Source organism: Cibotium barometz, chromosome 25 (genome assembly GCF_041138505.1).
Source record: "Cibotium barometz isolate CiBa-2024 chromosome 25, ASM4113850v1, whole genome shotgun sequence".
Classification (NCBI taxonomy): Eukaryota; Viridiplantae; Streptophyta; class Polypodiopsida; order Cyatheales; family Cibotiaceae; genus Cibotium; species Cibotium barometz.
In genome coordinates this window covers 30,230,295-30,302,383 of record NC_141070.1, presented here as the reverse complement: position 1 = coordinate 30,302,383, position 72,089 = coordinate 30,230,295, and the positions used below count along the sequence as shown (strand labels likewise).

The window sequence follows — 72,089 nt, the reverse complement described above, 5'->3', positions numbered from 1 at the left end:
ATCTTAATAGTAACGATCAGATATTGCCATACTTGCAGGCTTTTGAAAGACCAGATATTGCCCCTCGGCAATGAGATGCCTCCATCTCGTGCAGATGCCAAGAAGTTATTGAAATCCATAGGCATGGATTACAATAATATTCATGCTTGTCGTAATGATTGTTGCCTCTTCCGCCATGAATATGAGCATTTGCAAGAATGTCCCCATTGTGGCTCTAATAGATATAGAGAAGATGTTCAGGGGGAAACTGTCCCGGTAAAGGTTCTGAGGCACTTTCCAATCATCCCAAGAATAAAAAGCATGTTCAGGTGCAAATCTATAGCAAGCTTGATGACATGGCATGCCACAACTCGATCCACAGATGAAGTGATGCGTGTGCCTGCTGATTCACTCGCATGGAGACACATTAAAGAGAAATGGCCGGCTTTTAGGGAAGATCCTCGTAACCTCCGTCTTGGCCTAGCAATGGATGGTGTAAACCCTTTTGGTTTAAGGAGCTCTTCATGGAGCACATGGCCTGTTTGCCTTGTGAATTATAATCTTCCAACATGGTTAGCAATAAAGAAAGGTCATTTGTTGCTCTCATTAATAGTTCCAGGACTTTTAATGATGAGGATGCTGAAATGTACATAGACATAGATCTCTTTGGGGCGACTGATCTTAATGAGGATGATAGAATAGATAATGATTTTTAAAATGATGTATCTTAATGATTATGCAAATAGTTATGATATATTTGTAATGATTTTATGATATTGAAGGTGCAAAGTGTTATGGTTTACCATTGTTGTTTAGGAAAGTTAATGCTTGTCATATGGTCCTTTCATTGTTTACCATTGTTAATGTTTACCGTCATAATCACTAGTGCAGGTGCAAGTTGATATGGTTTTACCATTGTTGTTTATCATTGTTAATGTTTGTCATATGGTTCTTTCATTGTTTACCGTGTAATTTTCATTTCGCACAAGTTTGTCATATGGTTTTTTGTCCAACAGCCCATGGGTGATGACTCACTACGGCTCGACTACAGTCCTGATTTCTCATTTAATCCTACACCGCAGGGCATGAGTCCCCAGCAGTTATATGGTTTTCTTTCGTCCATGACTCCAGAGCAGAGAGCCATGGCTCAGAGTTATTGGGGTTCTGGAGCAGGGACATCTGCCTCACCATCTGGCTTCCCGACACCAGTTCCCACACCCGTAGGTACGACAGCAGCTCCCACACCTCATACCACATAGCCTTCCACTCCTCTTACAGCTCGATCTACCACCTCTTCACATAGACGTCGCTCACGTAGTAGGTCTTCAGGGGGAGGTTGTTGTGGTGGTAGTGACACAGATGCTGTGACACCACCACCACGTGAGCGTCGTCCTTCGCTCTCATCTGTTGATAGCACACCCATAGGTTCACCTTCCACTCCCTGGGGTGCACATGACCATGACAACAGCAAGATATACACAATTAGGGATGGGGCACCAATAATGAATAGTGCAGGGAAGGCAATGAAGACACGCATTCGACAATTGTGCACTATACAGTTTCACAACTCTATCATGACTAAATGGGATCAGCAAGATAAGGAGAAGAAAAATTATATAAATACAAAGATAAAGCAAGAGTTTCAGCCATCTGACCCTATGAATGTCGTCTCTAATGAGTGGATACAGTATATAGCTCGCATTTTGATGGGCATCGTAGGTCAGAGGCGAGGGATGCATTTAGAGAGGGGAAAGAGAAACCTGTTTGGCTAGATGACAGGGAGTGGGAAGCCATTGCTCAGGAGCTCACAGAGACACCAGAGAGGTTTCAACAACAAAGGGAGGCGGCAAGGGCAAGACTCCAAACAGTAGGGGCTTCTCATCTTGGGAGTGGTGGTTACGAAACCATGCGCCATGAATTCGTAAGTATTTGTAGCAATTTTATTTATGTAAATGTATGTATGTGGGCTAAATGTTGATTTCTAAAAGTTGTAATTGTTAATCGTTTGTGTAGGAGTTGGCCATAAATCACCCACCAAGTAGGCGAGAGGAGAAGTACGCTCACAAACATGGCCTTGTGGCCTTATTTGAGATGCTTGAAGAAGAAGGAGAGACCGTTAATTGGGAGGCATTACCATGATGTAAGATGACCTTCAAACTATTGGTATATGATCAAAAGATTCTTGAGTATTAATGCTTAATTTAATTTCTTGTTTATCGATCTGAAAAATAAAAAAACGAGCACGGTTGTTTTTGTGCTCAGGCAACACTATTTAGTCTAAAAAAAATTTCTGCTATAGCGTCGGTATATTCCCCGGTATAGTCACCGGTATATGTGCTGGTATACATGCCGGTATACAAGCCGGTATTGTCGTCGGTATAGACACCGGTGAAACGTCGGTATAGGCACATGTATAGACCCCAGTATAAGTGTCGGTAGAGGCGCCGGTGTAACGTCGGTATACTCGTCGGTAGAGGCGCCGGTGTAACGTCGGTATAGACACCGATATAGGCGCCGGTATTGTTCCCCGACGCTTATACCGACGTCATCATTCCGTCGCATATACCGGCGTTTATACCGATGAGACGGGTTTTTTTAGACCCTGTTCAATGACGTTGGTATAAGCGCCGATATTAGGCTACCATGTAGTAGTGTACCATATAATGCTACAATATATATATATATATATATATATATATATATATATATATATATAAACCTTTATTTATATAAGCCCCCTTATGCACAGTCCCGATTGTTACCCTTTCATTCATAAGCTTCTTTAAAATAGCTTTAATATAAAGCTTTAGCTTTTCTATTATAATATAGAAGAAAATGCTTTGTGTTAAAGCTTTGTGAATATAAAATTTACCTAAACCCTTTTTAGCTAAGTTATAAAGCTTTAGGTCAAAGCCTAATTAAAGTTTTATATTAAACCCTAAAAGCTAAACTTTATAAGCTTATTATATTTATAATCTTCTAAAAGTTTACAACTTTCAAAGGGCATTTATATATATACATAAGTTTTGAAACCTTATAACTAGTAGCTCAAGACTCCTTAAATACCTTATAACTAGTAGCTCAAGACTCCTTAAATACCTTATAACTAGTAGCTCAAGACTCCTTAAATACCTTGTCCTTAATTTTATTAAATTTGGCCGTTTTGTTCTTTATTTTGTTTTTATTTTATCCTTTTTTAAAATTTTTTTGACCATGTTTAATTTCGACTCAAATTATTTAGGAATTAATGCATAGCATAAATAAAGTTTGATTTAAATTTATATTTCTTGTTCAATCCCTTTGTGTGTTATAAAAAGATTTAAGAGAACTCTACCTAGAATTTTTGATAAGACACTTTTATTCACAAGCTTATTTGTCAGGAATTTGACAAAAAGTTCTACTATGTGGCTTGAAGTCAACCTCAACAAATGGCTAATCAACAAATGGCTAATCAACCTTCGATGCCAACCGCTCTTATTGGCCCTTGGAGAAACTTCTGGACCGCATATCTATCTCTTGGTTGAGAAACTCATCAACCATGAGCCTCCTCCTTGGTCCTTCTTTGAGGGATGGACATCTATTACCCTATGGGTGCGTGGAATCATTTGGGATTCGACTACAAAAGTTGTGGACTTTGACATCACGGCTATGACCCATAATGCCTTTCCAAATGCTTTGCCTAAATTGCATATTCTATTTTTCTTTAACATGGTATCCAAAATTCGTATCCACATCCCCAGCTTTTTGGCAGCATTTCTGATAATAGCTATTACTAACCTTATAAACACTTTTCCTTGCCATCTTTTTAGATTGTATGTGCAGAGTCCTTGGCACCCTTGGCCGCCCTAGGTGAAAGATGTAAACAAGTTTAATTTGTCTAACTTATTTTGAATTACAAATTCTAGAATATATCTTTTCATTTATTCATCAATCCAAATTATTTAAGCTAATGCTAGTTTTTCATTATAATCATGTTTATAATTGTGCTTAAATTTTGGAAGCATTGAAAAACTCAACTCTCTAAAACCTACGAAAATGAGACTAAAATTAGTTATAAGACACCGCACAAACTAGACTCACGAAGTTCTTATGCCAAATTTTTTAATGCCTATAGCATTATGACGACCATCACCTCATGACCCGTACCCACCTTTAGAGCTCTTGCGACTCATGGCAAAATGTAGCCACCTAGCGTATTTGTCCAAACAAAATCATGCTATATTTCAACATTTACTACTACAGGTCTTTAACAATAGACAACAGGACGAATGGTCAAGGATTTAGATGCATGATCATGAAGAGTGTTTTGTTTTCATACCCATTGGCAACACTACAGTTTTTACTCCAAACATACATTTTTGTTGCCTCTTGGAATAGATCAACATCATTCATGGATATATTCTAGAAGATGATCCATCGATATTTGATGAAGAGTTTATTGTTCGTCTCCATTGCCTTAGAACCAAATTACTCGAGAAAATAATTGTATCTGATCACACTCGCATATTGTTCAAAATTCTTATATTCATTTTCTTGTTATCCATGTCAGATTTCATTTTTGATGTCAAACAACTTTTCATCTCAGGGTTGGTATCCCTTTATCTTTATACCCACAATCAATTTGTCTTTTATTCTTATGATGACTAGTGTTACTTCAATTGTTGTTTTTATTTAGTGTAAAAGCAAGTTTTTAATTTTGACATTAATCATTAGTGCTACATTTATGCCAATAATTTATTTTAAGTTTATACTCTTTATGTAAATAAAAGCGTAAAAACTCACATCTCAAGCAAGAGGGTATCACATCTCAAGCAAGAGGCTATCACCATAAAAAATATAACAAACGACCAAGGTATGCATACATTTACTTTTTCTTGTACACTATTCAAATTTGTCCTATATTACTTTACACACGTAACAACCTAACAGATTCAACATTAAGATTACTTCAAATTTATTAAGTTAAACAAATTTTTAAAGATAAAGAAAAATTATGTCAGAGTTTAAGTTTCAGAGGGAACTGGCCACTCCGTCTCAAACTTCTATTTGAAGGAAGTCATGTATGTAATTAATTTGGTGGCATGGGACATTAGATTGGTTTCATATACTTACTCCAGACACATTTATGTCTTCTATCTTTTACCATCTCACGTCTGTATGTGCAATGTGCCTATGTGGTATGGGACACTTAGACTCGTTTTATATACATTCATTTGATTGGTTCATTGCATATGCATTATGTGTTGATCTAGTCTTTCACACCAATCATGAAGCCATCCTCTCATGCTTGTGGGCCTCCAATGTTTGCTTTAGTTGATTTGTATGGAGGGGTGATTCCCGGGTCACTTACGCCTGGCAAACATGTGTGTGACTATGATTTGAATACTTATGGTTTGCCTATATTCAAGACGACGTTGGGATTAATTTATATATTCAATTAATTGTTTAACTAATGTGGACAATGTTTATGAGTATAGCTAATGAGATGTGTGAGGGTACCGATTGAGGTGTCGTACTATACGAGGGTACTGATTGAGGTGTCATATGGCTAGTGGATTGAGCGGTGGTATAAATATTGTGATCATTTTGTTAACCATATATTAGAATAGCCTTTCATATTGCTAGGTTATTTTATGTATATTATTTCTTTGGGTTCTTTGTTGGAAATGTTCAAGGCACATGTCCCTTCCTAGGATAAAATCTTGATGATGAGTGTGGGGATCACTAGTTTAGGTGTCGCACGAGTCTTATTGTCGTGGTCCATGTTCACCCAATGCCTCTGAGCCATGCTTGGTCTATGAACCTTTGAGTCTGTTTGTGGTATTCCATGTCCATACCTCTGAGCCATGTTCGGACCTCTGAGTTTACCTTGCAAGTTATAACATCAATAGCTATGAGCATCATTTTGTTGTTAGAACATTTTCTTCTACACAACTGAGGACAATTGCTTCCTCAAATCGGAGGACTGTTACAGGTATATATTTTATCATATTTTGATGAATTAATAATCGTAGAAAAATATGCTTGATTTAAATGTGTGAAGGAATCGGCTTAATGGAATGTGCGAGTGTGCACAAGGTTATTAGATATGTGTGAGTGTGCACAAGGTTATTATATATGTGCGAGTGTGCACAAAGTTATTTCATGTGTAAAGGCCCAATAGTATTTATATTTGGGCAAAGTCTTTTATATGTACAAACCTTAGGAACTTTCATATGGTTAATAATATGTAAAGCAATACAAAAAGTGAAAAAGTAAGCCCAATTTGTACGCTCAACTATTATTAGATCCTTGGGCTATTTTTATGAATACAATTCTCTAAATACTCAAGTTGTGGAAGTGGAGCTATACACTTGAGGGGGGAGATTGCACCCAATCTTGTCTTATGTGGTACACCCTATCTCTTGTTAATAATTTATTTCCTGTTTACTTTTATTCAATTGGTATTCAATTATTGAAAGTATTGAGCATGTGGTATTTGATGAGTTATTTGAATTAAATCAATTCTTGCAAGTTTCTTTCAAATTCTATCTTCCTAGAAAATTAGATCCATGACAGTCCTATTCCTTGAGGAGGAGGAGGAGGTAGAGTTCTTTTGGTTCTGCACATGATAAACAAGTAAGTGGATTGTATCTTGTTTTTTTTGTGATTCAAATGAAAAAATATCTTATATGTCGTCATTTACCTTATTTTATATGCATGTAAAATTGCTAGGGTCACTACCATTCATGTGCCAAACACAACAACACATGATATATTTATGATGCAGCATGTGGGCCTTGCCGATGCACAATCATTGTTGTCAAAGTTCAATGACACGGATCGTACAAGGGCCGAGAAAGCTATTACCCATCATCGGGGACCTAACATATCGAAGTGGATGAAGCTTCCCATGGCACTCCTCTCACAGTTGGTTCTCAAGGTATGTCAGCGCCTCATTCTTAGACCACAATAAAGCCATGTTTTGATTTTGAAATATGTTGCATTGCAGTAGGAGTTTGATGCCACGTACCAAGCCAAGGTCAGTGGTGGCTTGCCTGAGCGAGGGAGAAGAGAATACCTTTTGAATGTAGAACCTGACCAGCAACCTGTCGTGCATGGCACGACACCTCTTGGTATGTAATAGCATGCCACAATACGATTATTGTTATTTTATTGCATTAGGTGGTGGACAAGGTGTTATTGGTTTGTTATTTTATTGGTATGCTAGAGAATCTTAATGTTTTTGTATTAGGTGGTAGAGCAGTAGTGTGTGTAATCGGGTATATATTCCCGAGCACCCTTTAGACGCATGGGTGCAGTCTGAGACATAGGAGACATGATTGTACCTCGAGAAGTGGATCGACGAGCTACGAGGAAAGGACATTTGTATACTATGCCCATGGTGGATAGACTACCCAGAGAAGGAGTTTCCTCCAGAGGAGGTTGATCAATTTCAGAGTACGTTTCATTATGTAGGGTAGCACATTTGTATGAACTATGAAGCCTGTTTTTTGGGAGTTTAAAGTTCTTATGTTGGTTGAATACATGAGGAAAGAAGGGCAAGAAGCTTGGCATTGAGCAGCAATCGGCCCCCAAAAAGAAGAAGAAGGGCAAGAAATCAAGAAGAAGAAGAAGAAGGGCAAGAAATCAATCGGCCCTCAAGAAGAAGAAGAAGAAGGGCAAGAAATCAAAAAATGAGGAGCCTCCATCATCCACAATCGTGACAACAACAATGCCAAAAAAGACGTCATGGCCAGAGTGGGAAGGGGATGACATTGATGAGGATGCTAAGGATAGCCACTCTAACGATGATGAACATGAGTCCCATGCACAAGGCGATGAGCAGGTGAGTCTGCATGGTGAGAGCAAAGAGCACGGTCTTAGAGTTGAAAAGAAGACGATGCAACCCTCTTGGGATCCAGTAAGTGAACTTAACATGTTTGAATATTCATTAGTTCATTTATTGAACAATAGTAATAACATGTATTTGGTCTTGTCTAAATGAAGACTACCGTCCACATGTGGTGGACCCTCTACACTTAGTTCTCAACTCCAACATTCATTAGTTTATTTATTGAACAATAGTATAACGACATGTATTTGGTCTTGTCTAAATGAACACTACTGTCCACATGTGGTGGAACCTCTTCACTTAGTTCTCAGCTCCAACATTGATCACCTCTATCTCACACTTTTGGGAAAGAGAAAACATAGGTATAATCTCTAACTCATGTTAGTGACTCTCTCCATTTGTCATCATTATATAGTTTGCAGTCCACTTATATGATTTGTGGTTCCAGGAATCTTGCAGTATTACAATGATTCATGGGATCTCTGACGAGGTGGGGAAGCATGGATGCTTTCGATTGCCTTGGAGGCCTGCGCTTGGTGTGGGTTGATTTTCCAACAAATCTCTCTCTCTACAAAGATGGGGTTTTGGTTCCTCGATAGATTGTTTTTAGGGAGGTACTTGTGGAGTTAGCTTTTGTACTTGCTGCTGCTGTAGAGTTCCTATACGCCGATGGCACTATGGTGTGTACTCTACATGTAGAGCACCTAGGGATTGGTGTGCAAGAGGCAAGGATTTGGAATTTCACATTACAAAGGACTTTGTTCTTGCTCTTCCCTCGATACTTGTATGTCATGTCAGAAGATGGCCAAGAAGAGGTGAGTGAAGGAGTGGTTTTTTTAAAAGTGAAGCTCAATGATTTCCCTAGCGTACTTACTAGTGTGTGCATGTAGGTCACTATTTTGGTCATCGCCATCTTCATGCACCCCAGTGAGAGTACGTTCAGTCATCCAAAGTATGACAGGTAGGGAGGTGAGGTAGCTATAGATTGTTCAGGTTTCAAGGTGGACATGATATCTTCCTAGAGCTGAAAACCACAAGAAGGAACCTCACCATGCCAAGATGGGAATCTCATTCGAAATGTTGAGCATAGCGAGCCTTTCACAAGGTAATTACAACACTCATTTCATTACAATTCGATTCGAGTAGTGTAATCTTTATATAGTCATTATCTTTTATATTGTCGTCCATTTATATATGCCAATTGTGAGCTTATACTATGGCAGGTGGGAATCTCATTCGAAATGTTGAGCATAGCGAGCCTTTCACAAGGTAATTACAACACTCATTTCATTACAATTCGATTCGGGTAGTGTAATCTTTATATAGTCATATCATGGGGATACAGAGTCCTAGATTTCTTTGCTAGTACTAGGACCCGTGCTAGAGCATGCAGGATGCTGCAATGACATTGCATCAGTGTGGAGAGCGATGAGGTGTGCCTTAGTTCGTGTCCATGACCACTCATGTACGTTTACGATGATTTACTTCAACAATTTTTCAAAGGGTGAGGCTAGTGAGTATACTCAACGGGAGAAATAGAGGGACATGGGGGCATTGTCTCCACACGTTCCTCACTCATATCCTCCACCTGCTCTAGTACCCATGAGCCCAACACAGTCAAAGGCCTCATCATGGTGGCCACTTGGTGTTCCAAGGGAGCTCCAATATTGACATGTCATGCCACATATATCCCTTGTGGGTTCTTTTATAATGCCCTCATCATGGGAACCATGTCCTGAACTTGCAAGGCCGCTATTCCACTCGCACCTACACCATTTGGTAGAGCTCCCTACCCCATACCACCTTCCTTCTTCCACTAGCACCCGAGGCGTCCTTACTGATGTATTTCACTCGCTCTTGTAATGAAAGAAATATATTGTTTTAGACATTATTGTGATACACTCTTGTACACTCAAATTATGTTAATGGCATTGTTTTTAGCTTCTATTGTGATCGTTTAGGTAATTAAATTGACAATTGAGAGAGATGGAGCAAGATGGATAGGGATCTCAAGGCCATGAGAGAGAGTGTGAGTGAAAGAGAGTTTGAGTGAGAAATAAAAATAATTATTTTTGTGCTTAAAATAGATATATCTATTTTTGAGAAGTTATAAATATAGTAGAGATTGCCATGTTCCAGTACTCTTCTTCTAGGCACACATCCCACCCTCCCCTCCCCTTATATCTTCATATTACAATAGGCTGGGCATAAACTCAATTATCATGGCTTCACCTAGCAATCTCTCTAATACTACTATGTTTGCAAGTATCTTAAGTAAAGCTCTTCAATCTTTCATGCACCTCAAAGAAAAGGAACCTAGATCGAATACCCTTATGGAAGCATGAATAACAATTTTTGAAGTGCAGGAGCTCTACAAGAAGCTCACAATAGAGAAAGCGGTAGACCTTGCAGACAAGAACATGCTAGAGGTGAAAGCAACAGCCATTGGGATAAGGAAAGCTTTTAGCATCATTGAAGAGGCAAAGGAGGCTCCTCTTTGAGTAGAAGTTGCCACCTTTAGGGGGGTAGATGGAGAAGGCCAAGATGATAGTTAAGGCCCAAAATGCTTTCATATATTGTTGCATGTGTTCAACATCTCATAGGTGTTTGTCATAATATGCTACAATATTTCGCTCTGGTCACATTATGTAGGTCTTGCATCTTTCAAGCTTGGATGTTTCTAGTGTATGTCTCACCAAGGTGTCCTAAGTCTCCTTAGACATTTGTGTGTCTTGTATATACATAATTATAGAATCTGCCACATTGACAAACAACAAATATAGCACCTTTTTGGCCTTTTCATGCCATGCTTCATATGCATGCACCTGCTGTGGAGTTCGATTGAGATGCATGCTCTTGCATATATGGGACATAGAGGAATTCAATCCACATTAGCTACATGTAAAGAATATTTCTTTTGGCTTGATATGAAACATGACATTGTAAAATTTGTGCCTGAATGTATTGTTCGTCAAAGAATTAAACGCCATCATGGTAAATATTTTAGTCTTTTAATGCCTCTACCTATTCCCAAAGGTCCATGGGAAAAGATTTCAATGGACTTTATTACTGGTTTGTTGACTACGTCCTCTAATGACATGATATGGACCATAGTTGATAGATTTAGCAAGCAAGCATACTTTGTACCTTGCAAGAAGACCGTGTCTGCCCCTCAAGCTGCTAAGCTATTCATTAAGACTATCTTTCCTCACCATGGCTTTCCCAAAGTCATTCTTTCTGACTGAGATGGCCGACTCATAGTTCTTCCACATGTTTTGGGTGTCGATTCGCTGACTGAGGCAACACATTCATTTAGTGCCGATTTACCGATTGAGGCAACACATTAGTTTAATGCCAATTTGCTGGTTGAGGTAGCACTATAGCATGAGGTTGGCCACCTTTGCTTTTGTTTATTTCACACAACTAAGGATAGTTGCTTTTTAACCCCGTGGTATGTTATGGAAATGTGAATTGTGGAATTATTTGATATTTTATGTGATATTTATGGTATGCTCATTTTTCGCACGATCGTGATGACTGGCTAATTGCAAGATCTTGGAGTAGTGGTCACATCGTGATGGGTGGATAAGCGAGATTTAATGTGTCTTGTGTTTTTGGTGAGAGAAGATCAGTGCATAGATTAGCATGGGTGCGATGGATTTTGGCCGGTGTGCAGCCATCGAGTTTTGGTGTGTGCCGATGGTCGCCCACCCATAGTTTCATTTAATTAAATTTCTACAATTTGAATGTAAATAGTCAAGCTTGGAGATCAAGTTACTTTTTGATATTAATAGCCAAAAGTGGAATGTATGAAGCTACTCTTGAGCACATGCTTTTTGCAAATACAACAATACCTACATGAGGAACCGTGCTCACTTATGCATGGGGGGAGATTGAACCCATTCTCTTTGTGGTGCATATCTTGCTTTAGACTCTTCTTGTTTATTTTTGCCAGGCTTATACTATGGCTATGGAGGATAATCAATAGCATTGTCCATGACTTGATCTTGGTATAGCACCAAGATATCTAAGTTGTGTGCTTTTTTGGTCTTGCATTAGCGTTGTGCACTTTCTGCACGAGCTTGCATTTCTCATTATCATGATCAATGGGTAAGAAAAAGAAGAAAAATGTGAGCTCTGTCTTGAGTGGGATCATGGCACAAAGGATTGCCAATTTTATTTATGCATGCATTTCTTGCATAGAGGCCATTTCAAAACATATTGTGTCTTAGCTCTTGAGGAGGATTTTGATAAGATTTTCAAATCTTTTCACAAGGCAACATTTGCCAACAAGTGATGTGATCGAGCCATGGGAAAACTGTCTAATTTTTTGGAGTGGGTAGATAATGCTCATAGATGGCATCTTTTACATAATAGGGGTGACCACATATCATGTTCAAGCATACTAAAGATAGAAGCATTACACGTAGCTGGTAAATCCTTGAGGGAGGAGTATGATAGCTTGGATGAGAGTGACTTAGATTCAAATGATGATAATGATCAAAGTGATGTTGAACTTGATAGCCAGGATGATGGGATGGATATGGTGAGAGTTGAGGGTGCATGGGAGGAACAGGAAGGCCAGTATTGCTAGGAGGAGTCCTCGGATGTCCTTAGCTTTGCATCGGTTATATCCCAGGGTATGGCTGATGGTCAGGATGATGATGATTCACTAGAGTTATACTCTGTTAATGATGGCCGATTACATAGAGCTCTTGAGTTGGAAGATAAACCCATAGTAGAGGAGAAGGCTTTGGTGTCAGATAGTGATTTTGATTGCATATCACTTCGTAGTCCAAAGGTGTGGTTTTCCATGGTTCTTGAGTTGGCTGTGTCAATGATGTTAGCTTTTCATACTCGACATCCAATAGCTTCTTGTTTTCATGTGTCTTATCAACATCCTTATGATTGGAGTGGCCTTGGTTTTTCCAAGGAGGATGACATGCTCATAGTTTCTACTCTACTTGCGGATATGCAGATTCTTGATCCAGTTTCTGGTGGTGATGTAGTCGATGATACTCTCTCACTAATTCTTGATAATGATCTAGAGGAGCTAGCGTTGGCTAGTATTGATATTGATACAGATATGATGAGTATCTTTTACTCTATTTATGGTGAGCTATTTCTTCATGCGGGTGTGGAGACTCATACTACACATGATCCAGATTTGGAGGCTCTATAATTTAAGTCGATTATGCATGATTGTGGTTGATCACATTGATGTAATCTTATTTTATGATTTTCCAGGTTCACATGATATTGATCTTTATGCTGATTATGATGATGATGTAGTGATTATGTACTTTTTGCTTTCTCTTGACCATTATGATGATGATGTTATCCTGATGATGTTGTTTCTCGTGATATTATTCTTGGGATGATGCTATTCATGATATTTTTATTTATGATGGGATCCATGTTGATGGATTTTTCCATGTGATGGAGGGTTTATTCCATTATTTTGTGAGGCATGATGGGGTTGATTTGCCTATCCATGCAAAAGTTGGTTTACAGTATTCACACAAGAGATACTCAATTTGTTACCTATGGGTAACAAGGCATGTGGTTATTTATGGATATTTTGATATTATGTACCTCATTTGGCTTTCAAGAAGAAGGTGTTGGATGAGATGCTTTCAAGAAGAAGGTGTTGGATGAGATGCATTCTTCTCCCATGGCAGGACATTTGGCGTTGTTTAAACCCTATGATGCCATCAAAAAGAGCTTTGATTGGAAAGGCCTTTGGAGTGATGTGAAGGAATATGTTGCTAAATGTATGCCTTGTCAACTCAATAAGGATTCCACATAAAATCACGGTGTTTTGCTTCAGCCTTTACCCATTCCATAGGGTCAATGGACTCACATAGTAATGGATTTTATCATGGGTCTTCCTACCACAAGAAGGGGTGGGACAACATTTATGTAATAGTTGATCGGTTTGATAAAAGCTGAAATTATATATTCATACGACTAATACACTCATGCTATATGTTAATATCTGTAATGACACTTATCACATGTCCAAACATAGAACCTGCATACACTTGAGTAGTTATATATTCATATGACCAATGCACTTGTGCCATATGTCAATATCTTCCCCATGCCCAAACATGGTTGCCTTCACCTCTCATGCATGCTAATATCCAAAGTAAACATCTTGCCATTTCTATTACCCTTTATAACCAAGTATTGATTTTTGAAGTCTTTCATAAAACACCCTTGAGGATTGAACCTCTCTGGCAAACCCTGCTTAAAACCACTATCCAACATAAACTAGTAATGTTTGGAACATAAAGTACATCTATCAAGTACTTCATTTTTTCATCTTGTATAGATAATGGCACTTTATGAACTTGTGCAATGGGGTGTGTAATATTATCACATGTTTCTACATAACTTGGTTTTTTCATTTTTTACATATCTCTAAATCACTCACCGTGACTAGTCATGTGGTTAGAGATTCCAGAATCCACATACCAAATATCTCCCAATCCTAACACATCTCATGTCGTGGAACTAAGTATGTGCTATATCATATATAGCTACTCACTTATGTCATCACCTTGTTTACTTGTGATGATGCATAGTTGCATTATTGTAACTTTTCACTTTTGATATTATTCCTCTTTTTATAACAGTCCTTTAGCATGTGTCCTAGTTTTCTATAATAACAACACTCTATGCTATTTACGTTTTGATTTCTTTACTAACTACCTTAGCCTCTTTGGCTCCCTTTTCCTCTAGAGTGGCCTCTTCCACTTGTTCATACATTAGATTCATGTTGTTGTTACCTATGATTTTTGTTTCCAAAATAGCCTTCCAAAATGGCCTACACTATGTCCTTTAGCATGATCTTCCTCTGCCTCTACCTGTATCTAAGTAGAAGACCTACTCATGTGAATTTCTAGTGGATTAGCCTCCCCTAATATTAGTCTACTCATGGATGAGGAGAGTAATCAATTCCTAAAAATCAGGAAAGTTCTCTCGAACTCCAATGGAGGTTTGAAACTAGTTGTATTTGCTAAGATAATTCAAGGTCACAAAGCCAAATCATCATCATGTACTAGTGATCCAATAGAAGAAAGGGCATGTGCTACAAGCCCTTCATCTTTAACCTTCATTGAGTAATCATATATACTCAGCTTCCCTCTAATCACATTATGTAGCTCCTGCATCTTTTGAGCTTGAGCATTTATGTTGTACATCTTCACCAAGCTGTCCTAAGCTCCCTTAGGCATTTATGCATCTTATATATGAATAATCATAGAGAAGATCTCTTATATTGATAGACAACTAATATAGCACCTTTCTAGCTCTTTCATGCCATGCCTTTTGTGTCTGCACATCTGGCTGAGGGGTGGGATTTTCTTCACCAATCTCTGGCTCCTTTTTATCACATGTGCTGAACTCCCAATATCATTTTCCCATAAGAAAACTGGTCATCTTGAACTTCCATGCTTGGAAGTTATTCTTGTCTAGCTTCTCACTTACAATTTGGGATAGATTGTCAGACATGATTACCTACAAAACAACTTACTAACCAATGTTTGTAAAGAACTTTTACAATTTGCAACAAACCTCCAATCTGTAGTATAGTGGTATTGTAACTATATATGAACCACTCACATAAAAATACATTCACCAATATGTGCAGCAATTAGATTCTCTCCACAGATTGTCCTACAACCAAATTTATGTTGTAACTTTATATCAAACTAGAAATTGGACATACATGGTTGAAATTGCACTTTATAGAGTCCCTACTACAAAAAACTTGTAGAGCAGAAATGGGCCTAAAATGCACTCAAATTGCAGAAAAAGTATGTACTAAATCTTCTTCCTTCACACCCAAGAGGATGCCTCCATATGAGATAGTGACTTCCGTATTTGCCAGTGGCTCACAGCTACCAAAGGTGTTGCTCAAAAATCAAAGAGAGAAAGAGATAGAAATACACTTACTCGTGTGTTGTACTATTCTTAACTCTTTTTTGCCTCCTTAGCTCTCACATGCACTAAAGCTCTAATACCATAAAGAGAATGTGGGGGAGAGGGAGAGATTAAGTTCCTTGTATAAGTAAACACACACACTTAAGAGAGAGCAAGATGCAAGAGAGAGATGAATGGCTGAATTTTCTTCTATCTTCTTCTCTTATCTACAACCATAAACTAAAGAGATAAGAGTATATACTAGAGTACATACTATAAGGGAAAGTACTCTCCTATTATAACATATAATGGTCGGTCCATAGTGCGAACCCAACTATATGAGCTGGTGCTATAACTATGCCATACTCTAGTAATCCAAATGTGGTTGTCACACAGCATGTCATCCCCACCATTGGCAGTGTATCAATTATAATTGGCACCGACTATGCTAGAGGCATAAGTTAGAAGCTATCACCCATGCTCAAATGTCAACATTAGTTGAGCTTGACAATGTGGTGGTACTATAGGTGCTAAAAGTTCAACAAGTTCACATGTATCACCACACAAGGGAAATGAAAAGGTGGATCGGTCTTTTATAGTGCCTATAGATTGATGGAGATAGTGGCTCGGGAATGAAGCCTTGATGAGGAGTTTGGGATCTTGTGTGTTACACTCATGTACAAGGAGTAGTGTTGAGAACAGCTTGGAACAAAGCCTGGATGAGGAGTTTGGGATCTTGTGTGTAACACTCATGTATAAGGAGTTGTGTTGAGAACAACTGGCTAGCAATGATCTAGTTGTACACTTGTCTACTAGAGTTATATATCTAATGGATAGGTTAAGATATGATAGGTGTACAACGCATCATTTTTATGTTTGATCAAAGCTATAGAAGAGGTAGATCCTGTATGATTTGAGGAGACAGTTGGATATAAGCATTGGGAGATACCATGGATGAAGATATGATAGGTATGCAGCCCATCATTTCCATGTATGATCAAAGCTATAAAAGAGGTAGAGCCCACATGGTTTGAGGAGGTAGTTGGATATAAGCATTGGGAAGATGCCATGGATGAAGAGATGGCTATGATAGATGCTAATGAGATATGGGATTTTGTGATGCCTTTGCCAAAGAAAAAGAAGGCTAATTGATGCAAGTGGGTTTATAAAGTGAAAAACAATTCAAATGGTTTTGTTAACATGTACAAGGTTGGATTGGTTGCCAAGGAATATGCATATACATATGTCATCAACTAGGAGACATTTAGCCCAGTTGCTAGGATGGCAACCGTAAGATAATTTCTATGACTGGTAAAATAAATGTAAAGACTGCATTTTTACATACAGGAGAAAGTTTACATAGCCACTAGGATATGAGGATCTTGCACACCCAAATTTTGTTTTTACATGTTATGTGAAACCTTATATGGCTTGTAGAGTAGGCACCTAGAGCATGGTTAGACAAGATAGAGGATTATCTTGTCACTATTAAATTTCAGATATCTAATGCTAATTTCTCACTTTATATGAGAAAGAGTGATAGATGGATTACACTAGTAGTCATTTATGTTGATGACTTGATTATCATAGGTGATAGTTATGATCACATTCATGAGGTAAAGATTCTACTTAAGAAGAAGTTTAAAAGAAAAGATTTGGGTGAGCTCATCCTCAGGTATGATAGTAGATTGGATAACAGGTATGACAAAAATTTCTCCAAATATGGGAGGGTCCTTTCATTATCCAGTAGAAATTTGCCAATGGTAGTTACAGATTGCAAGATCTATCTGGAAAAGTACATAAAACTAGAGTGAATGGCTGGAGGTTGAAGCCATATTTCCAGAGGGGGTAGAGCCATCATTGGAGGCATCTCTAATTCAGCAATAGCAAGAGGAAGATCTAGATGACAAGAAAGAGGATCAATTCAACACATTTGATCCAGGAGAGTATACCTCCTCATTTGCGTACCTTTTCAGTTCACCATTAGAGGTATGAATACCTCTAATAAAGGGGGATGAATACCTCTATTAGAGGTATGAATACCTCTAATAAAGGGGGAGGGCTAAATATGAGCCATATTTATTTGAAACCACTATTTGTACCCACATATTTGTAAATTCACCCTTTCACACACTAGTTTGCACTTTTTGCAAAACAATCACATTCTTGCACACCCTCTAGATCACTGCTTAGCACCTTCCCTAGAAATCACTTCTTAAAAATGTTAAAAAACCTCACACATTACATGCACTAGTTCATTTATGTTATCCATTCACTTTTTTATTTTTAAAAAGGGCTTGAGAGTAGATGCACAACCTATCATAATATATTTCAAACCACTACCACATTTTCATAATCTTCATGGGAGAACCTTGTCATTTTGAGGATTTATCCAAGGCAATTCTTTTTCACCATTTCTTGGACCCCATCTTGCATTTATTTAATGAGCATTGTTCATATTTAAAACTATAGCCTATTCCAAAATGTAAAAATTCCTATTATTATTTTCTTATATATATATATCTTGGTCATATGTAAGGCATGTGGGATTTTTTTTTAGATTTCACCATATAAGGCGAGTAATAAGCCTAGTAGAATAGGTTTGGCAATCCAAGTCAAGGAGGGTGGGAATAATGGCTTAAATTATTTTGAATTGGGATAGTATTATAATCCACAAAGAGGGCCCAAAGACAGCATTTATTGGAATTTTCCACATGTGCAACACAAGTCTTACATCACCAAAGGAGAGGAGGTGAGCATTTTGCCTAAATAATTCAAGATTCCATTTGATATTATATACATATATGTACACTTTTTCTTCCCAACATGGCTTGGTAAAAAAAGTCTTGGAGACATGGGAAACCCACCAAAAGGACTTTTTCAGGGTATACATTTTTAAATTCAAATTTTGACCATCTTCCACTCAAAATTTGGGGATGAGACTTTTTGGTTCATACTATTACATGAAACCAAAAGTCAAATTTACAGAGCATGCGGCGACGAACTTCAGTTTTGATTTTGGAAGCTCCTCAATCCGAGCTACACAGAAAAAGTTATAGCCAAAACAGTGGATTGTAAAAATTTTGGACAGTTTACCCAAACCTCTTCTTCACTCATTCTCTTACCCCACAATTACATTCATCATTTTGTAATGATTTCACCCCAAAACTATTTAAAATAGCCTTTAAAAATCTTGGCTCAAAAGAAAATTGTAATCATATCTTTTGAATTTTTCTCCACTATCGACCTAGCAGCATTTGAGACCTGGTCCAATTACAACCTCTTCATCGAACCATTTTCACTCCACTTAAATCCTTGCTACTAAGGGAGTCCCTCTCCACTTCAAAGAACAAGTTTTCTCTTAGTCCTCAAGCTCATGCTAGCCTCTGCTTTCCCCATCACCCATACCTTCACCAAAGTCTTTGGTTTTCCTCTCTATGCTCACCGCATCATGTGGCTCTTGCCAATATCACCCTAGGTGTGTGAAATCCATGTGTGGTTAAGCCACTCTCTCTCTCTCTCTCTCTCTCTCTCTCTCTCTCCATGTACTTTGAGAACTAATAAGTAATCTTTGGTCTATTCCATATGTTTTAAGTCTCAGTTTCCATTAATGGGTTGTGTATTTATGACATGGATGCTTCCTTTTTTGTTCTTCCATTGAGTTGGTTTAGGATCAAGAGCTCTCTTGTTTTTTTGTCTTAGTGAGTGTGTTTCTTTTGGGAGGTGATGGAGGCCACCTTTCAAGAAAATCACCCTCATAAATTGGTGCACCCATTGAGGATTATTCTCCAAGCCCCTTTAGTTTACAATTTTCCTATCACTTAGGTTTGTCTTAGGAGGATGAACCGCCCTAATTTGCCAATTAGGCCAAATCATCCTTATCAACCTATTCTAGCCTTGTCAATTCATGTGGTTCTAAGCCATAAAGTTAATTTCCAACGACGCCTTGCATTGCTCTTCGGGGTTGAGCGGCTAGTAGAGATCAATGTATCCCAAGAACCATTCATTTTACCCCTTCTTAATTATGAGCTCACATTTGATGTATTGATATTTGTTTTGATGTCCTAATATCCACTTTTCCTAAGCTCTATAGCAAGTTTTCTTCCTTTATTTTCTTGAGCTCTCATCTTCTTGAATTTTTTCCAAATGGCTACTTCTTTCCCACCTTCCATGGGAGAGCAAACGAAGATGCCATGGAGTTTTTGGATAATCTAGAGGGCCCATCTCATTTCTGAGTGAGACACTGAGGCCATAAAAATTAGGGCCTTCCCTCTTGTCCTAAAGGAGGAAGCCAAGACATGGTATGGTACCCTGCCTCGCAAGCTACCAAAGGTGGATGGGAGGAACTTCAAGAGGCCTTCATCAACAAATATGGAAGAGGTGAAACCCTTGAAGGATTATGGCCAACTACTACAACATCAACAAGAATCTTTGCAAGACTTTCAAAATTACGAGGCTAAGTTCCAAGATCTTTGGACCAGGTGGATCAACTCTTTACCTCGAGGTGAGGCATCCCCAAATTTTCTTAAGAGGGATAGGTTTGTAGCCGGTATTTTCCCACCCTTGAGAGAAAAGGTAGAGTCTAAATTTCCAATCAACTTTGAAGAGGCACTAAGAGTGGCTAGAGAGAAAGATAGAAAGTTGAGATTCCAATCATTTAGACCTAAGGTAGAATTGGACATGGGAAGAAGAGAGGAGGGCCATCACGAGGATCCTTTAGCTCATTTGGCACTAGGGGCATCTATAGTCTTAGGGATGGCACCGCCAGGAGCAGTTGAGGCTACACAACAAGATCTTCTCCAAAGAATAACTCAACAACTAGAGAGCCTAAATCTAAATTTAATGCAAAATCCTAGAGCTCAAGCACCATGAGAGGCTGGAAGGGGACCTAGGAGACAAGAACAAGAGTTAATTTGCTACAATTGTAATGAGTCGTCAGGTCGTGGGATGGCACCGCCAGGAGCAGTTGAGGCTACACAACAAGAGCTTCTCCAAGGGATAACTCAACAACTAGAGAGTCTAAATCTAAATTTAATGCAAAATCCTAGAGCACAAGCACCACAAGAGGCTGGAAGGGGACCTAGGAGACAAGCACAAGAGTTAATTTGCTACAATTGTAATGAGTCAAGTCATGGGATGAGTTATATGATTATCTCATATAGTTAAGTTTACATTTTGGACCTTATATGTTTTAGTAGTAGAGTACTTTCCCTTTTAGTATGTACTCTTATCTTAATGTTATAGTCGTAGAGAAGTGAAGAAGCTAGTGGAAAATTCATCCATCCCACTCTCTTTTGTGTGCTTGTCTACTCTTTGAGTGTGTGAAGAAGTTTATTTATAAGGAGCTCAAACTCACCCTCTCCCCTCTGCATTCTTCTCATTAGGCCCCCTTAATGATCACCCTCTCCCCTCTGCATTCTTCTCATTAGGCCCCCTTAATGATCACTTTTTAAGCGATCATCTTACCCAAAAAATTTAAGAATATTACCTCTATTTTTTTCCTAATTTTTAACCAAACTAAAAATCATAGCTGAGGAACCAAATGAATTATTTTATGATAGATGTTCAGAATATGCATGGACAATTACCACCATAGTCGACCACTAGCACTCAACATTTGGATAGTTATGAGGCTGCATTGGAAAATCTTTGAAACACTGTGAGGACCCTCACCCTCTACATCTATTAGAATATGGCTTTAGTGGAGGACTCATCTAGGGGGAGAGTCTCACATGGGGGGCTTCATACAACAATGGCCTAGTATTCGGTTTTATCTAGCAATATGCTTTACACAATTACACTAGAAACCTCTCATGCTAGGAAAAGTGCATGACTCCTCTTGATGCATGTCTCCCTCATAATTCTCACAAGTAAGAGATGATTTTCGGCTCCCGTGGGATGACAACTTCAACACATTCCGACTAACATTTCTACATTCTAATAATTTAGTTCCCAATTTGTTCTAGGTCTCTAGAGTTAAACAATTTTTTGATCTCATTTTTGGAAGGCACCCACATGCTCGGCGGGTCCACCCTGCCTCACCCGCTTTCCAAGTGTTTTATCCTTTTTCGACTTTGACCAGATCCATAGCTTGATCCTAGACCCTATCGAATCCCAATGCCACCCTGCCCCCATCACTAGGCCTATGGAGCCGGTGTGAACTCACACACCTATAATTGATTTTCCTTATTCATTACTCATGCACCCAATAGAAAGAACTAAAAATAGTTCATGCATGTAGTCCATGCATACTTTTCTTTTGAAAACCAGACATTTAAATAAACTTATAATCATCTGCTATATCAAAATATTTTGAAACTCTGAAATGCATGAACTTATAAAATAATATCATATATCTCTGAAAATATTTTGAAACTTTGAAATACCATGCAATTATAAAATAATATCATATATGTCCATATGTCTCCTAGCAGTTATAAAAAATATCATATATGCCATGTAGTTGTTAAAAAATATCATTATGTCTATATATCTCCTATCACCACCACGACAATGATCCGTGGACTAGGAAGGTATGCACTACTCATATCCACTATAGACCATACCACTAGATCATGTTCTCACTTTGGCATGGAGTTAAAGGAATGCAGTTAAGCTATGTGCCATCATCTCACCAGCATCACTGATTTGGTGATGATCATGATTTAGCATAGTGCCATAGCTTCTAAAGCATGGCAAATTCTAAAGAACCTGTATGAGACGAGGAATTAGACAAGGATCAAAACCTTGATAATGAGCTTACAGCAGAAAGGCATTCTGATGGAGAAGTAACAAAGCAATACATTTTGTGGATAAAGAATCTGCAAGATCATATGGTGGCAATGGGTTTCACTAAGACTAGTGAAGAATTGACACAAAGATGCATCAAGTGTTGCCCCCAAAGTATGATAGTTTGGTGACCTCACTGAACATGCAGGTGCACAACCTACCTCTTACTTTTGAATATTTCAGCACAATGCTAGTTGGAGGAGGAGATACGTTTCAAAGCGAGAGATGGTAGATGACACAACATTCTCCAAAAATGTAAAGAAAGACAAGGTAAAGGGCTCTAGTACCCCAATGCTTCTGAAAAGAAAAATAATTCTAAGGCAAAGTGTTTCTACTGTGAGACAAACCTAGTCACGTGGTCAAAGCATGTGGGTTGAAGGAAGAAGATGAAAAATAATGGCACTTTGAAGCCTTGGAAAGGAGGAGTTTGGGAACAATGCCGAAGTAGAATTAGAGCTGAATAACCTAAGGTTTGACCATGTGACAAGCGTAGTCAGGTGGTCAAAGCATGTGGACTAAAGGAAGCAAATGAGAAGAATTGCACTTTGAAGCCTTGGAAAAGAAGGAGTTTAAGAACATTGCCGAAGCAAAATTAGAGCTAAATAACCAAAGCTTTATATCAAATACATAACGTGCTTCTAGAATCAGTTTGTATCCCTCTCCAAGGTTCCCATAACCCCTAGATTAGTTTAACTATCCCAAGGTTCACATCAAGTACATAACATAATTCCCCTCCTTAGACATTTACATACTTATAACCCCCAGATTAGGTCAAGTAACCCAAGGTTTGCATCAAGTACATAACATACTTCTAGAATCCATCTGTATCCCTAATTTAAGGTTCCCTTAATCCCTAGATTAGGTTAACTAACCCAAGGTTCACATCAGGATAGAACATTCTTTCCCTCCTTAGACATTTACATCCTTGTAAATGAATGGAAGGAATCTATGTCTCAAGTAGCTACTAACTCCCAAGTTGAGTTCTTTTTGGCCCTATTTAGGAATCAACTTAATCCTAAGGTTCCTCTCCTTAAAGTCAACAACAATGAGCTCCAACAAAGGACAAGTCCTGAATATCAACAAGATCCTGAGGTGACAAATTGTTATCCTTGCTATGCCAAGTTTCTCACTAAGCCTTCTCAATTGGAAAATTGGATAAACTCATGCATTTGGAGGCAATTCTAGTTTATAAGAAACTTCACCAATCCTTTTTAGAATCTTGTAAGGTCCAAAATACCTAGGGGTAATTTCACAACCTTTCCCATCTTGAAATTCTTAGAACTCTTGGGTACTCTCAACCACATAAGAATTCCCTCAGAAAACTCCCTTGATGATGAGCGCTTACTATCAGCATAAAATCGTGCCCTATCTTGAGCACTTCTTCTTGATAGCATCTCTAGCATAAAATATTATTTCCTACATGTCAGCTAAGAAATATCTAGCCACATCAATCTGAATACCCTTAAGTCCTAAGGTCACTAAAGATCTAGGCTAACATCCATACATATTCTTTGAACCACTCATCATGGTTGGTCATGTGGCTAGAGGGACTTAAATCAACAAATCATACATCTTGTGAATTTGGTGCATCTACAGTTGTGGAACTAAGCATATGCTTTATCATCAAAAGTTGTTCAGGTTCTATCTTCAGCCTGCGTACTTGATGATGTTGCATAGTTCCCTTGCTTCCCACTTTTATGTCATTCTGCATTTTATGGCAATCCTTCTCTATATACCTTGGTTTGGCATAATATTAGCACTCTATGTTATTTCCATTCTGACCTCTTTACCATCCACCTCAGCCCCTCTGGCTCCTCTACCTCTAGAGTGGCCTCTTCCACCTATTTGTGAATTTAAATCCTTTTGTTGTTATCCATGATTCATGTTTCCATATTGACCTATAGCTTGACTTCTAGATGAAGGTCTACCTCTACCTTACCTATTTCCATGTAGAAGGCCTAATCTTGCATTTAACTGAAGGACGATTTATCTCCAACATTCATCTCCTCACTCACTGATCAAAAGAGCTCTAAGGTCCTCAAAGTTTGGGAATTTTTTTTGAGTTTGGATAGATGTCTGAAACTGATCATAGTGTTTTCCAATTCCATTCAAAGTGACTGACACCAAGTCATCATCATAAATTGGTGATCCAATAGAAGCGAGAGCATGTGCAAGCCCTTCAATTGGTAATCATTGATACATAGCTCATTACTTTGCACATTATGTAACTCTTGCTTTAACTACACCTTCCTAGCTTTTGTACTTGTGCTATATAGCTTAACCAAGGTATCTCACACATCTCTAGGTGTTGTTTGTATATGTATATGACCAATCATAGAATCGCAGACACACTAAAGAGAATCAATACATAACCTTGATGGGCCTCTCATGCCATGCCTTAAAGACTTGTACCTATTATGGAGTGGGATTTTCTTTCTAAAGCTAGGGCTCCTTCTCATCACCTATAATAAACTCCTAATATCCTTTTCCCATGAGGAAATTGTTATTCTAAGATTCCATGCTTCAAAGTTATTCTTATCCAAATTCTTGCTCATAATCGAGGGATAGAATGTGAGACATTGTTACTTGTATAGTAACTTTCACATGCATTGAACTTGCAATAACATTTGAACTCATAGCAATCCTATAATCTCCAATAATCTATGTGATAGATATATAATTACCAATAATAATGTAAACCTATTATAGAGACACTTCATGTGAACCAATCACATCAACATATATTTTCCAGACATGTGTAGATGTTAAGGCTAATAGATAGCAGAGGGAACCACTCACCTCAACTTGTTGTGGGGGGGATCTTTCTGATGACCAAACTCATAACCCTTAAGGTATATCCAAGCTCAATACCACCATGGGGAGCTTATCATTCGCCTTCTCTCATGAGAGTGTTATCACAACGTCGCATTGCATTATGGGCACTATCCCTCCTCTCACATCAAATCACTCACACACACTCACTAGCATGCATTAGAGAGAAGAATAGAGAGAGGTTTTTAGCAAGAGGGAGATCTCAATTGCACAATGGGAGAGTGTTATTGAATTATAAGAGAAATTGCCTTATATACATGACCATAAGTATTCAGACACACACACACACACACACACACACACACACACACACACACACACACACACACACACACACTTAAACTGTGGCCGAGCAGGTGCCCAAAGCTTCTATTTGGCCTATTGCTTGTACATTCCTTCATCTCATAATACATTGATGCATTATAACACTAGGGAGCACATCCTAGATTACTACTGCATGCTCTTGGAGTGCGAAATGCCATTAATTATCCATTGGAACTTTACGAGCACTCATCCAAGTTTGAGATTTGTCCACCATTGCTTCATGGCTTGTTTGTACATGAGTTTGGTATTTCCATCCTTGACATTTGATGTAGGTTACTCGTGCTTTGGCATATAATTAGGTGTGGCAAGCCTTCTTAACCATAAAATGGATTAACATCCCCCCCCTTCTTGATGTCGGTAGCATCCTGATGATCGGATTGAAGACTGTCTTAAAGATGGGTGCTTGGTGGTAATAAGTAAGGGGATATTCATGGAGCGTGTTTCTCCGAGTGGGTTTTTTTTAACAACCACTCTCTCTTTATACCCATGTCTTCTCTTTCTTCTCCCTTCCTCCCTTCCTTTCTTCCTCCCTACTCCCAGCCTAGCCCACCAACTGAGCCTAGCCCACCAACCGAGCCTAGCCCACCTCCTCCCCCCACCCCACCCCACCCCACCCCCTCCCCCCCACCCACCTCATGCTCCCTCTCCCCCTCCAACCCACTATAACAAACACCCTCTCCCTCTCTAGATCTATCTATCCCTCTCCCTCTCTCTCATTGCCACTGTACGCTCACTCCCCCTATCTAACTCTCTCTCTCTCTCTCTCTCTCTCTCTCTCCATGCCCTCTTTCCCCCTCTCTCTTTCTCCCTCTACACACTCTATCTCTCTCCCTCATCCTCCTTCAACATGCACCCTCATGCTCTCTCTGCCTATGTCTATACCTCTCCCTCCCTCCCTCTCTCTCGTTCTCCCTCTACACACTCTCTCCCTCTCCCTCTCTTTCTCTTTCTCTTCCTCCTTCAACACGCACCCTCATGCTCTCTCCACCTTTGTCTATCCCTCTCCATCTCTCTCATGCCACCATATGCTCTCTCTCCCTATCTAGCCCTCTCTCTCCCCCTCTCTCTCCCTCTCTCCCTCCCTCCCTCCCTCTCCCTCCCTCCCTCCCTCCCTCCCTCCCTCTCTCTCTCTCTCTCACTCCATGCCCTCCCTCCCTCTCCCTCTCCCTCTCTCTCTTTCTCCCTCTCTCACTCTCCCTCTACACACTTTCTCTCCCTCTCCCTCTACACACACACACACACTGTCTCTCTCTCTATTTCTCTTCACCTTCAACATGCACCCTCATGCTATCTCTACCTCTCTCTATCCCTCTCCCTTTCATTCCCTCTTCATCTGTCTCTATGTGCTCCGTCCTCTCTCTCTCCCTCTCTATATTTATGTATGTAGAGAGAATGGGAGAGAGAGAGAGAGAGAGAGAGAGAGAGAGGGAAAAAGGATCGATTCCGCCAATCCCTCTCCCGCTTTCTTGTAACTGGCCCCCCTCACCCTTGCTTTCTTATCCCTCCCCATCTTTTGATCTCTCCCTCTTCCTTATGCTTAGTCTCTCTCTCTCCCTCTCCTTATGGGGTTAGTCTTTCTATCTCTCACTTTCTCTCTATATCTTGTTCTATATCTTTTGACCTCTCTATATGCAAATTCCCTAATTCATTACTTTAAGGAGAGAAGAGATATTGAAGAAAAAACAAACGATACCATACTTGCTCAAATAAATTCATGTACACAATGAATAATGTTTTCCAAGGAAAATGCATTCCCTAGTTAAGAAAATCTCCATAAAAACGAGAGCCCTCTCCATAAAAACAAGAGCCCTCTCTAACTAACCAAAAAATGGAAATCCACCACATTTATATATTTTATTTTCCATGATTACTCTCCTTTATTCAATTAATAGGCAACACTATATGGTCGACTTCTAACACTACTAAACTAGGTGTCCTTCTCTTTCACTACCTTCCCAATATCCTCTATTTATCTATCTCCCTCTTTATATGCATATTCAAATTCAAAACTTTAAGGAGAGGAGAGATATTGAAGGAAAAAAATGAGAGTTCTCTAACCAAAAATAGCAAATTTATAACTTTAAGGAGAGGACTAAAATTGAAGGGAAAAAAATAAATGATAGCATACTTGCTCAAAGAAATTCATGTACACAATGAAGTTCACCAAGGAAAATACATTCTATTCATAAGAAAAAGTCCATAAAAACGAGAGCGCTCTAACTAACCAAAAAGAGAAAATCCACACATACAGATATTCTAGTTGCCTTGATTATTCTCCTTTATTCAATTAACGCGGGGAACACTACATGGTTTGCTTACACCACTACTAAACTAGGTATCCCCTCTTTCACTAACTTCCCAAGCTCCTCTTGAAGAATGGTTTCTTCATTGTCAGTGATGTATCCAAATGCTCACCATATCCCTATTGCATTACTCAATTTCAAATTACATTGATATACATCGCCATCTTCAAACAGACCATCTTCATTGAGTTTATTCCTTAGCTTTTATGCTTCTAGACCTTGTTGCATGTGCTTAAATATTTCACCATCAGGGTCTTATCTCTCTCTGCTGACTTGCACTAATAGCTTAGACAAGACCTTGGTGAAGGCTTCTTTCATGTTCGTCAACAGTGCTACTACTAGAGGTAGACATGTTGGAGTGATGAGAGGGAGAGAGAAAGAGGGTTTAGGGTTTAGAGTTGAGAGATAGAGAAGGAATGAGGAAGAGCTTCTTTAGGGGGGGGACTATGTGTTTAACTAGAGGAATTATGGTACATCTAATGAGAGAGGGGGACCTCATATAGTTTTACATCTATCTAATTATAGCCTCCGCCGCATGCCACCTTCAATTGGAACCTCTCCTTTTTGTTGCATGAAAAAAGTACTTATTTAAGAAACCCCACTTCTTTTTTTTGTTTGGCCATGTAAGGATTACCTCTCATTGACTGGGTGCATGTAGAAAGGAACCCCATTCCTCTAAATGGTTTAGCAATACAAGGATTACCTCTCATTGACTAGGTGCATGTAGAAAGGAACCCCATTCCTCTCATTGACTAGGTGCATGTAGAAAGGAACCCCATTCCTCTAAATGGTTTAGCAATACAAGGATTACCTCTCATTTTTTAGGTGCATGCAAAAATGGACACCACTCCTTTCTTAGGTGTGCATAAAGTGTCTCTCGTTATTTGCAAAAGAAAAAGTGATTTTCATTTTTAATATTAAATTAATCAAAGTTCATCACCGCCACACTGTTCACTCATTATTAGAAAAAGAATAAGGGAATTCCCTTTATTTTTTAAATTTTATTAGAAGTTCTTTGTCGCCACTCTGTTCACTCATTATTCGACAACGCAAAATTGAATTCCATTCTATTCAATAATTGAATAAAAGTTAATTATCGCCAAACAGTTCACAGAGTTGTTTGAAAGAAACACAATTACCAATTGTAATCTTCATTAACATTATAAAAAACTTCTATTTTTCTCCTTTAAAAAAAGATGGTTGCAAGACACAGATTTTAGGAAATGAAGAATTTTTATGACACTATTCCTAAATAGGATTACAAAAAAACCATTCGAAGGCATGCGATCAAGCCATTTTCAAGGAGAGATACACAGAAATGATCCCTCGACACCGCATGCTTACACTGGCATTGGCCTTCTGGCAATCATGGCAAGGTCTTCCTTCTTCAGATGTGGTTGGTGTATGAACATGTTATTGTTTGCATTGAGCCCAATACACGCAAGTAGACAAAATACATATGCTTACATCTAACAAAATACATATGCTTACATCTAACAAAATACATATGCTTACATACAACAAATGGATGTTCACCACATGCTCTTATCTAAAAATCTGGACATGTACAACATGGTAATTTTGTAATCATCACATCATACCTCTCACCTTGCATCCATGAAGAGTCAGTCTCTACTACAAACACCTCATGTTCCATTTTCTTCACAACCCTTTAAAGCTGACAAAGTCAGAGCATTTTCTATCCTCTTTTCTATTATTTTTGGTGACACTCCTATCCTATACCTCACGAGTCTAGTTGTTTTTGTGTTGTCTTCTTGAAAACTCTCATTTTTCAGAACAAATGTCGTTCCTTATAGAGCTTGCACCTCATTGCTCGTAAGATTTATGCCCTTTTGAACTAGCAGATGCTGGGAGGTCACACAGGTGCATTTGTGATTATGACCTCCCAGCACTGGGAGGTCACACGGGTGCATTTGTGATTGTGGAGTATATGGAGCATGTGTGGTCCACGCTTGTATTGTAGAACCACATGAACTGTCTACATTGCCAACTTGTCCACTCACGCATCCCATAAAATCTTAGCACCGGGACCCCTCTTCTTGAATGCTTAATTTGTTTTCTACATTTCCTTACTTGGGGCTAGGGGGGTTTGGGCGCCGGTGTTCATATGTCCCCCCCCTCCCTTTGCCATTGGGAAGAGGGGGAAGGGGAGGGGGGCCTCGTCTCTAAATCACACGGTGCATTTAAGAGGGGGTTCAAGTGGGATCGACGGCTGAGGGGGCCCGATTTTGGGCGGGGCCGATCCGGGCCGTCGGATCCCCGAAAGTAAACTAGGGCCGAAAAAAACTCGGCCTACGAAGTAAACTAGGGATCCTAGTTTACTTCACAGGCCGAGTTTTTTTTTTGTAGGATCCCTAGTTTACTTCGCAGGCCGAGTTTTTTTTGTCGGGGGCTTGCCAAATTGCCTAGTTTACTCCAGTGTCCGAGTTTGGACTTATAATTTTTTTGCCTAAGTCTCAAATTGCAAAAGAATGATTTGAACCCACGACGTGCCGCTAGAGCGGCCAGAGTCTTACCATTAGGCTATAATTTCTGCTAGCTAATGTGTTCGGCCTTTATTAATATATGTGCGCGGCAGCCCTAGTTTACTTTCGGACCCTAGTTTACTTTCGGGGATCCGACGGCTCAAATCACCCCCGCCCAAAATCGGCCCCTCTCACCCGTAGATCCCACTTGGGGGGTTGGGCTCCCGTCACCATTTCTTGCTTAGCTCCGACACTCAATGTCTTTGTTGTAGTTCTTAACACCTCTTCTTACTTTGGTGCTAGGCCACCTCTACCACAACAGGAACCTTGGTTAGCCTACTTGTGCCTTCCTATAGAGCTATGACAAGCTCCCTTGTTGCTTTTCTTGTGAGAGGTTCCTGTGAGCAAATCGAGATGCAAACTATAGGCTCTCTAGGGTGGCCAAGGGTTATAGTGTAATTGGGCTTGCGAGCTAACCGTAATTGGGCTTGCGAGCTAACCAATTTCACTTCTCCACTATAGGCTTACTAGGGACCCAGGCTTACTAGGGACCCTTTCCATGGCCATGGCATGTGATATCCCTTGGTTTTTATGTGTACATTAAATGTATGGTGCCCCTTTACGCTAGTGCCCAACTATGATCGGTGCCAACTTTCTTCCTTTTTTATGGCTATAGTGCCTTGGTCATGGCACATCTTAAGAAAAATAATAGCTCCTTCTTTCATGCTTCCTTGCACCCTTCAAGAAAATATGCAAATAATAACCAAGGAAATCCTAAAAAAACCCACAACTTACATAAGAGGTTTGGCCTCATATGATCTTTCACTTGTTGATGAAGCCAAGATGTTTGTTGATGATTCTTTGCAAACTTATCTCAGAAAAAAAACCATTATTAAGCCACCAATGAGGTGCTCTCTCTAGTGTGGGCATTCACATGAGTCGATGGAATATACCCATGGGAGGTCATCCAAGAGCTTGTCTCTCACCCAAGCCTTTGAATACCAAATAAAGAATAAAGAATATGCTAATCTAAAGGAAATGAAAGGAGAAAGGAAGAGGGTAATGAGGGAAAGGAACCTAATATAAAAGAAAAAGCAAAGAAATCACCTCCACACCACACTCACCTCTCATTCACAAGCCTACGCTCAAGTAAATGACAAGGAAACAGCAATGAGATAAAGGCAAACCCAAAAAAGCTCTCAATTGCAAGCCTCTCACAAGTGGGGAGTTCTTAAGAGTGAGCAAGCCACACCCTAAGCAACACTCCTAAGAGAACAAGGAGGAGATGAACTCACTTAACTTACTAATCTAAGAAATAACAAAAGGATGGACTCCACAACACTGAGCCACAACTTGGACTAGAGGGGAATGACATTTCTCTCACCCATGCTCTCTATATATAGGAAAAAGTAGGGCCATCCTGTATGCATAATGCCACATGGTGGGCTTAGGTGAGTACTTAAAAATATACACAATAAGCTCAATGTTACCCCATATCCTAAGGCAAACAAAATACGATATGTGCACCAAAACAATATATATGTATACCAACATAGGATATGTGAACCAAAAGATCTATATGCATAAACATAGGTGAGTCCTCACCCATGCTCTCTATACATAGGAAAAAGTAGGGCCATATTGTATGCATAATGCTACATGGAAAGCTTAGATGAGTCCTCAAAAATATACACAATAAGCTCAATGTTGCCCCATATCCTAAGGTGAACAAAATAGGATATGTGCACCAAAAGATATGCATACATATACATAGGTGAGTCCTAAAACACACACACACACACACACACACACACACACACACACACACACAGGTGAGTCCTCAAAAATATATTCAATAAGCTCAATGTTACCCCATATCCTAAGGCAAACAACATAGATATGTGCTTTAAAAGATATATATGTACATGTGTGTGTGCATCATCATATTTCTCTGTTGTTGGACATTGCATCTTCGAGCTCATCTCATCAATAGCTTTGTCATCATCATTATCATTATCATCGACTTTTGCATGCCACAATAACATTTCTACACTACACTTTACCATTTTTCAATGTAAGTTTTTTATACACTTTACAAGTTTACAAGTTTTTCATACACTTTACAAGTTTTTTCTATACACTTTACAAGTTTTTCATACACTTTGCAAGTTTCTTCATCCATCAAAGATCTATTATCAGGCCATCTCGATTGCATTCATCAGTGTGCATTAACAATACCTATAGGTTGTTGGGATATTTGCATTTTGTGTCGTTATTTTGCAAGCTAAAATGGTAGGTAATGATATATTTGGGATGCTTTCTATTGAGGATAATCTTGATGAGACCAACTACATTATAATCTTAGAGCATTTTTCCTCATATTTTCTCACGTAAAACTGTTAAGCAGGCTAAGGATGTGCTTGCTACTCTTATCAAGTGTGTAACAAGACACAAGTGCATAACGAGGCATGAATTGCCTACTTACACAAGCACTTAGATTTTGAGCATATGAATGATGAATAAGGATCAAAGATCTTAGAGAGAGCATCTTACATATATTGATGAGGCCTATCTGGACAATTCTTCATTGTTGTCTATTGTAAGGGCGAGTGTATGGAACTTTGGTGAGCTTAAATCTTGCAAATTTTTTGTGTGCTTTGAGCATTTGCATTTTATTGGTTTCCTATTTATTGACACTTGTGACCTAATTTAAAGGTCTATACTCTCATTTGCGCAACCTTCACAAGCGTAGTGGCAAGTGTTCATCCTCCACCCATGATTGATTTTATTTTCAATAATAGTGTCCAAGCAAATTGGGTGAGGTCAAGAGATGGACAGCATGTTGTACTTATTTTATGTTTGAAATTGAAGGATCTTGTCGTAATATGGCTATTGGAATTGATTGTTTGCAAGAGGTTGTCAGCGTCGTGGAAGAGAGTTCTAGGAATTCATTGTAAATTTATGCTCAAAAGTGGGAAATGTAGTTATTGAACTATCAAGAGCATGGGATTTCGCTCTAGTGGCCCGTTATGAGGGCTGACGTGTTGTATGTGTGGAGCCATATGATGCTATTGTAAATGCGTTCTGTCTACATTGGCTTCTTAAAGATCACAACAAATTAATTTGTATATCTTTTGTTCCTTTTGATCTCTTTATTTTAAAAATATAAGGTGGATGACATGTTCCATAGCATCGAGACATGTTCATTTCTATTTGAAAAGATAGAGATGGAGTGCACGCTAGTAGAGAGAGAGAGAGAGAGAGAGAGAGAGAGAGAGAGAGAGAGAGAGAGAGAGAGAGAGAGAGAGAGAGAGAGAGAGAGAGAGAGAGAGAGAGAGAGAGAGATGATGATGAATCTGGCACGCGTAGGCGGATCCGACGAAGAAGCTGGAGGAGTTGGACCATTTGGACAACTTGGTCCTATTCAACAAAACCAACCAAAGAGACTACACATATGAATTAAGGGTATTTTGCAAGGGAAGGCAAAGGAGACTAGGCTGGTCCATTTGAAGATCCAACACTAGCTCAACTTCGAATGTAGTATGTTGTGATTTAGGAGCAAGCATGCATTTCATCATAATGAAGAACAATTCAAAATGAAGCTGAAGCATTAATGCTGTCAAATCAACAATTGAAGGAGAGCAATGCACAATTGGAAGATGATGCAGTTCAAGTTTTTGCCAGAATTAATAAACAGAAGGAAAAAGATGCATCCAATAAAGAATTCAAAGACACAGTAAAAAAGCTAGATGAATACAAGTTAAATCTTCAAAGATTGTAGGATGAGAGTGAGGAATATGTCAAAGAAAATGAAGGCAAGATAGGAGAACTCTGGGGTTTAGTGCAAGTATAGAAGGAGATGCAAAGATGTGCAGACTGTATACTAGAGGTAGTGGAAACATCGCACTCCAACAATCTGCCTCTTCCTTCAAGTTAGCGAATAGTGTAGAGAATCGTTGCAAAATTTAGCAGGGTTGTGCTACCATTGAATTAAAAAACCATCAAACAATCAATGATAGTGCAGAGTGATCATGAAGATTCAATGAATTTACACAGAAGGGTGAGGGTCAGTCTTTCTCCAGAGGAGTGACTCGAGCACAACGTCGAGGTGCCATTACTTGACTATATGGTTAGAGTAACTAGTCGAAAGCCGAAGAGTAGATAGAAGATGATTAGGAAGCTGACAATCGAGATAATCTAGATATTCCTTCACATTCTTTTTCAAATTATTTACAATCTCAATTTCAATCCTATAGGCAAGCACATCCATCAGCCCATATTATAGATATAGATTCTAGAAACCCTTTAGATAGAACTAGATTAGGTTTTTGAAGGATTTCTTTGAAGAAGTTACAGAACCTGGTTTTACTTATACTTATCCTTGTCATCAAGTGGGTTTGACTTTTATCTACGGGGCAAATTGCCCCACTGGTTGGGTGTGCCAGAGGTGCTAACTCGTAGTTTTATCCTTCGTCATTTAATACGAGGATCTAACCGACATATTGAATGTATGTTACTCTTTGTATCACACATGTTAGCATCTTATGGCATAAAGCACACCGCTTATGTATTCACTCATTCATTCATTCACAGAAGCAGCAATATATGTAAATGGTTTGATTACTTATCTTTTATTTATCTGCTTGTACAGTTATCTTTTGATGTTTTGTATCTAATATACATTAACAATGAGTAATTGTGTACGGTGGCTTTTCACCAAAACAGGTTGTAGAGAAGAGAAGAAGATAGAAGAAAATTTAGCCATCCCTCTCGTGTCTTGCTCTGTTTTGTGTGTATTTATGTGTGTATGTTTTCTTGTAAGGAACTCAAGCTCTCCCTCTCCCTTGCATTCTCTTTACACATGACAAATCAAAATTCTTAAGATTCTACCTTAACTTGCCTAACTAGGAATTCATAATAAATCCATTTGCTAGAGGATTTTTCTTCAATAAATCCATTTGCTAGAGGATTTTTCTTCAATATGCTTGACCAAGATCTCATAATAGATCCACTACTAGAGGATTCTCATGGTCCACCATGTGCATATGATTGCTTCTCATCAGTATTTAAGGTACCAGTCTGATTCTTTACTTCAGTCTCTCTAGAATCCTTCACTGGTGTATACCAAAAACTACTCCTCTAATTAAACATAACATTCCTGATCACTTGTATCACTCGCATCACTCATGCATAGTGGGGTTATAGCATCTATAACCTTTCTACTCAAGAGAATAATGAATGAACATACATTTTTCTACCTTGGGGGATCCAACTTTCTTTTCACCTCATATGGTACATGTATATAAGCAATACACCAAACACTTTCAAGTGTGCCAAATCTTGTTTTCTACTAGTAAACTTTTGTTCAGGTTATGAACTATTGTAATGAGCACCTTGTTCATGATATAAACTTTAGTTGCTACTACTTCAGCCCAAAAATAATGATGCATCTCTTTCTCATTTATCAATGCATAGACAACTTCGATAATGTAGCCCCATTTTGCTACATGGTGTACGTGCATGTAAACTTGTCTCTTTATCTTATACTCTCTTAAATAGTCACTAAATTCATTGGATAAATGTTCTCCCCCACTATTTGACTTTAGGCATTTTATATGCATGCCTTTATCTTTTACTACCATAACTTTGAAGCGAGTAAACACTTCCCTTTTCTCTTTCATAAAGTATACCCACACTTTCCTAGTGTTGTGATCAATGAAAGATATATAATAATGGCATCCTTTGATTATTGTTTATCCCCATAAAATTAGAATGCACCATATCCAAAGGTCTTTGACTTACATGCTTATCATGTAGAAATGCATGCGTACTGTGCTTTTGCCTAATTGGCATGCTTCATATACTCTATGTATTCCATATTATTTGAGCTTTGGCAAACCTATAATAATATGCTTTAACCACTAAATGTTGACATGTCCAATGCATTTATGACAAATATCAATGTATGCAATCACACTTGTATCATGTGCAAACATTAGCCTTCACTTCAAACATTCTTACATCCACATACTTACATCAATTGTAAACATTCTACTAACTATGTTTTTCCTTTGCAACCAAGAAGCATTGGTTATTGAAATCTTTCAATAACCAAGAAAGCATTGGTTATTGAAACATCCATGACGGTTAAATTTCACTTGTAGTCCCTGATTAATCATTTTCACTTGTAGTCCCTGATTAATCATTTTCCCAACATAAATTAGGTTCTTCGTTAATTTTGCACATGAAGCACATCAGTAAGAAACTTCATTTTGGCATCCTCTTGCATATACAAAGGGACTTTCCCAACATGCACAATAGGGTGCATTGTAACATCACCTATTTCCATATAACCTGGTAACATCATAGCAAGGCACCATCACGTTGCATGAATGTTAGGGATATTCAACACCTTTAACCCCACCCAAGATCTCCTAAATGCTCCTAAATGCAAGCTAATTCCATGATTGGTGGCAACCTAGTGTAGTAGGCAAAAGCTCACCACCCAACCATAGGCCATCCTTGAGCTAATGCTCCAGTCCTCATAGATCCATGCATCAACCTTGGCATCCCATACCACTCCTAAGTCTCCTAAGGCATTTTACAAGCTATCCACATCACATTGGGGACTTGAAAGAGTAGTATATACATACATACATACATACATACATACATACATATATATATATATATGTGTATGTATGTATGTATGTATGTATGTATGTATGTTATATATATATATATGTATGTATGTATGTATGTACATACATACATACATATATATATATATGTATGTATGCATGTATATGTATGTATGTATGTATGTATGTATGTATATGTATGTATGTATGTATGTATGTATGTATATGTATGTATGTATGTATGTATGTATACATACATACATACATACATACATACATACATATATATATATATGTATGTATGTATGTATGTATATATATATATATGTATGTATGTATGTATGTATGTATGTATATATGTATGTATGCATGCATACATACATACATACATACATACATACATACATACATATATATATATATATATATGTATGTATGTATGTATGTATGTATGTATATGTATGTATATCATGGTCTAGGTATGGACCATAATATGTAATAGCCACTCCTAAGATAAAGCCTCCTAAGGCCTTCGATAAGCTATCTACATCACATTCATGGACTTGTGAGTAGTTCTCACTCATGGTCTAGGTATGGACCACAATATGTAATAGCCACTCCTCAACCAACCCCCCACTTATATAAGTGGGGGGTTGGTTGAGGAGTATACATGGGGACTTGTGAGTAGTTCTCATTCATGGTCCATGTATGGACCACAATATGTAATAGCCACTCCTCAACCAAATCCCACTTATATAAGTGGATCCTATAGCTATAAATAGCAGTAACTTATGGGATTATCAATACATGAGCCTTAATCTCTAGAATCTGTCTACATCCCTAGGTTCCCCTTGTTGAAAAGCATTGGCTCAATGCTCCACCCTCATGATATTTCTTTCTGTGGGGGTGACGGATGTGGTCTATTTTGTATGGCTCCCTTTATGGAGGATTAGCCATTGTGATGAGAGCATGGGCATCTGACAGTTCCTAGTTTAGACACTGGATGGTGCTAAGTATGGCCAGATGGTTAGGAGACGGCTTATGTAGACTTGGCACTCTGCTAAGTAAGGATGCATGCTTGTGCAAACTAAGTGACTGTATGACCGACCTACCATATAAAGTAATATATTTGGGTGGATTTGTGGAGCTCCATAATCATCGAGTTTATTGTGTTAAAGCACTCTTGTAAGTAAGATATCCTCCATCCAGAGTCTATGTAGATCTCTATCAAAGAAGGTCCTTACTTGAAGAGATGGACCAACCTACAAATAACGCAATCGTTCATCAATGGGAGCCATCTCTCATCCATCACACCAAACTATGTCAGGAGCACACTCACGTCTGCCAAGATGGGTTAAGGTCTTAGATAATCATTTCAATAGGATTCACCACTTGGATGTTCGGCAACACAAATGCGTGTGTGGTAGCTTTATAGGCTTCCATAATAATACATACAATGAATACAAAAAATAATCAATATAGAAAACATGACCAAGCAGTAATGCCTTAAACATGCGCTGACACTGAGTAGACCTTTGCAAGCTCAAGGCATTTGTTGCTCTCCATCAAATCTCTAAACGACATTTCTCTAGTTTGTTATGATCCTCTTGATCTAGTATCATTTTAAGTCCCGTGTTGTGACTTGCTTCATAATGTTAAGTCTTCTAAGGTCTCAATATCTTCAAGAGCTAATTCATCTCTTATGTTTTCGAATAAAAACATTTGTTCCACTTGAGACTCTCGATCTTAATTTTTGGTGCAAATAACATTAATTCCAAGACTTTCATACAAATCACCACAAAGCAAAAGGGTGGTGTTCGTCTACCTAGAAACGGTATGTTTGTGTTGAGGTGATTCTATTGTAATGCATAGAAATAACTCACGAAATGGTCTAAAATAAGATGTTTAAGGGTCTAAATGGTGCAAATAACATTAATACCATGAATTCCATACAAATCACCACAACGTGACAGGGCTCGCATTTGTCCATGAAGAAACGGCCTATTTGCATTGTGGTGATTATATCATAATACACAGAAATAACTCAAGAAATGGCCTAAAATTACGTGTTCAAAGGGTCTTATGGTGCAAATAACATTAATTCCATGACTTTCATACAAATCCCTATAACGCGATAGGGTTGTGTTCGTCTAGGAAGAAATGGCCTATTCATGTTGTGGTGATTCTATCAGAAAACACAAAAATAACTCAAGAAATGGCCTAAAATAATGTGTTCAAAGGGTCTTAATGGTGCAAATAACATTAATTCCATAACTTTCATACAAATCACCACAACGCGACATGGCTGGCTGTGTTTGTCTATACGAAGAAACAACATGTTCGTGTTGTGGTAATTGTATCTTAGTACACACATAAATAACCTAAAATAATTTGTGGGAAATCACAACAGCACGGATTGGCGTCAACATACCTATAATGGTGCATATAGCTTTGAAAATGTTGGAGTTACAGAAAGAACATAGGAAAGAAACCAGAGAATAAAGGGCTCGGAAGAACGTAGGTAAAAACTCATGTCCATATTACAAACTCAAAGTAAACGCCCTTATCATTTTTATATGCACGAGAATTGCACCACTTCCACATGTTAGAGGAGGTGGCTTTAATTGATGACACATGTAAACTTATTTGTTGATTCATGTAGCCATACACAAAAATTTTGCCATGTCATCATTTAGCCGCCTATGACACATGTGTACACTTAGCCGTACAATTAGGGAAAATTTGAACTCTCTCTTCCACGAATCAAGGAAAAGTGCCAAAGTTAATGTTATAATATGAGCACTCTCTCTCCTCTTGGGATCTTTCTTAACAATTTTTTATAAAGATCCACCCATTACTTTGTTCAAATATCTATTTTCACATGTAAATCTTTTCAAAATCCCATGTAATAACTCTATCTTTTGCATTTACCTAAGCGATGAAATCCATGAGCTTTGCATTCCATGAGCTTTGCATTCAATGAGTCCCCTTCCCCTTAATCATCATTAATTCTTCTCATTAATCATGGTGTTTTTTTTTAGAAAGGATACTTTAACATTTAAAATATGAGACTGCCCTTTGACCAAAAAAAGTCATTGGTGACTACTTTTCTCTAACTTCTTAATATGAGACTGCCCTTTAACAAAAAAAAAGTCATTGGTGACTACTCTTCTCTAACTTCTTAATATAAATAGCCATTACTTTGAAAAAAGTCATTGGTGACTACTCTTCTCTAACTTCTTAATATGAGACTGCCCTTTAACAAAAAAAAAGTCATTGGTGACTACTCTTCTCTAACTTCTTAATATAAATAGCCATTACTTTGAAAAAAAAAGGATGAGACTATCACATGTGTACAATAGGCTAGATTCTGAGAAGTTTTTTTAACGGCACAAAGCGAACTATATTAAGAGGATAAAAGGTAGGCCAAAAGACAAGAGTACATCGATGCTTTTTTTTTGAAGCATTACTTCTAATCAATAGTTCCACTTCTTCAGCAGCCACTTGGCCATCTTGTTCCAAGCGCTCTTTCTGGATTTGATTGGTTCTTTCCTGAAAAACTTCCTTGGCCATCAGCAACATTTCTTTCATAATATTCTTTGTGTATTGCACTTCACATGCTTTCATACTAGCTTTGTGTAGTGTTTTCATCTGCGCAAATGCAAATTAGCTCTCAGATCGTGCATCAAATTGGTATTTGCATGGATAAAACAAGCAGTTATTTCACATTGTTATTTGCATGGATAAAATAAGTAATTATTTCACATTGGTATTTGCATGATTAAACAAGTAGTTATTTCTACTTATCCAGATAACCCATAAGTATTCAGCACATATAATATTCCATAATTCAGAAAAGGGTTGGTTTAGGACTAACAATAGGGGAAAAGTCAGGAGACCATGGGAAGAGGGATAGAGGAGAATTTCTAAGGATCCATTGCTCGGCCCCTAGAGCATTAAGAGCCATGCCTTCCTCTCTAAACAAAAAATAGAACTAATTATTTGGTAGATACTGTGTGTGATCGACAGTGAGACCTCAAGCGGACTAGTAGTTCCTAATCCAAAACTTCAATACCTTTGTTGGAGGTCTTGGACCATAGCAGAGACCAATGAGAGCTCTGTCTGTGGTAAGTTTGATGCCACTCCTCAACTAATTTTGCAGGTATAGTGATAAAGAGCTTACCATTTCGGTGTGTTGAAGTTTCTCCTTCAACAATTCCAACGCCTCTGGTCTGGTGATTTTGGGGTCTAGGTTGACTTAGGCTCCACAAGGCTTCTTCGAGAGGGTTCCCTTTAGCTGGCAATATTTATCTGTCTGTTATATTGAAAAAAGGGCATGTGGCATTCTCCATAGTTTTGTTCCTTTTGGGGCTTTAGCTGGGTCCATCTTGATGCTCCATGATGTTGCTAGAGCTCCAATGGTACAGCTAGCTGGTTATGCCTGACGATTGCATATGGAGAGAAGATACTATTCTCATGTAAAGAGATAGGTAAAAAATGTGTGGGTTAAGATGGGGGTTAAAAAGGGTGGTTGTTTGCATGTCCACCCCATGGTTCACATGCGGGAAATGGAATCTCGATGTCTAGCACTACCACCTTTTTTCCTCATGATGGGTGAGTATTCGGGCGGCATATTCAATGTGATTATCTTGACGGCAACACTTCGGCTTGTGTAGAGTCAACTGAGCGGTCTTGACAAGACTAGCTTATTGTTCCTTGATGGCACTGGTTTGCATCAGTATAGTTCTCAAGAAAGAGATTTTCAAGCCAGCACTCGGTTTCAGGATTCCCAATAGAATCGACTGGGTTCCTTCGGCCATGCGGCCATCCAGGCATGGGAAGGACCTCCCTGCTTCTTAGATTGTAACCAGACCAGATTACGCATGATGAGAGGGAGAAAAAAATTGACGAAACCCTATCTAACAACTTCCATACATTCACAGGTTTAGCTGCTCCCTTACTTCGTCCCTTTCATCATCATGACATCTTCCTCGAACTGCCCCTTCGTTTGCGTTTTTTTAACGTTAAGTTCTTTTTGAAACTTGACATACAATAATACTACTACTACGGTTCTCAAGATTCTAAGAAGTTGACTCTTCTCACTAACTAGCAACTCGCTTTTCTTGATCTACAGTGAATTTCAAGCTCTTTTTGAAATGTGGCATACACAACTACTACTATAGTTCTCTAGATTCTGAATAGTTGATTCTTCACACTAGTAGCTCACTTTTCTTGATCTATAGTGAATTTCAACTACTACTATGTTTCTCTAGATTCTGAGTAGTTAACTCATCGCACTAACTAGTAGCTCATGACGTTTCTTGATCTATAGTGAATTTCAATATACAATGTTAATATCCTACTCCCTTCATGTATCCCCTAACTCACACCCCCAACTCACGAGACGACAACGCAACGAGCATGTGTCCCCTTGGTGCTGATGTGCCTCCTCACATTGTAGTGAGTCACGCACACATCATGATGAGTTAGGGATTAATCTCCTACTTACTTTTTTAACATTAAAAATTTTAGTTAAGTGTAAGCACATAGATACGCAAAACAAAAGACACATTATATTGCATTTTAATCATTTCAACCAACAATAGATTTTTGTTTTGGTAATAACAGTTATATATATATAAATCCAAAAATATCTTTACATCAAAATCTAGTTACAATCTCATATCCACAAACTCTACATGTCCATATTACAAACTCTACAGATCATCGGGATCAAATGGTGAAGGTGGAGGTGATAGAGTTGGGGGTGGGGGTGGGGGTGGGGTTCTGTCATGTTGTTGATTAGGCTCTCAATTTCGTGAACCCAAAACTCCTCTACATCCACTGGTTCATAGTTCTCCAGGTTTGGAACCTACATAGAATCAATAAGGTATAAGTTAAGTCTACATAAAAAGTATCTTAATAATGATGTGAGAAATTATAACTTTGTAGAACACATATATGTCCTGGTGGTAACCCCAATAGCCTATGAACTAGTATCTTAGCATTCAAGCATACCCTCCATCCACATATGTGGCTATCAGGTTTTGCAGGGGCACTCAAATTTCCTCGATTTTGTAATCCATAAATGCATCACGTGTAAGAGCCTCCCATGGCCAATTTCTCTAGGCACCTAAATATACAATGCAATTAAGGTAAGGTCAACATACTTACAAAGTTTACACTAAGGATGAATTAAATTAAACAGACACTTACTTTTGTATTGTTTCATGGAACCATTCAGTTGATTTGGCTAGTAGGAATTTCCTCTGCATCATGTCCACAATTATGAGACTCTAGTGGCTCCTGTAAGTTTGAGTGAATCTCTAAGACCCATCACTAAACCTGAAAAATTACATTATTCATATGGTATTTATTAATTGACACTTACCTCTCCTTGTAACCCAATATAATGAGTCAAGTAGAGTCTAAATTCACCCATCGAAACCACTGAAGTATGCCTAGGTAGGAATAGCTATCCAAAAGTAGAGTTGTCAACAATAGGGAATCTACAATATAAACTTCATTCTGTTTTACGATAATGGCATGTCGACTAAAATATTATTGCAAAACAAAAAATGTAAAAAACAACACCCTACACAATAACAAAAAATCCCTTACAACTTGAAAAAAAGCCAACTTACCAAAGAATAGCAAGCATGATGCTGTCGTTCACCTCCCTCAAAGAATTCAACAATACTATAGTGTCATTGGCATCAAGCTTGAACCACCGCCTTTCCTAATACATTGTGAAGGTGGCGTACTAGACGGGGCCAAAAATAGTGATTACCCATGAAAATTGGATTGATGTAGCTCTGCATAAGTCTCATAGCGACCCACAAGAATAACCTCCGCTGCTACAGTATGCTCCCTCTCGATATGCACTCTCACCCTCTTCCTTCACCTATTGGGACTAGCTTCACCGGCTTGATTGTTAGGGCCAATTTCCCTGGAAGAATTGAGACGAGTGTCCCTTCCATGCGTAGGAACTTCAAAAACTTCCTCAACTATAACTTCATTGCGAGCCCTTCTTTAAAGAGGTGATAGCTCAAGGATACTTTTCATTTTCAGGTCTTGAATTCAAAGAATATCAAGGACCCGATCGTACATGTACGTAATATGCTTTAGGGACCTTAAGTCCTTATTTAAAAAAAATCACACGACGGTGTGCATGTGCTGCCATGTAAGCACACTCTAGAAAAAACTCTACAAAAAAGTTATCAGTCCTTAGGCTTGACGTTTAGGCCGGCGTCCTTGTAGATTTGTTGCATGACCCTCTAGAATGAAAATTTTGTAATAGTCGATTGCATGAACTTCTGTGCCTACTTGATCTCTTTGAGGACACAGGTATAGCATAGAGACGTCTAAGAGAACCAGTCGGAATTCCTCAATCCTACAGACATCGAGGTGCTCCTTCAGGCTGTAGGGGGCGAGCCAAAGCCCTCTGAGCACATAGAGGCAGAGAGCCAAGGTCCACTGTGGAGGTTAACATTGAACATCCCAAGGCTGATGAGGTAGAGCAAGTTGAAGAGGCAGAGCCTAAGCCCTGAAGATAAGACATACGTGAAGCACACTCCAGAGGCCAACAAGCCGGGACCTAGTAGGGAGGCGAACAATGAGGAACCTAAGTCTCATGAGGATGCCAAGGCTAGTGAGGATCCCAAGCTTGATGAATATCCCAAGCCTAATTTACTTGATGTAATGTAACCAACTCAATTTTAGAATTGTTTCTATTAGCTCTTTTGTCCCTTAACAATGATTATAAGTTTCAATCATATTCAGACTGATTAGAATCATGTCAATAATGGTTCTAGATGCTGAGGAGGCTTATCATCTTGGATGTTAATGGATTGCTTCTCAAAAGACAACCTAAGAGCTTTGGACCAAGTGCTATAGGGAATTACAAAGTCGAAAAAATGTGTAAGATTCCTCCCTCCAGCTTTAGAGGTGTGCAGGTGTAAGAACCTCCCCTTCTGATCTTATAATTATTCCCCTCTCTGAAATAAAAGAAAGATCCTATTTTACCCTGTTTTGGCCTGGAAAGAGAAAATGTCTAGAGGGAGATAATTCAAAATTGAGATATTTTTGGATATAAAAATCCTCCTAGTGTCTAAAATGGTTTCCCCTAAAACAGAAATTCAAAAAGAACTTTTCAATGTGCAATTGGAATCAATTGAAAATAGGTATAAAGACCTTAGCCTAAGGGTCCAGATTTTTAAAAAAATTTAGATTATGGTCCAATTAAGGTTCCTATGGACCAATAAGATTAATCCAAATGTAGGGAGGAGATAAATTGAAGAATAAAAGAAAAATCCCCCAAAAATGAGTAAATGCTCACATAAGATGAAGAGTGGACTAAGGACCAAAGAAAAGAATTAAAAAACTGAATTTTGACACCTCTGTGGGGATCTCCTCACATGAAGTAGGTGCCTTTTTCTCATCATTACCCATAAATTTTAATCAATAAAATGAGTTATTTTCATCTCTCCTCACTCCTTTTTCAAAACTAGATCCAAAAATTAAGCTGAACTGACCAAAAAATGGTCAAAAATTGACCAAATTAATTTGAAAAATTCTAGAATATGTTTGCTTGGTTAGAGGCTCACTTTTTCCTATAAATAGAAGCCTCCCCCTTTGTAAAAGCTTAATGGTGTTTATGCACTATCTGAGCCATATCTGAGCCATCTACATTGAATTTTTTACTCTCTTGAATTCAATTGTTTTTGGCCTAATCCTCTCCAAAGTGAATTGGTGGCCACTATTGCTTCAAACAATAGTAGAACCCTCAATCCCTCAAGCCAAAGGAGAGCTTACAAGCTCCATGTAAGCTAATTCTCTTACTTTGTTTAATGAAAAATCTATGGTTTTCTTGATTTTTATGTTTTGCAAATGTTTGAATTAAATTCAAATGCTATGCCTTTGATAAAAAGGCCACCCGCCTTCTCTTCTTTACATTCCAACCTTTCTCAATCCTACAAAGATTAACTAAGTGATTAATTAAACTCTTCTTATTCTTTACTCTCTTGAATTTAGAAAATTGTGTAGATTAGAGTTCTATAATTCTAATTTGGGTTAATTAAGTTAAATAAAAAAAGATAAAAATAAGAAATGGTCAGCCATACAAAGGAGGTTATGGCAAAATTTTCTAGAATTTTGTGAAAAAGAAAGTTTGTTTTTATGTTTTTCCAAAAGAGTAACTCCCACCATTTTTGCATCTAAAAGAAATATTCTGATTACTCCATGTACATATTCATCTATGAATATGCATGGATATCACTGATATTACTTATTAAATTTGATTTTTATGCATAGAAAGATGCATAAAGGAAAATTTTTAATTATAAAAGTGTTATTCTTATTAAATTTGATTTCTATGCATAAAAAGATGCATAAAGGAATATTTTATTATAAAAGTGTTATTCTTATTAAAATTGATTTCTATGCATAGAAAGATGCATAAAGGATTTTTTTTAATTACAAAAATGTTATTCTTATTAAAATTAATTTTTATGCATAAGGAATTTTTTTATTACAAAAGTGTTATTCTTATTAAATTTTTTTAAATTATAAAAGCGTAATTCTTATAAAAATTGATTTTTATGCATAAATAGATGCATAAAGAAATTCTGTTTATTTTAAAAGTGTTATTCCTATTAAATTTTGTTTTATGCCTAAATAGATGAATAAAAGGATTTTTTAAATAAAAGTGTTATTCCCATTGAAGTTGATTTTTATGCATAAATAGATGCATAAAGAATTTTTATATCAAAATTAGAATTCTCTTAAATTCCATGTTTAAATTCTATGAGTATTTGATAAATGATTAATTAAATACTCCAAGAGAGAAATTTTTATCGTTTTATATTCACACGGACTGTAAAAAGAAAATTCAAGAAATCTATCGAGATCAAAACATTCAGATAAATGATTAATTTATTCCTCATTGGAATTCGTAACTATTTTAGAAATCCGTTAAGTGAATATTCAAAGCAAGAAATTCAGTAAAATAGTAACTGAATTACCAAACCTTTTCGAGAAAGATAGTTCAAGGTAAATCTTATATGACTCGAACCTTGAATCAGACTATGACTATGACCAAGACAAAACTCTTTCGTTAGTTTCGAGGAAAGAAGGTGTGACCAGTTTAGAAAATACACTCAATTTCCTGCCAAATCTGAAACTAAGTTTGAGACCCTTCAAATTGATCTGTGGATTAAGGTTATAGAATTCGAGGAATTCCAGCATGAAATTCAGAATTCCGATCAAGAAGTTTTGGGGATACTAATTCAAGAAATACTCCTTGTACTCAAAAGAAAATCAAACTGAAAACTTGCATAGAAATGTGATGTGATGAGATGTCATGTGAATTAGAAAGATGTGAATGAATGGATGGATGTAATGTGATGTGAATAGATGTGATGAGATGTAATGTGAATAGATGTGATGAGATGTCATGTGAATTAGAAAGATATGAATGAATGGATGGATGTAATGTGATGTGAATAGATGTGATGAGATGTGATGAGATGTCATGTGAATAGATGTGATGAGATGTCATGTGAATCAGATAGATGTGAATGAATGGATGGATGGGATGTGATGTGAATGGATGTGATGAGATGTAATGTGAATAGATGGATTATACAAATCAAAAGACTCTATACAAGATTAGGTAGTGAGAAATCCCTTTTGTAATATAATGTCTTCAACTATTCTATTCTCACTCAAGTAATGTGTCTTGGAAAATAGTATACATTGTCTTGTTTTTTGAAAGTACTGCATCGAACAAAAGGCTCTTGATTAATTATGTTAAAAGAGTACATTCAAATTTGTAATGTCAAGTAGGAGTGTCATTAATAAGATAGACTTGATTAATTATGTTAGAAGAGTACATTGGAGTGGGTATTCAAGTAGGAATGACTTGCAAGGATTGTTCGACAATATCCTTCCTTAGCTGTTGTAAATTGCATTTCTCTCGTATAGAAACAATTGTCACCACTGTTGAAGCTTCATCAATCACTTCAATGTCTATGACTTTGTCGTCCATTGCACTTGCGACTTCTTGATCCATTGGTACCAACTCTCCATTGATGTAACGGGACCTGCTATACTAGAAGGACAAGATAAAAGTTTGAGTTGCAATCATGTACTTCACAACTATTGTCTCCAGTGCAATGTTACAATGGATATCGTCAAAAACTTTACTCAGCCATCCCTCATCAAGAAGCCTTGGTAAGAGTTTGAGTTGCAATCATGTACTTCGCAACTATTGTCTCCAGTGCAATGTTACAATGGATATCGTCAAAAACTTTACTCAGCCATCCCTCATCAAGAAGCCTTGGTAAGAGGAATGTGTGCAAATCTTTGCAGACAAGCATGGTTCTCGCTATCTTCACCTGAAATAAGCTAAAAAGTTCCACGAACATAGTAATTGGTAGGTAAACAATAATTCTTACTACATGAGTTGGAATGCTCCCTCGTAGAGAGCGTTGCACATCCTTGAAGAGCTTGCTCTTTGCTGACTCCATTACTGAGGGGTCTGGGATAGGGCCAATCCATGTAGTTCCACTCAGCTTGCAAAGGTAGCTCTTCCAAGCAGCCACGATTGTGTTTCTTATTTAGTAGATGGTAGAAATGATCATAGAAAAAGATTCATGCATCTACAAGGCTTTTGTTGCTCCTTCCCTCATACTGTAGCCGACCAATGTGTGTGTGAACCACATTCATGATTCGAATGATGCACTGAACTGGCTCCCACTCCTCATATAATGAGGGTTACACATCTGCAACCATAGACATGGATAGTTTACACAGTTCATTAGACCATTATGAGAAAATGAAAGATTGACAAGCGATAGATTAACTTATAGTTTGGTCTATGCGAGGATGATTTTATGTCATCTGCATTCTCAAGCACAAGCTCATTATGCATATATATATGCTGCACTAGGACTTCCTTGATGGTTGTCCTTCTAGCTTCTATCTTGAAGTCTTTTACTCTTCCTTTCCATGATGCCCTAAATGTATTCTTGTTGCTTATCTTTCTTCTCTTCATTGATTGCATAAGGACCCATGTGCCCTTGGTGATTAGTACTTCAGTCCACTAATTTTGCACTCTAAGAGAGTTGGATACAAGTATAGCAAACACTGATGATCTTGGTCTCCTTGCCCTAGGAATTGAATCATCTAAGAGAGTTGGATACAAGTATAGCAAACACTGATGATCTTGGTCTCCTTGCCCTAGGAATTGAATCATCTATGATGACATTAGTGGGGCAAAATTAATTGGATATAAAACGAGATTTGCTACCCATCTTTTCAAGAAGAAATGGAGTACAAAAGCCTGAAGCTGGAATACAAAAGCCTGAAGCTTGAGAAAATGGAGTGCAGCAGAAGGTAGAGGAAATGAAAAGAGCGTGACATATTGTTTAAGCCCAAGAGGAAGTTTGAGAGGGAGGGAATTTTCCCTCCTTTGCAAAGATGTGTATTTAATACATGGATTCGAATAGAAATTTCTCTCCCTACAAAAGTGTAGGTGTGTTTAATGCATTCGGGTGTGAAAAGTGACTATCAAGTGTAAGTAGAGTACATTTTGAGGTGAAAAAGAAGAGTTTTTGGATTTAGAAAAAAGAAATAACCTATTTATCAACGTAACGTTGCCTTCTTCCTGATTGGATGCGCTCCTTTTTCTCTCTCTACTAAAAGGCCCTACGAATGACCTTCAAAATGTCCTAATAATGATCCTTAAGACACATGATTAGCATTACAAGTATTCAAATATTTTTTATTCATTTTCTCTTTATGGTACATACTTTGTAGGCTCATATACTAACCTTCCTTTTTTTCTATGCATAGTTTATTCTTTCAATAGCTATAGTTGGTTGTGGAGACAAGAAGGTGAGAGAGTGTTGGAATTGGGGTCGCAGAAAAGCACACAAAGCTTGGAGAAGAAGAAGCAAGAATACACACAACACACAATGTATTAGATTGTGTCAATGTACAAAAGATTAGTTAGCCCTAGAAGGATGGGTGTATATACAAGCCGGGGGAAAAAACCTCCTAAAGAGGGAAAAAGTGCCCCGGCGGTCCTAAGTGTGTTCACACACATCACTGCCTATATATACGACAACAAATCCCCCTTGGGAGTGATGGTGTGAACGAGAGCTGGCACTCATGTATAGGGGAGTGCCATGCCCGAAGTAGATCAATCCACAAAGGGGAGCAAGCCCAAAGCTTTGTGGAAAGCTTCGAACTTCTCACGAGGAAGCGCCTTTGTGAAAAGATCGACGAGGTTGTCCTGTGTTGGCACATAGGCCAAGATGATCTCTCCTGTTGAGAGTCTCTCCCTGACATAATGATAATGCACCTCAATGTGCTTTGTGCGAGCATGAAAAACTAGGTTTCTCGCAACTGCCAATGCGCTCTGACTATCAGTGAAGATAGAGGTGGCAGACTCCTGTCCAACATCCAAGTCAGCCATAAGCCGTCTGAGCCACACACACTCAATTGTAGCTGTGAAAGCTGCCCTGTACTCAGCTTCACAACTCGAAGTGGCCACAGTAGGTTGCTTCTTGCTCAGCCAAGATATGCATGAGCTACCGAGCATGAAATAAAAACCACTTATGGACACTCTTGTGTCATAGCAACCAGCCCAAAAAAGCATGCAAATCTGGCGGCAACGATCCCCCCTTGGGATAAAACAACCCAAGATGTATGGTGCCACTCAAGTAGTGAAAGATGCATTTAACTGCCTTCCAATGCTGAGACCCTGGGCTATGCATAAACCTGCTCACCTGTGAGACTGCAAACTGAATGTCCTGCCTCGTAATGCATACATAAATGAGGCAACCAACAGCTGTCTGATAGAGTGTGACATCAAAGTGATCTCCAGCATCATGAAGACTCAACTTCAAACCTGTCTCCATTGGAGTAGCAATAGGCTTGCAGTCTTCAAGGCCAAATCTTCGCAACAATGTCTCAATATACCTTGTCTGACACAAAGCAATACCTCCATCACACTGCTTAAATTGTATCCCCAAATAATGATGCAAATGTCCCAAATCTGACATCTCAAAAGAGGCATTCAAATCAGCCTTAAAATCAGCAATATGACTCTCATTTGGTCTTGTGATCAGCATGTCATCGACATAGAGAGCAATGATTAGATGTACATCATCCACATATTTAACATACAAAGTGCTTTCTGTTGGACTATTCTGAAAACCATGTGCAGTCAAATATGCATGTATCTTTTCATACCAAGCTCATGGAGCTTGCTTTAAACCATATAAAGCCTTTTTTAACCTGCACACTTTGTTTTCCTGCCCTCTTTGAACAAAACCACGAGGCTGTGATACATACACCTCCTCATGCAAATCTCCATTCAAGAATGCAGTCTTTATGTCCAGCTGATGTACATTCCAACCATTATGAGCTGCCAATGCACAAATGCTACGAATGGTAGTCATACGACAAGTGGGAGCAAAGGTCTCATCAAAATCAATGCCCTTTTCTTGAGCATAACCCTTTGCAACAAGTCTAGCCTTATAGCGATCAACACTGCCATCTGGCTTTCGTTTCAACTTAAAAACCCACTTACATCCAATGGCCTTTTTACCAATAGGCAAATCACACAAAGACCATGTACCATTCTTCATTATAGCATCATATTCACTTTGCATTGCAGCCAACCAATTTTTTGAATTTTGTGCCTCATCAAATGAAAGAGATTCTTCTTCTTCACACATACTAGACACAGCCAAAGCATAACAATCTGATGTATAAGAGGCATGCTGAAAACCTGAACGAGTACGACTAGTCATAAGTGCATCAATCTTACTATCACGCAAGGTTTGCACCAGCCATTTAGGCATACCTCTAGCCTGCTCATTTTCAGCCCTATCCTCATGAATTACATCCTGTAAATCTGCATCAGAAATAGGCTGATCTATGATGTCGTTTGAAATCTACATAGGTTGAATATTTGCATCATTAGGACTCACATTTGAATTCCCACCTGTAAAGAGAGGCAACAACGTATCAAATACATCCTGTGAGCTCACGCCTGTCTCTTTGGTACATGATAATAAGGGCTGCATAGCATCTTCCACAAAAACAACATCTCGACTAATCAAGATACGCTTTGACTGCGGATGATACAATCTGTAACCCTTGCTTTCAGCACTGTAACCAACAAAATGCATTTGATAGTCTTATCATCCAATTTTCTGCGTTGTTGCACAGGCACTAAAGCATAGGCCAAGCAACCAAAGACACGCAAGTGACCAATAGAAGGCTTCCTGCCATGCCAAGCTTCGTATGGAGTAATAGACTGCAAGGCCTTAGTGGGACACCTGTTGAGTACATATGCAGCACACATGACAGCCTCAAGCCAAAACGCATGTGGCAAAGCTTGGCTCTTGACCATACATCGTGCCATCTCCATAAGTGACCTGTTCTTCCTCTCAACAACACCATTTTGCTGAGGGGTATACGGCACTGTACATTGGTGTTTTATCCCACGACTAGCCAAAAATGCATCAAACTCTTTAGACGTACTCCCCCCCTCGATCAGAACGGAGGGTGCCCACAGTACAATTGGATACATTTTCAACCATAAGCATAAACTGTTTGAAGCACAAAAACACTTCGGACTTTGCCTTTAGTGGATATACCCATGCATGCCTTGAGTAATCATCAATGAAAGTCACGAAGTACAAGTGTTTACCAAATGACGGAGTTTGCATAGGCCCACATACATCACTATGTACAAGCTGCAATTTGCGAGTGGCCTGTACAGAACCATCCTTTGGAAAAGCAGAACGCTGCATTTTGCCCAAAATACAGCCTTCACAAACATGTTTCAATGGTGCCTCAAGAGGGGGCAATGAAGCAACCATATCAAATTTCTGCAAACGCAGCAAACTAGCAAAGTTTAGATGACCAAAACGAGCATGCCATAGTTTTGCATCTGAAACTGCCTTTTCATCAGAAACTGCATTTGCTGAATCTTCCACACACTTGTCATAAGAATTGACCTCGCCGTTTTCTTCAAAGCATCACGTTCCCTTGGTGGTAACTCTGAAAGATCCCAAAGCCCGCTACTCTTCTTTTCGGAAGTGCTGACAGCCCCACAAGGATCTAGTTGCATGCTTCTCTGCTTAGCTCATGTGCCAACATCCTTTGCTGGCGAGACCTCACCTCACTTGGAACCCAACTGTCCACCCCCACTGGCCTCCAGGCATGTCGGCCAACTTTGGAATTTCTTCGAATGGACTGCGCGGTTGCGATCCCCTCAAAAAATTAATCATTTTTCATATCTAGCACATCCCCAAATTCCATCGTTTGGGCCCCCATCGGGAGGTACGTTGTTTCGGGACGCCTCACGGTCAGCAGCTCGGGGTCCCAGCAGGTTCGGCCGACCACGCCATCCTCTGTGCCTTGCATCCTACTGCTCAAGATACGTAATGGTCACCCACGGGCAAATTCCTTCGTCTTGAGGCTCAAATCTCATTCGGCAACTTTTGTGCTGTTTTCGGCTACTGGCCCTTGGACTCAACCCAACTTGCCGTTTTTGCAGGTTTTGACGTTTTTGCCGTTTTTGTCGTTCTTTCCATCCTGGCATCACATGCCTCCCATAGGCTTCTAAAATGCACTTTGCTCTGATACCAAGTGTCACGAGACCGACGCAGAAACGGTCCCGCGATGCGAGCGCGACGCCTTTGCCGCACACGGCCTTCCACGATCCATGCTTCATGAAACGTCTCCATCAGCCCATCGAGCACGTCTCGTGCGTTTTCCTTGCGGGTCTCACCGATCACTTGCGTTCGTGCCCGGCCTTGGCTCCCTCGGCGGCCTCGTCTCGTGTCTTGCCTTCCATCCATGATCTGCCGGCCCGCCGGCCGTCGCGTCTCGGCCTGCCGTCCCCGCCATCGGCATGGCACGGCTCACCGGTCCGCCGTTTTTCCACCGTTTTTGGTTCCGACTCCATGGTCATACCGATCACCGCCGTCAAGGCGGGGAGGGCAACCCCCCGGAACCTTGGCACCCACGGAACCTCACCCGCACCCAGGAAGGCCTAACGTTCTCACCCCCGGTGCGTGAGTGCATTCCTAAGGTTCCTACCATGGGTCCGTGCTTTGCCTCTCCTTGCACCTCCTCCTCATATAGAGGCAAACTATTCGGGGCCGGCTAGCATACCCTCTAGGCACCATGTCCCTTCAGATAGAAATCCCACCTCACTCTCTCTCCCTCTCGGCCGCAAACCCCCCTCTCTCCCTCTCCCTTGTGACCCCCTCATTCCTCCTCTCTCCCCTACGAATCCTTTTGCCCCCCTCCCATCAACACCCCCCTCTTCCTCTCCCTTGGGCTCGTGGGTAGCACGCCCCCTCCCCCCTCACTCTAACCTCATGGGTACCCAGGCTTACACCAGTGCATCATCCAAAGGCCAGGTTGCAGTGAGGCCAACTGCTTAGCAAACCATCATGGCTTCCGCTTGCTTGAGCTCTCGACAATAATGCATTGTCCACCACTTGGCCTTACATGAATCATGGGATCCAACCAAGAACTAAAGTTGTCTTGGGTGTAGCCCCCCCCTTTCTTTCGACCGTCAACCCCCCCCTCGTCGGTCATCCAACCCCACCCTTCACTCCCCCCCTAGTTCACCCGCCTCCCCCTCTCTCACTCACCGAACCCACTCCCCCGTAGCCCCCCGACCCCCCTCCCCCTCTCACTCACCACCCCCATCTCTTCACCCCTCACCCCCTCTCTCACTCCCCACCAACAACCCCCTTCACTCCCTCTCCCCCCTGACCACCCCCTCACCCCCTCACCCCCTCACCCCCCCACTCCCTCACCCCACTCACCAACCTCCTCCCACCTCACACCCAACAACCCGTCTCTTCACCCCTCACTGACCACCCGTCTCTCTCTCTCTCTCGCTCTCTCTCTCTCTCTCTCTCTCTCTCTCTCTCTCTCTCCCCCCCGCCTCTCTCCTCTCCCTCTCTCTTCACCTAACCAACCACTCATCCTCGCCCTCTCTCTCTCTCTCTCTCTCTCTCTCTCTCTCTCTCTCTCTTGCTCACTCCCCACTCCCTCGGAGCCCCCTAACCCCCTCTTTCACCTCACCCCCCTGGTACCTCACTCCCGAGTCTCTACGCACTGATGCCCCCCAACCCCACCTCCTAGCGGCCCCCCAGTGCGGCTCTCACCCCTCCCTCTCTCACCCGTTGCCCGAGTCTCGTCGACCGCCACTAAAAGGGTTGTTACAATGAGTAATAAATTTTCCAAAAGCAGATTTTTGGCTATGGCTATGAAGGGTTGCCATGATAAGTAAGAAATTATCAGCCAGAGCTTTTTACCGATGGAGATGGAGCTCCATCATTGATAACAAGGCTATGGAAATGGATCTTTGTAGAAGATGCCTCGCAACTATGGCCATTTTTGGATGACTTGCTCCATTTTGTGATCTTATCCCATATAGCCATGGGGATCACCTGTGAGCTGTGGCCATAATGTGGACAAGGAGCTCTTCTCTACCATTCGGGAGGGTGACTTACAGCATGCCATGGCTATCCTCAACAACAAGCGAATGCTGCCTCACATGGCCAATCCTCAACAACAAGCGAATGCTGCCTCACATGGCCAATCTGAGGGAATCTTGCATTGAGTGGCTTGTGGACTGGGGAGCTTCTATCCTCGTATTTGATGCTCCCAATGGGAGGGCATGCCTCCATTTTGCAGCAAAGAGAGGCCACCTTGATTGTTTTTAAACGAGTTTTGGATGCTACCGAGATGCCCACAGTGGCACAAACATGTGGAGCTACACCTCTGCACTTGGTAGCCTATTCCATCAACCATTCTATAGTAGTCCGCTTGCTTTTAAGTAAGGTGTCTCTCGTGTGTGCAACAACCACAAGATCTGATGGAAGCGGCTATGGTTTTGGAAGCACACCATTGCATTTTGCAGCATGTGGAGGATCATCAGAATGTGTTAAAGAGCTTCTAGCGTGGTGGCAAACTAGGTTGTAGAGAAACTCTCAAGGGCACACCCCTTCTTCATCGCTCTGCTGTACCATAACACCGCATGTGCAACTCTTCTACACCCTTTGATTGCAGAGCCCTTGGTATGGCCATCTTTGTGCCAGTTTATGAACGGTCTTGACACTGAAGCAAAAGTTCTATTGGAGGTTGCCTTGGCAGATGCTAATGAGGCTTGGGAGAAGTAGATCTTTTTGTTAATGAGAAGCGGATCTTTTATGTACTGGCCATGGCCAGGTTTCATTTGTATCTTTGTATGCCTGGACTTCATGCAGAAGTTTTACCTAAATGAAGTGGCCAATGATGATTATTGTTTAGTTGGTTTGTGCTTTTGTTGGTGTTAGAGTAACCTTCCTATTGGGTGCTTTGCCCGGGGGACGACAGTGGTAATATAGGTAGTGATGGTTTGCTGGATGAAGTGCCCAGTAGCTCTCAGAAATGTCTTGTTGGATGAAGTGCCCACCAGGAGCTCTACATTCAATAATTTTTTCCACAGCTCGCTTGCTGGTTGAAGTTGCCCAAGAGCCTAGTTGAATCCTTTTTTATTATTTGTGTATCTCTCCAGAAGGTTTACCTGTGGTGGAAAGATCATTGTATGATGTATGCTTGGGAGCCCATTATCGGATGTTTTTCTGGAGTCTATCTTGCTAGAGAACCACCTATGCTTTTTTGTGTCATTCACCGGGATGGTGAATTCAGTAGTAGTGGGCAACCCGTGGATGAGAGGCCAGATCCTCCACACTCGAGCTTCCCGCCATCACCTCTGACATGTTCGACCGCTCCGAACGTGGGTGCCCTCTGACAGCTCTAACCACCGTCACCGCCAGTGCCCTCTGACATGTCCGAGTGCTATCACAATCGGTGCTCTCCTCCAACATTTCCGACATGCATGGACAACTCCAATGGCACTCATGGAGGCAACACACCTAACCGAGGGATGGCAATATCCTCTTCGAGATCCTCTTGAGCACCATCTTCCTTTTCTCGAGGGAAGATCTTCCTGCTCTAGCACTTTCTACAGAGAGCTCATTCTCTAGTGTATGACATTCTCTCTGTTGGAGCACAATCTTCTTTGTATCATTCTTGTCTACAGTTTAGTATACAATGTTGGGCTCTTGTGGTGTTTTGTCTCTCTCTGGGTGAGTGACGTGAGTGAGTGGTCAGTGGTGGGTGTGGTTTGAGTGAGAGGCATGTAGGAATACTGCGGTGCTAGGTGGCGGTCAAAGAGCACGGTAGACAGTTTAGAGCATAAGTCTTGCATGTCTATCCGTGAGGTCGACTCATCCTTGGCGGGTATACTTCCCTGAGAGGATCCACGATCCCTTTTCCCCAACCCTATATGCAGCACCCTTTTCCCCAACCCTATACGCAGCACCCTTTTCCCCAACCCTATACGCAGCACCCTTATCCATCAGAGCTTGCCCCCTTCAGGTATGCAACACCCGTGTCACTAGAGCTTGCACCCTTCAGGTCTTGCAACACCCTTGTCATTAGAGGTCACACCACCACACCACCACTTTGGATGGAAGCCTTCTCTACTCTTCATCTACCACTTGAGGTGCAGCAACACCCTTGTCATCAGAGCCTACATCACCTCATCTTATGCTGCCACTACCACCTCGGAGTGCCTTTTCTTCCATTGACATGTCACTAGAGCTTGCACCCTTCAGGTCTTGCAACACCCTTGTCATTAGAGGTCACACCACCACACCACCACTTTGGATGGAAGCCCTCTCTACTCTTCATCTACCAATTGAGGTGCAGCAACACCCTTGTCATCAGAGCCTACATCATCTCATCTTATGCTGCCACTACCACCTCGGAGTGCCTTTGCTTCCATTGACGTGAGCCTTCGACACCGACCACCACTCGGAGTTCCTTGCCTCACATCGACACACGAGCCTTCTTCGTTGACCGTGCTTCAGCTCCGACATCATCTTTGTTTGTACACTGGTCTTTCTACTCAGAGGAGTCACCACACACCTAAAGCTCTTGTACATATTTGCACTCACCCTTATATATATATTCACTCACATATTTCATGTTGTGTGGTTTTTCTCTGATCTCTTGTACATCTGGTCCTTTCTCGTCCTTTTTCCCTCACATGGTATTAGAGCTATCGTGAGAAAAGGAATTGAAGACCTCGAGAGCACACAACATGGATCGTCTACCCGCACTCCTGGAGGACCAATTTCTCTTGCTAGAAGTTGATTCTCCAATCTCTGAGCTGGACCACAGAGAGGGAATGAGACGTCTTACTCAGTGGAGTGTCTTGTGCAAGATCTTACTTTGGGAGATGATCAACCCATGTACATCCACTCATCCTCACCACCTTTGTCATCATGATCGCCCTCTTTGACTTTATTAGATTTTGTTTCCATAGGGGAAACATTCCTTCTGCCATTGTGTCTATGTGGGACCCAGCATCCATTTTTTTCTCTCAACTTCTCTCTTATGGTCCCCTTTTTTGGCCTGGGAGGGGTGAGAGAAAATAATATTTTTCCCGGACAATTACATCAACCTATCATCAGGCTTACTTTAGGCTTACATCAGTGTTTACATTTGGACTAACATCAGCCTTACATTAGCCTGTCTTAACTGCTTACATCTGGGCTGACATCAATTTTTATCTTCAGACTTACATCAGCCTTACATTAGATTTACATTAGCACTTACATCAAGGCTCCCATCAGTGCTTACATCAGCATATCATATGCATTTTACCACAGCCCATGGGACAACAACCCCCTCTGCTATACATGGAGCAGTTTTTTTGCCTTAGCTCTCACCATCGGGATAGTAGCCCACTCTCTTCTACATCGGGACGACATTCCACTCTCTTCCTAGCTTCACCATCGACATCAGGTACGTAGCACCTGTGTCACCAGAGCTTGCACCACTCGGACGGTAGCCCTCTCTACTCCTTTTCATATCAGGTACACAACACCTGTGTCACTAGAGCTTGTACCACTTGAGACGGTATCCCTCTCTGCTCCTCACCGCCCTTCAGGTATGCAGCACCCTTGTCATCAAAGCTTGAACCATCAAGTATGCAATCACCGTGTCACCAGAGCTTGCACCACTCGGACGGAAGCTCTCTCTACTCCTCAGCACCCTTTAGGTATGCAACACCCGTGTCACCAGAGCTTGCACCACTTGGGATGGCAACCCTCTCTGCTCTTCAGGTACATAGCACCCTTGTCATCAAAGCTTGCACCCTTCAGGTACGCAGCACTCGTGTCACCAGAGCTTGCACCCTTCAGGTCTTGCAGCACCCTTGTCATCAGAGCTCGCACCACCACCACCACCACAACCACTTGGGAAGGCGGCCCTCTCTGCTCTTCATCTACCATCTCAAGTACAACAACACCCTTGTCATCATTAGAGCTCGCATCACCTTATCTTCTGTTGCCACTACCACCTTAGAGTGCCTCTACTTCCATCTCGATGCGAGCCTTTGACACTGACCACTACTCGAAGTGCCTTGCCTCACATCAACGCAAGCCTTCTTCCTTGACCATGCTTTAACTCTGACATCATCTCTACTTCTGCACTGGTCTTTCTACTCAGAGTCACCTCACACCTGAGGGCTCTTGTACATATTTGCACTCACCCTTATATATATATATTCACTCACATATTTCATGATGTGTGGTTTTGCTCTGATCTCTCATACATCTAGTCCTCTTGTCCTTTTTCCCTCACAACATCATCCTATGAAGTAGAATATAGAGTAGCATTCACTGTGACAGTAGTTGAATGTGTATGGTTAAGAAAATTGATGGCAGATCTTTATGTCCCTTGGGACACTCCTACTCCTCTTTTCTCACTCTAGTTAGAGAGTTTAATGGTGCCAATTGCAAAGAATCATATCTCTCATGTGAGGAACAAGCACATTTAAGCGCATTATCACGATGTTAGAGAGAGGCTCCATGTAGGAGATATCAATCTAATCAATTATAGCACATGCAACAATGTGGAAAATCTTTTCACTAAAGCTTATCATGTGAAAATTTTGAGGCCTTTTGCAAATATTTAGGCCTCTTCCCTTTCAAAGATTGATTTTCAATCTTTCTAAACATCACATTCATGTTATAGGAGGCTTTGTTAGATATTTGGTAGTATTACTATATTGTGAGGTCATGCACTTATAGGAGGTTTTTTCCCATAGCCATCCAAGTGTGAATGGGCACCTTAAGGTTGGGTAGTATATAAGCAACCTCACCTCAGTTAGGGTTATCATGTTCATTTCTTACTTCATTATACCTTGAGCTCTTCCTCCTAGTGATTTAGCCTCCTACATACTCTCTCTCTCCCTTGGTTTCTCTTTGATCTATGAACATTGAGTGAGTGAGTGTTTGCAGCTTTACTTGTAACAAAGTTAACAACTATATATACAAGATTGTATACCTTTGCAAATTGAAAATTAAATAGTGAAAGCACTAAAATGAAAAAAATATAATGATGTTTTTACTTGGCTTTCTAAAAGAAAAAGATTATGAAATTCATAATTATATAATGATTTCTTCTAAATAGTGAGAATTTTCACTTGCCTACATGAAAGATAGTATCCATTACTTTAACTTTGATCTCATTCAAGTTTTGAGAGGTTAACCTTGATTATGAAACTTGCCTTTAATCTATGATAAAAAGATGATTTATGCCAAGAAGTGAATCTTGATTGTGGAACTTATCTTTAATCTTACATATCCTATAATAATATATATGCGTCTTTCCTCCCTTGTCGTCATATGGATCATATCTAGGCCTTTGGTGAGGTTGTGATTCTAAAAGATGTCCTATGAATTAGTGGGTAACACTATGATTCTAAAAGTCTCTCTCTCTCTCTCTCTCTCTCTCTCTCTCTCTCTCTCTCGTTCTTATACTAGCACTTTACTGGAAAACAAGTAACACTTATTGAGCCTAAAACAAGCTTAGAGCTTTATGCATAGGCTTACAAGCTCTATGCATAAAGCTTCCACCAAAATATATTTATGAAGGATGCATCCTTCATAAAATTTCTTGTTAACCTTTACCAAAGAATATAACAAAAAAAGCCAATCATAAATTGTAGCTCATACACACAGCGTGAGGACTACCTCTTAAGGAGAAAACTTATATTTTGTCACATTCATTGATGATTATATCAAATACGGTTGGTCTTACCCTATGAAAGAAAAATAAAAGGTGTTTTGTTATTTTTGTACACTTTATTGTTATGGTTGAAAATGAAACTGGCTTAAAGATTCAAACTCTTCGTTTAGACAAAGGGGGGGAATATATGCCTAATGCATTAAAAGTTTTTTTAGCACAAAAAGGCATTAATCATTAGTGCAACTCCTTATACACCACAATTAAATAGTGTTATTGAGAGACATAAGAGGACTCTCATGGAGATGGTTTTATGCATTGTTAGAGGTTAGCAGCTTTCACACAAGTTTTGGATATAAGCAGTTCTTTGTGCTACCTATGTGCTAAACAGGTACCTCACTAAAGCTTTGAATACTATTACTCTTTTTGAGGCATGGTTCCATCCAAAACCTAAGGTTGAACACATGCATGCTTTTGGTTATTTAACATATGCACATGTGCCAATATATAGTAGAACTAAGCTTCATGACAAGGCATAAAGAAATTCAATTCTATTAGCTTTAGTGTTAAAGCTAAGATCATTGTCTACAATCCTCTCAGAAAGATTATTATTATTAGGGATGTTTTTTTTGTAGAGGATTCTATCTATCTAATGATGAAATTCTATAAGCATGCCTATGCCAATTGTTTGGACATGTTTAATGGCTTATTATTTCTGCCAATATTTGTTGATTCTCATCAAATTTTGCCTACTAATCCTTATTTGTTGTAAGAAAGAAATGCTAAAGAAATTGATGCACCAACTTCAAATCAGTTGTGGAAGATGTAGTAAATATGTTGAAAGATTAACAGTCAATGAGTCTACAGTACAAGCACCTTACTGTAGATAGTAAATTGTTTGATCCTTTGTAGAGTAGAACCAAATACTCTCCTCCTTTATAGAGTAGAACTAGATTTGGTGATCAAACCACTTCTTCAGTAGATATTTCTAAGTTTGCATTTCTTAGTTCTCTTCATGATATAGATGAACTTGAGTTTTTTGAAAAGACTCAAGAAGATCCAAATTGGGTGAAATGAAATACATTATATTTTAAAAAATGGTACTTCAAACGATAGATTAGTGGATCTTTCACTTGGCAAGAAATCTATTGGTACTAAGTGTGTTTTCAAAGTCAACTTAAAGAGAAAGGCATATACATCTCATTAGGCAAAATTTGGACTAAAAAAATGCCCTCTAAGAAAAGCTATGTCAACTTTTTCTTTTAAAAATGGGCTGATGGTTAAATTTTTACGAATCAAATTAAAATTTGTCATAGATTATGGATTGGAAATCTACTCTTTGAGATCTGTTCAATTATTTATAGTATGATTGGAAATTGTTAATATTCAAGAAGCTCCCAAATTGGTGATGACATGGCATGTAACATGCCATGTCATCACTACTTTGGAAACTTCTTGAATATGCAAAATTGCCCATCATGTTATTTATCATTGAGCTTGAAGAGTAGATTCCCAATCTACAATCTCTAATAAGTTTGAATTTTATTTGCAAAAACTTACCATCAGTTCATTTTTTAAAAGAAAAAGCTGATATAGCATTTCTTAGAGGGCTCTTTTTTAGTCCAAATTTTGCCTAATGATTGACAAACTCACGGCCAAATTTTTTGCAAAAGGTTATGCCCAGTAGAAATGGTTTCATTATGTTGAAGTTTTTTCTCCCACTTCTCACATGACCATTTTCCAATTTGTTATTTCTTTGCTTTGGCAGCACATCATGGATGGACGCTGTACCAATTGGACACATTAAAACAATATACTTATATGGTGACTTTAGGAAGAAGTTTATGTGAGTCAACAAGCTAGATTTACCCAATTTGGTCAAGATTATAAGGTGTATAAGCTTAATAAAGTTTTATTTGGTTTGAAATAAGATCCCAAAAATACTAGAAGATTCCTGTCTATTTGACTAGATAGGGATTTCAAAACAATCCTATGAGAAGTACTCTATATGTGAAAAAGGACCACTAGGATTTGCTTGTTGTCATTATCTATGTAGATGAAATGCTAGTGATGAGGATTTCATTACAGCTTTCAAGACTGACCTTGCCCAAATTTTGAGATGTTGGATCTTGGTATTTCATTAGGTGAAATATGGATTTTTTGCCCCTTTAGGATTTCCACACCTCCGCTCTCTAGAAAAATGAGCTCATGGTGAATTTTTTGCAAATCAAATCAAAAGTTTGCGGAGATTGCACATTTGGAATCTACTCATCCAAACCTTTGCAATGATGTTTATGATGATGGGAAATTTTGATTATTCAAGAAGCACATGCTTCTTGAATAATCAAAATTTCCCATCATGCTATATATCATTGGGAAGGTCTCGATGAGTAGATTCCAAATGTACAATCTCCGCCAACTTTTGATTTGATTTTCAAAAATTTCATTTGTGAGCTCATTTTTTTAGAGAGAGGAGGTGTGGAAATCCTTAAGGGAAAAAAATAAGAGTCCATGTTTCACCTAATGTACACTACTACTGAGATGCATTTGCATGTGAAGCTCCCACAAAAGATTCATAAGCTTGTGGCCCCATTGGTGGAAAAGTGTTTGGAATGGTGGTAATTGCAAAGAATCATATCTTTCATGTGAGGACCAAGCACATTTCAGCACATCATCACTATGTTAGAGAGAGGCTCCATGTAGGAGGAGATCAATCTGTTGGATTATAGCACACATGACAATGTGGAAAATCTTTTCACTAAATCCTTATCACATGACAATGTGGAAAATCTTTTCACTAAATCCTTATCACATTAAAAGTTTGAGGCCTTTTGCAAAACTTTGGGCCTCTTCCCTTTCAAATAATGATTTGCAATCTTTATAAAAATCACATTCATATTATAGGAGATTTTGTTAGATATTTGGTAGTACTACATTGTGAGGTCATCCACTTATGCTATGGGAACTTTTGTCCGACTTGGTTTTTTCCCATAGCCATCCAAGTGTGAATGAGCACCTTAAGGTTAGCTAGTATATAACCAACTTCATCTCAATTAGGGTTACTGTTGCATGACGAATGAAGATCAATGCAAGGATGCAACAAAAAAGACACTTAGGACTCTTGTAAAGAGTTCCAAGTTGTAGATGAATGTGGGAGTGGGCTTGACAATAATCCCACATGGGAACTTTTGGGAGTTTTAGAGTTTTTGTATAAAAAGTGGCCCATTTGAGAGCTAGGGGGGACTCTTTGGTCATTTGGTTGAGAGGCTCATAGAGAGAGCTTGCTCCATAGCTCCTTCTCATGTGCTCTCCCAAGGCTCTCCATCTCCATTCTTGCTTCAATCTTGTACTCTCTATTCTCTACATTTTCAATGATATGAGGTTATGGTCTACACACTTGCTAATCTAGATTTCTTAATGATGTTTTGATGCTAAAATCTGATTTGTGAATTGTAGAGTGCATGTGATGAAGCTTGTGCATAAAATGATGTGTAGTTGAGGCTTGTGTGAAAGCTCTTTGCATGTTAGATTCTTTGCATAAGTTGCATTTTTATGCTTAAGTGTAGCCTAATCTTGATGCTTTGATTATGTTAGATTGATTTCTTGAGTGTTGAAGAAGGATTGAGTAGGACTAGAAGTCATTAGTGTGTGGTTAACTAATCTTCTCCCATTCGGGATAGCCTCTATGCGCTAACCGGGTTGCATTCACGGATTGACAAAGTGTGTGGGTTGGAGTGTAGCCTCCGCTATGCTATGATGTCCCAAACAATGGCACCGCTGCCGGGGAACGCACACCTAAGTTAGTGAAGGAGGGTGTTAACCATTACTTCATACTAAGTGCTCCATTGATTGCAAAATCGTGGATTAGGGTAGATTAGAGTAGAGTTTGCAAGGGCATTGAGTGTGTGATCTCAAGGGCGCCTTGTGTGTTTTCTATTTTTTGATTAGAAGCAAAAAAAATTAAAACCCCATTGCGGTAGAGTAATCCCGCCATTAAGTAGGTTCAAGTGATTTCTGTGTTTGTATTTTCCGACGTAGGGGCTGTAAGAGGTGTGTCGTTGGAGGCGCAGCAAAGAAATATATATATATATATATATATATATATATATATATATATATCTATTTATACATATATATATTGCGGCCGGCTTATAGTGAAGGCTTGTGGGAGGTAGAACGTGGAGGCAGCTTTAAATATATATATATATATATATATATATACATTGGAGGGGCGTAGGCTTTGGGCCGGCTGTAGGGCAACCGTAGGGAAAAAGCTGGCCACAAGCGAAGGCCGGCGGAGAGGCTGTGAGGCGGCTAGCTGTAGCGGTGATGCAAGGAGGTGAAAATAAATAAAATAAAAAAACAAAAAAAAGGCCACTTGGCCCGCTGAAGAGCTGTGTGGAAGGCGACTGGCCTGCACAAACCTGCAGATTCTAAGCACCAGTGCAGCTGTTATGATTGATGCTTTAGCAGTTAGTTAGCTGATCAATCGGCCATAGCCAGTACTAGCCAAGGTAGCACTGTAAGGAGGAAGGCGGCGAGCTTCAGCCTGCTGGGCGGGGTCAAGTGAAGAAGGCGAGTAGACTGGCCACAAGGTGGTGAAGTGGCTGCAGCAAGGGCTGGTGCGAAGGCAGTGGTGGCCGCTGCGGTTGCGAAGGTGGCATCGTCACACCTGCAGCTAAGGCTATGAAGTGGGCGCAAGTACCTGCAGCAGGCGAAGGAAGAGAAGCCGGGAGGAGGCGAAGGTTGGCGCTGCATCAAAAGAAGGCAAGAAGGCCGGTAGCGCTGACGGCAGGCTGTGTCGAAGGCGGCTGCTGCAACTGTGGAGGCGAGGAGGAAGCGGTGGCCGACAGAGAAAGAAGGATAAAGCGCCAGCTGTGAAGGGCCGCGAGGAGGCACGCGCGCCACCGCAGCGCACAATCCGGAAGACGATAAGGGCCGGTCCAAAAAGGTAAGTGTTCTATTTTTTTATTTTCTTTATTTTTTGTTTTTTTATTGTGTTAGTCTTTAGTTTTTTTTCCCTTAAAAAAATCTACAATTTTTGCATACTAGATAATTTTTAGTTTTTTTTTGCCAAAAAAAAGGACAAAAAACAAAATAAATAAAAAGAAAAAGAAAAAAACATAAAACAATAAAAGTAAAAATTTAAAAAAAAAGAAAAAAAGAAAAAAAAAGAAAGAAAGAAAGAAAGAAAGAAAATAAAAAAAAATAAAAAAAATATGTGTTTTATTTTGAGTCCATATTTTTTGCATAATTTGCATTTTTTTTAAATTTTTTTTTTTGCATAATAGTGTAACTTGCATCTTTTTTTTAAAAAAAATTTATAATTTTATGCATAATTAGTATTTTTGTGTAATTAGTAAAAAATAAAAAAAAATAAAAATAACAATAAAAAAATAAAAAAATAGGATAGATAGTTACACCACACATACTCATTTTAGTTGCATTTAGTGATTAGGTAGGGTAAAAATATATATATATATATACATATATATAATTATATATATATATATATATATATATATATATATATAAAACAAAACAAACGAAACAAAAAAAAACACATAAAAAACCAAAAAATTTTGACCTTATGCACTTGCGGTCGGGACGTCTTATAGATTCTGCCATAGGGTCTAGGACACCTTCTAGAGTACCTATGCAGGAAAGTGGGACCCAATCGGTAGGAAATTTGGCAGATATTGCTGAAACCCTTTCCGAATCCCAATCCGATACCCTTTCCTCCAGAACAATTAGCTCATTGTCCATGGACAATCTAGGGCCGTCAAATAGTCATTCCGTAGCCCCAAATAGGACACCCGCAAGATCTTTTAATCCATTTGAAGCCGACACCATGGGGTTAACACTTAATGTGAGACTCCAATATGTCTACACGAATGCTCAAGGAGCTGAGATCTTTAGGGATCCACAACAACGGTATCTTGTTAAGATCGCAGACATTTTCTCAGAACTTGATAGAGCACCTCTAGTCAATGACCAGGATAACATGTACATGGGTGGAGATGGTGTTCGCTACGAAGTCACCTACCATCGAGAAAATGTAGACAAATTAGGGGAGCTCACTAAAACCGAGTTCTTAGACTTATCAAAACTTTCCAGAGCAAGCGAGTCTAGAGATGATTGGCTCATTGAGCCGGACATGCCTGGACCCTCCAATGCCCAGTCCTCAAAGCCATCCATTGATGATTTACTTCTTGTAGATCTAAATTTGGAAAGGGATAGAAAAGGCAAGAGCAAAATGGTTCAGGGGGCTGAGAACCAATGGGAGTTTGTACGACAAATTCCAGTGACAAAGGTCTTACAGGATGACCCACTTCAAGAGGTCTATAAGGACTTGTTAGAGGGATATTATGCCACAACTAAATTGCCGGAGCTAGATCTTCCTCTAGCACTGGTGGTGGTAGTTGAGAAGCTTGCAGGACACATGAACCGAATAATTGATAAATGGGCCAATGAATACCGAACCTTAGATTGGAAGGAGATTCGGGAGCTCACGTGGAAAGGACATCCATTATTCATGGAAGTGTTCTCAACAAATACAGCCAAACCAAGAGAGACAGCCTTGCTTGGAGAAACTGTTACTCCTCCCCTACGAGAGTTCACTAGAGAGGGACCCTCAACATCAAAGTGGACCACTGCTAGTAGCCCAACTCTAGCACCAAGATATAGTCCTACACCAAATGTGCGACCACCGGTCACACCACAACAACATCTTTCTCACTATGACAATCGGAGGAGAGGGGAGCCAACTCGGCCTCCCATAAATGCACCTCCTGAAATGCGGGTGACAAGATCTTTGGAGGGGTTTGGTGAGGCTGGTAATAGGGGACCTACACCAATTTTGGATGCATGTGGACCATCTTACCAAAGAGAGGAACAATTCCCACTGAGAGTGAGAGGCCGTAGGCCCTATGATGAGTATTCAAGACAAGTAAGGCCACCAACTCTTCAGAAACTGGTAAAGAAGTATGAAGGGTCGGGAGATCCATATGACCATGTAGCACCATTTAGGCAAGCAGTTCGAGCCGAGCAAGTGGCTGACAAGCATACTCAAATTGAAGGATTTGGACTCACTCTTGAGGGAAAAGCCCTTGCTTGGTTTCAGGCACTAGAGGCTTCAGACAAATCTTCTTTACGAGTTTTGGAAGAGAGATTCATTGCTGCTTTTTCCTTGATGGGAATTCAACATGACACAGTAGCACACATCTACTCTTTCAAGCAAGGCAAGAATGAGAGTGTTAGAGACTGTGTAAATAGAATGAAGCAGTACATTAATCGTTGCCCAGAAGATGAGAAGCCCGCCCAAAGTCGATTAATTTCTCTCTTCTTAAAAGGACTCAAAAATTCAACACTGCATACACATCTCTATGCAAAAAAGCATACAAATTTCAATGAGTGTTGCCATGATGCTATGGATTTCACCGATAACTTCAAATTCCAAGATGGTTCTGGCCCAGAGGTGAAACCTAGAGATCAGTGGGGTGATGACCAAAGTTCAGGGTCTAGCGCGCTAGTAAATCCAGACCAGATAGCTAACCTAGTACTAAGGAGATTGGGACAGACCTATCGTCCACCCATGCAGCCACAACAACAGTAGCAAAGAATGAGGAGTGTACTTCCTACAGGTCCTCATCTTTGTGGAGCATGTGGCGATAACCATAAAACAGAGGAATGTAATACCTTTTCTCCTCTAGTCTCAAACCAACCCACAAAAAAGTGGTGCCAAGCCTGTGCTTGGAACTTTACCCATACCACACAAGAATGTACTCGCATTGCAAGAATGAGACAGGAGCGTGAGCAGCCAAGGGGTGGAGTGGCTCCACAAATGTATCAACAGTATACTAATTTTGAACGTAAGCCACCGATGGCACAAGAGCAAGCACGACCTGTTCTTGGTGCTCAACCTCCTGCTCCTAGGACTGCTCCTGTAAGGGTTGTGGACTACGACAATTCAAATATGTGTAGAGACTTGGTAAACCCAGGCTATGTGGAGGAGGAATATGTATCATATTCATCCAAGGAAAATCTCTTTGAAAGTCCCGCATACCCAAGCCCAGCTCTGGAGACTCAACCAGGGGAACAAAACTCTTTAATGTTACTAGGCAGCTACCAACCTAGGACTCCAGGCCCCTCAGGTCACTGGCAGCCAAGGAAAGTAGAGGCCAAACCAATGGGCCCCTGTTATGAGTGCGGAGAACCCCATTGGGCTCGTGATTGTCCACATCGCTCAAGGCAAGCATCTCGATCCAATACAACAGTACAACAGTTTCCACCAATTGAAAGATATTGTCTAGGGTGTTGTGTAGAACACTTCCCAAAGGATTGTCTGCTGAAACCACATGAGGAAGGCACCTCTCAACCAAAGGTCTCACTCAACCTTGTAGGGGCAGTTCCATCTCCACCTTCATCTGAGAATGAGGATGTCGTGCCACTTAGAGTCATGACTAGATCACAGACACGAAATGCCGAAATATAAACTGATGAGCCTCGGACTAGGGATGCAAAGGCAAATCTAGTGGACAATAGAAAAAAGACCACTAGGAGGAAAAAGAACCGAAACAAGCGAACTAAAAGTACATCCACTAGTTCTCAAGAAGCCTCTAAACAAAACATGAGGGATAAAACTTTTACATCCACTAGTTCTCAAGAAGCCTCTAAACAAAACATGAGGGATAAAACTTTTACATCCCAAGAAGTGCATGAGGAACATCAACCTCTAGTGCTAAACAAGATGAGGCTAGTACGACTGAGGATAGTTCTGGGGGTTCTGTTTTTGTGGATAAAGTGAATGAGACTCTAGATGCCATCATTGATGCTCATAGAAGTCGCATTGCAGCTTTATCTGAGCTACCCAAGAAGCTTCAAGAATACCCAAACCCTCGTGAGGAGAAGATCAATCTAGCTGTACATCAGCAACTCATTAGGGAAGCTCAGACAATACTTGAGGGACCACCACCACCTATTCCTCAGGGCCCAACCTCTCTTAAGCCAACATTAGAAACCATACCAGAAGTGTCATCAAGTCGGGAAATGAAAAGTGAGCTCATTTCACAAGCTCATAGCGAAAGGTCTGCACCAATTGACACCCACCAATTGAAAGGAGGTAATCTGCCACCACCTAGCCTTGTCTTCCCATGCAATGATGAAGTTATTGATGCTAATGAGGACATGGCAAATGAGATGTGGGCCGCAGTTCATGAGAAAGTTAATGAGAACATGTCCTCTATTAGTTCGCCTCCATTCTCTGAGGTGGATTTTACCAAGGGCACGGAAAACAATTCTGGACGCCCAAGCATCCAAGAGGAAGTTCAAACAATTGTTTCTCCTAGAAGTAAGCATACAATGAAAACCTTACCATCATATCTGGGAGAATATGAGAACTGTTCTCAAACCTTGAGGATACCCTCCATGCATAAAAGGTTGACAAAGGAGAAGGATATGAGTATCGTGCAATGTCAGCACCAGTGGCATGTACCTTACCATTGCTTGATTTGATAAAAATTCGACATGAGTTGTGGAATGATATTGCCACATGTTTGTCAGAGCAGGTATTGCTACAAAAGGGTCACCATGAGTGTACTATACACCCTGAAACAAAGCATGTTATGCCAGTTCCTATCAACAAAGTAGGAAAATTTTGTGAGGACGATCAGGGAAATGCTACCCTCCCATTAGAAGTGCGAAAAGTAGCTTCAACTGCAATACTTGATAGTGGTGCAAGAGTGGGCATTGTGACAAGGTCCATTTGGGAAAAGTGGGGCAAACCAGCTATTAGGAGTACCAGGATGCGCTTGCAGCTAGTAGATGGAAGCTTAGAACATCCCCTTGGGCTGCTTGAGAACATTTTGGTCACCACATGTGGGATTGAATATGAGCACACCTTTGCAGTAGTGGATTTTGGAAAGCATCCAAACTATGAAGTGATATTGGGTAGACCATTCATGCGACAATTTCAAATGATTCAAGATTGGGGATACAATTATTTGTACCTCCGACATGATTCTGTCATCACAAGGGTCAACCTAAGGAATCACTCATATCGTGATGTAACAAGGTCTCCAATAGATGAGTTTGATTCTGCTTCATCTGAGGGCTCAAGAGTTACATTGTCAGACGGGCGAGAAGATCTGTGGATGTATGGAGCCTCATGTAGGGATTTCAACACTGAGAGACTTAAGGGTAATCGAAGTGTATCAGACAAGGCATACATTCCACAACCCTTCCCTGAGCATTTAATTGATCCACTAGAATGGAGTCATGTCCTTGCAACATTATCAACATGTGCTTTACCGAAGCCAATTCAATTTTGTGACTCAGATGGATATGATATTATTCCTATACGAATGGTACAACCACGTGCCCTTCTAGATGATTTGTACTATAGGGATACATCCACAATAGCTATGCATGTCGAGGAAGTCTCAGTGGAGGATTTAACACTCAAATCTGCTAATGATGCTGATAAGGAAGACGGATGGGACTCTCATTTTGATAATAATGTGATAATCCTTGAGGAAGAGTTAGGAAAGGCACGCCTACTCTTGAGAGGAAGGGAGGTTCAAGTAGAGATCCCTCGAAGCCGACCCAAACGTAAATGCTGTAAGAGCCATAAGAGAATCAGTAAACAAGATAAGAGGGAACGACGTGAGAGACTACAAAAAGAAAAGGAGGAGTCTAAGAGTGAAAACTCTCGACCACCACCTCACTTCTCAGGAAAGAACGGATATCTATACTATGTCCAAGCACAAGATAGTATCAAAGACCAAGTAAAACGATCAAATGGATTCCAAGCAGGGGAAAAGCTAACAACTGTTAGCAAAAATCG

General features: G+C 39.7%; 1 pseudogene; it reads left to right on the top strand.

The window, feature by feature from the left end:
• Positions 1–12,455: 12,455 nt before the first annotated feature.
• LOC147624451 (putative E3 ubiquitin-protein ligase XBAT31) lies at positions 12,456–56,499 on the top strand (annotated as a pseudogene).
• Positions 56,500–72,089: the final 15,590 nt, after the last annotated feature.